The 72,089-nt window shown below is 34.1% G+C and overlaps 6 protein-coding genes across 8 annotated transcripts in view; 3 read left to right on the forward strand and 3 right to left on the reverse strand.

The window, feature by feature from the left end:
• Window positions 1-12,673: 12,673 nt before the first annotated feature.
• Window positions 12,674-19,894, forward strand: LOC133317630 (KH domain-containing protein At2g38610-like). The gene is made up of 7 exons (XM_061519490.1): window positions 12,674-12,879; window positions 13,077-13,165; window positions 15,699-15,850; window positions 18,006-18,122; window positions 18,259-18,375; window positions 18,513-18,656; window positions 19,217-19,894. Exons 1-7 carry the CDS (start codon window positions 12,803-12,805, stop codon window positions 19,361-19,363), a joined length of 843 nt encoding a protein of 280 aa, XP_061375474.1. The 5' UTR covers window positions 12,674-12,802; the 3' UTR covers window positions 19,364-19,894.
• Window positions 19,895-31,386: 11,492 nt separating this feature from the next.
• LOC133317652 (protein RETICULATA-RELATED 3, chloroplastic-like) lies at window positions 31,387-33,231 on the forward strand. Its single transcript, XM_061519513.1, has 2 exons — window positions 31,387-31,529; window positions 31,735-33,231. Exon 2 carries the CDS (start codon window positions 31,740-31,742, stop codon window positions 32,763-32,765), a length of 1,026 nt encoding a protein of 341 aa, XP_061375497.1. The 5' UTR covers window positions 31,387-31,529; window positions 31,735-31,739; the 3' UTR covers window positions 32,766-33,231.
• A 5,389-nt stretch (window positions 33,232-38,620) lies between these two features.
• LOC133317651 (putative zinc transporter At3g08650) lies at window positions 38,621-44,462 on the reverse strand. Its single transcript, XM_061519512.1, has 6 exons — window positions 44,301-44,462; window positions 43,351-44,053; window positions 42,598-42,882; window positions 41,617-41,745; window positions 39,969-40,066; window positions 38,621-39,750 (listed from the first exon to the last, which is right to left on the reverse strand). The coding sequence occupies exons 2-6, from the start codon at window positions 43,837-43,839 to the stop codon at window positions 38,937-38,939; spliced, it is 1,815 nt and encodes a 604-aa protein (XP_061375496.1). The 5' UTR covers window positions 43,840-44,053; window positions 44,301-44,462; the 3' UTR covers window positions 38,621-38,936.
• Window positions 44,463-53,566: 9,104 nt separating this feature from the next.
• LOC133317656 (DNA-directed RNA polymerases II, IV and V subunit 11) lies at window positions 53,567-56,441 on the forward strand. 2 transcript variants are annotated; one of them, XM_061519519.1, is made up of 5 exons: window positions 53,567-53,675; window positions 53,788-53,877; window positions 53,956-54,034; window positions 55,269-55,364; window positions 56,097-56,441. In XM_061519519.1, the coding sequence occupies exons 1-5, from the start codon at window positions 53,623-53,625 to the stop codon at window positions 56,103-56,105; spliced, it is 327 nt and encodes a 108-aa protein (XP_061375503.1). In that variant the 5' UTR covers window positions 53,567-53,622; the 3' UTR covers window positions 56,106-56,441. The 2 variants fall into 2 exon arrangements, with proteins under 2 accessions (XP_061375503.1, XP_061375502.1); XM_061519518.1 differs by having other exon boundaries at window positions 56,093-56,433.
• Window positions 56,442-65,213: 8,772 nt separating this feature from the next.
• Window positions 65,214-67,547, reverse strand: LOC133317661 (pentatricopeptide repeat-containing protein At1g56690, mitochondrial-like). The gene has a single exon (XM_061519527.1). It carries the CDS (start codon window positions 67,545-67,547, stop codon window positions 65,424-65,426), a length of 2,124 nt encoding a protein of 707 aa, XP_061375511.1. The 3' UTR covers window positions 65,214-65,423.
• Window positions 67,548-70,520: 2,973 nt separating this feature from the next.
• LOC133317624 (probable LRR receptor-like serine/threonine-protein kinase At1g06840) overlaps window positions 70,521-72,089 on the reverse strand; it is a 10,513-nt gene continuing 8,944 nt past the window's right edge. For both annotated transcript variants that reach the window (XM_061519482.1, XM_061519481.1), the window contains exons 20-21: window positions 72,052-72,089; window positions 70,521-71,091 (exon numbers count right to left, since the gene is read on the reverse strand). The exon at window positions 72,052-72,089 is cut by the window's right edge and continues 97 nt beyond it. In XM_061519482.1, the coding sequence (XP_061375466.1) occupies window positions 70,729-71,091; window positions 72,052-72,089 (401 nt within the window). In that variant the 3' untranslated portion in view covers window positions 70,521-70,728. The remainder of the gene's footprint in view (window positions 71,092-72,051) is intronic.

Here is a 72,089-nt window from a genome sequence, read left to right on the forward strand (position 1 = left end):
AGGGAAAGGCTTTTGAGCCGAGTTGAGGGAACCGAGTTCCCAACAGTGGTATCAGAGCCCGGGTTCGACGGGTTTTGAGGGAGACAAGATGGAGACCAATGGCATAACCCATGACGAAGATATGTTCAAGCTAACCGCAGATAATTTCAATTATTGGAAACCGATGATGGAAGATCATCTCTAGTGCAAAGATTTACATGAGCCTATTATCCTTGATGAGAGACCGGCAGGCAAAACCGATAAGGAATGGGAGATCCTAAGTCGTAAGGAGGTAGCTATAATCAGGAAATACATAGACAAAAGTCTCTTTGAGCACGTGTCCGAGTTCATGAACGCGTACATGATTCAGAAGAAGACTCTCAAGAATAAAGCACACCTAGTTCGCCGACTTGTGAAACTCGAATACAAGGACTACATGAGCATGATTGAACACCTTAATATCTACAAAGGTATTGTTAATCAGATGTTAAAAGTCGAGATGAAAATTGATGACGAGATGCAGGCTTTGCTGCTGTTGAGCTCGCTGCCAGAAAGCTGGGATACTCTGGTGATGACTTTGAGTAATTCGGCTCTATAAGGAAAATTGAAGATGAATGTCGTAACAGATAGTCTCCTGAACGAAGAAGCCAAGAGAAGAGAACGAGGTGTTTCTAGCACGTCTGAGGCCAATATTGCTGAGAACAGAGGAAAATCTGCCTTCTGAGGTAGAAGTAAGAGCCGAGGTCGAGATCGTGACAGACGAAAAAGTTCAAAGGCCGATCAAAGCCGAAATATGAGTTGAAGTGCTTCTATTGTGGGAAGCCAGGGCATAAGAAGCCAGACTGCAGGAGTCTGCAGAATGATGAGAAGAATGACTCTGTGAAGCCGGATCAGATTATTCCCAAGAAGAAGGAAGACAAGAGTACCACTGTGGTGGCTGCCAACACAGATACCGAGATATTTCTCCTTGGAGAAGACAATTATTTGAATGTTGCATATGATGACTGCACCTGGATTATTGACTCCGGTGCCTCCTTCCATGTTACTCCACACAAAGATTTTTTCTCCTCTTATCAAGGTGGTGATTTTGGAGTATTGAAGATGAGAAATCAGGTGACCAGCAAGATTGTTGGTGTTGGTGATGTGACCCTGACAACGGATGTTGGATGCCGATTTGTGTTGAAAGATGTAAGGCATGTTCTTCACATGTGACTGGACCTACTCTCGATAGGCAAGCTTGATGATGCCGGGTTAATGAATTACTTCGGTAGTGGTAGATGGAAGTTGGCCAAGAGAAACTTGGTTGTTGCCCTAGGTAAGAAAAAAGGCACTATGTACGTGATGCAAGGAAAGATAAATGGTGGAGAAGCCAATTCTGTCCGAAATAGACCTAGCTTGGCGCTATGGCACATGCGCCTCGGCCATATGAGCGTGAAAGGGCTCCAAATTCTAAACAAGAAAGGATTACTGACAGGGTTGAAAGGCCAAGCGCTGGAGAGTTGCACGTAGGGGTGTAAATGGGCCAGGCTGGCCTGGCCTATAGCCCGACCTATGTTGAGCCTGGCCTTTCTGGAAAGTATAGTAGGCTAAGTCTTATAAGAAAACCCTTTTAACAAATAGGCCAACTTTGTCAAGCCTGGCCTAAAGCCTTGTAAGCTGGCCTATTTAATTTTTTAAAATAAAATAATATATTTATTCTAGGTGGGAAAGTACCAACCCTAATTTCTTTTGTGCACCGCCGCTTCTGACTTCTCACTCTCGTCTCTAAGTTTCGTCTTTGGTATATCCAGTAATTGTATTTCTTTCTTATTCTCCCTATTTCTTGACTCTAATTCCCCTCTGATATACATTATAGAGCTGAGGTATAATGTTGACTCTTGTTTGTCATTTTTTATTTCTTATGAAAACTATTAGTGCATATATGAATGGAACTTTCTTTGCTCTATACAATTATTTTCTTTGCTTAGTATTTGGAGTTGGAGGCCTACAAGGCCTGTAGGCCATATCAGGCTTTTTAATTTTTCAAAATAGGCCTGGCCTATAAAACAAAGCCTTTAATAGGCCAATAGGCCAGATAGGCTGAATTTTTTTTTTTACGTAGGCTTAGGCCAAGAAGGCCAAAGCCCGTCCTAGCCTGGCCCATTTACACCCCTAGTTGCACGCATTGCCTAGCTGGAAAGCAGCATCGGGTTTCTTTTGTGAAACCGGACCAACCCAGAAGACGCAGGTATATTATTGACCTCGTCCATACTGATGCCTGCACCATGTCGGAGAGATCCCTTGGAGGAGCTCAATACTTTGTTTCATTCATTGATGACCACTCCCGCAAATTGTGGGTTTATTTGTTGAAGTCTAAAAACAAGGTACTCCAATCCTTTAAAGAATTTTATGCTATGGTGGAAAGGGAGACTGGAAAGAAATTGAAGGTGGTTCGATCTGATAATGGTGGTGAGTATTGCGGCCCTTTTGATGTATATTGCAGAGCGGCCGGGATTCGACTTGAGAAGACGCCCCCAAGACACCCCAGGTGAACGAACTTGCTGAAAGAATGAACTGGACTATTAAAGAGAATGTCCGAAGTATGTTATCCAATGTCGGATTGCCGAAATCATTCTGGGGAGAAGCCGTCAGAACTACTGTTGACTTAATCAACCTCTCACCGTCACGACCACTTGAAGGAGAAATTTCAGAAGAAGTCTGGACAGGTCGGAAAATGGCCTATGATCAATTGAAGGTATTTGGATGCCGAGCTTTCGTGCATATCCCTAAAAATGAAAGGATAAAACTCGATGCGAAGACTAAAGAATGCTTTTATCTTGGTTCGCCGAGATGTGAGTTCGGGTTCCAACTTTGAGATCCAATCAATAAGAAGATAGTGGGAAGTCGAGATGTGATCTTTCATGAAAGATGAGACCATTCATGACATCTCGAAGTCGAAAGTTCGGGTTACTATCAGACGTGAAGAATCCATCCTTCTTGTCTGAGTTGAAGCAGGGGGACAAAATCAAGAGAATGAAGAAAATGATGACCAGCAACAAGCTGATGATGACCAGGATACTGAGGTCCGAGTTGATGATGAGATTCGGGATGAGAATGATGAACCGAGTTCTCAAGCTGAAGAACAATCGAGATATCCAACTCGAGAAAGAAGACCCTCTACAAGGTACCCATCTAATGAATACACCGTTGTTGCTGAAGACGGGGAGCCTCAAAGTTATGATGAGGTTGTGACGAGCTCAGAGAAAGAAGAACAGGAAAGGGCAATGCAAGATGAGATGAAGTCTCTGCACGAAAATCAGACTTATAAGCTAACCGAGTTGCCTGAAGGAAGGCGAGCTCTAAAAAATAAATGGGTCTATAAGATTAAGAATGAAAAGAACGGGAAGAAGCTGAGATACAAAGCCCGAATTGTACTAAAAGGCTGCAATAAGAAGAAAGGAGTAGACTTTGAGGAGATCTTTTCTCCTATGGTGAAAATGACCTCGATCCGAATCGTGTTAGCCATGGCGGCTTCGATGGACCTTGAGGTAGAACAAATGGACGTGAAGACAACATTTCTTCCCGGTGACTTAGAAGAAGAGATATATATAGAGAGCAACCTGAAGGGTTCTGAGCAGCTCTAGGATAAGAAGAGTTAGTATGTCGGTTGAAGAAGAGTCTATACGACTTGAAGCAAGCACCTTGCTAGTGGTACAAGAAGTTTGAATCATTCATGACTGATCACAAGTTTGAGAAGACAGAGACTGCGTATTTGTGAAGAGGTATGAGGCCAGAGATTTTTTGATTTTGTTGTTATATGTTGACGACATGCTTATTGTAGGAAAAAACAAATCGAGGATAACCGCCCTGAAGAAGCCGTTGAGCTTGTCCTTCGCAATGAAGGACCTCGGCCCTGCAAAACAGATTCTCGGAATCAAGATTATCCGAGATAGACAAAAAAAGCTACTGTGACTGAGTCAAGAATAATACAATGAGAAGATTCTGAAGAGATTCAACATGGACAAAGCCAAAACAGTGAGCACCCCCTAGCCGGACACATAAAGTTGAACAAAAAGCAGTGTTCGAGATCTGATGAAGACAAAGACGAGATGCTGAAGATCCCGTACCAATCCTCTGTCAAAAGCTTGATGTATGCAATGGTTTGCACTAAACCCGACTTGGAATATGCTGTTGGAATTGTAAGTCGGTATCTATCAAACCCCGACAAAGAGCACTGAAAAGCAGTGAAGTGGATTTTCAAGTACCTTCGAGGTACGATCAACTTATGCCTCCTATTTAGAGAAGGTAGAGCCGAGTTGCAAGGCTAGTCGGATGTTGATTTAGGGAGAGATGCCGACTCAAGGAAGTCGACTTCAGGATACTTGATTACTTTTGCAGGAGGAGATATCTCTTGGCAATCAAGACCACAGAAGTGTGTGGCACTTTCGACGACTGAGGCCGAGTACATAACCGTGACTAAGGCAGGCAAAGAAATGCTGTTGATGAATAAGTTTCTCTCTGAACTCGGCCATGATCAAGACAAGTACGAGCTGGGATGTGACAATCAAAGCGCAATTCATCTTGCGAAGAATTCGACCTATCACTCTCGTACTAAGCACATTGATGTGAGGTATCATTGGATCCAGGATGTGGTGGAAGATGGAGAGCTCGAACTCGTCAAAGTGCTCACTGATCAAAATTGGTCCGACATGATGACGAAGCTGGTTCTAGCAAGGAAATTTGAAGACTGCTGTGAAGGAGCCGGGTTGATGCTGAAGCCGACGCATTGAAGTCAGAGGGGAGATTTGTTAGGCTTCCTCCTTCAATGCTAAGCTCAAGCCCATTGAGGGGTTTCCTAAAACCCTACACCCTAGTTTCCATCTTCTCTATATATTCATTAGTTGTGGGTGGAGACTAGGTTAGAAGATTATTGAGAGACTCTTGAGTGACACTTGAGAGATTTGTGAGTAAAACTTTGAGTTTTGCATTTGAGAGCACCTCTAGAGAGAGTTTGAGTGAAACATCTCTGGGAAGTTTGATTATCACCATTGTTGGAGAGGTTGAGTGAACCACCACTTTGGTGAAGGTTGATTCTTTGAACCTATTATTATCATAGTGGACGTTTGAACTAGACTAGGTCCCATGGGTTTTTACTTCTTCATTGGAGAAGGTTTTTCCACGTCAAAATCAGCTTGTGTTTTTTTTCTCTCTCCTTTGTGTTTTTTTTTTTTTTCCGTTGCGCTGGCTAACCTGGTAAAGTTCAGGTCGAGTTTAGATTGCCGAGATCCGAGATTCAAGATCTTGTTGATTGACTTCTGCAAAAAGGCTTTTGAGCCGAGTTGAGGGAATCGATTTTCCAACACTTCTAACAAGTGCACCAACTTATATAGTAGCCATAAAATTGAAGCATTTGTCATGGAGATTTTTATGCTATTACACGGCAGAATTTGGTCTAGTTAATTAACTTGTTTGAATAAAGGAACTTTGAACAGCATACACGCATTTATTTTCGGTAGATCAAGATACCATTTTTTCATTATCTTCATCATTGGATAAATAGTTGCCCCAATTGTTAGAAGAGAAACAAATACACTCTTTGACACTTGGATGAAATCTCATGCAGTCATGCTGACCCCGTTAATAGAAAATAAAGTTAGCCCAAGTTATTTAATGGATTTGAAATTTCACCCAATAGTAAAAAAAATTAAAATGAGAATACAGAAGACTGTGTTAATAACATTTCTCTTTTAAAAATACTTGTATTGATTAAAGAGATTAAATTTGTTTCCATGAGATAAAGTTATCTTTTGTAATTCTAAAACGACTTTAATTTTGAACTTAAAATAAAAAATAAAAAATAAAAAATATTTTAGTAAAATATATGTTATAATATTTTAAATTTTAAAATGATATTATTTTAAAATTGCAAAAGATAATTTTATCTTTCTGCAACAACAGGACAAATAATTTTTCCCTTCAACAAATTACTTTACAAATTCAGAGAACTGAGGCATCACTACAGTGTTAAGTGTTCAGGTTATAAAACACAATTATACCATTCCCAATTAATGTACGTTCCTTATATTATGGGGCATTCATGATAGTTAGTATTAACTATTAAGAAACGCATATTTACATAAATAAATGCTCGATACCAACATTGACTGGAATTTCCTTGTTCTTCTTAATTGCATTCACTTTTCAAATATTGTTAGATCTATCTGAAAAAAAGATGGAAACCTCGAATTCCATACTTTTTAAAATGGTAATTAGGTTGATCCTTCGAAGAAAAAAAGTATTAATTATGGGTGTAGATCCTCTCATATTAAAAAAGATATAACATGATCATGTGGACAATCATAATCATATAAAAGTGAAAATCATATAAAAGTGAATTAATAATGATAAAAAAAAAGACAATTTTTTTTTAAAGATAGATAGTTATTAAATCATAACCTTTGATTATAATTATAATTATCCCATATGATCATGTCATTTTTTTTAAACATGAGAAGATCTATTTCTATTAACCATAGGATGGAGTTATTACAATACCTATGTTTTTCTTGGTACTAAAACATTGAAATAGGAAGTTACAAAATCGTCACCATAAATTTATTAATTGATAATTAAGATCCTCTTATATAGTCATATTAAATAAGAGATTAATTTTCTATTGATTCACTTACATTAATACACCTAATGGTCTAGATTTTGTAATAAGGTGCTATAAAGTTGATCTGACGGGACATTTTCAATTTCCACACCACGTGCTATGTTTTAATTGGATTGGTATATTATTATTGAGTTAGCATATTTTAATTACCAAAAATTCTTACTACTAACTTACTACCCATCACATTACCATTGGATCAAAAAGAGAGAATGTTAAAAAGTTTTTAAAGAGAGAAAAAATATTAATCTAATAATGATTAGATATGTAGTAAATTAGTAGTGAAATTTTTTGGTAATTAAAGTATTCCTCCTCGTTATTATTAGAATAGATAAGAATTTAAAAGTTTGACACACGGATATCAAGGAATGCAGGCTGCTTTACATAAATATTCATCAACCATTAGCAAGATTTGTAGTCAAGCACAAAATATCCATCCTTTGATTCTTAGCTTGAGTTCAGAGTCATTAGCTTTTATGTTAATTTCCTTCCATTCAAGCCCTTGTTCTCTTATTGGGCCTAACTCTTTCATACTTTCATTATTTCACATACCAACTCAAGTAATGCCAATTTACACTCATTCTTTTTCATGTGATAAAAAAAAATATTATGTGAAAGCAAGGTTGTGTTTGATTGTTTTATGATTTCATTTTCAGATGCTAATATGTCTTTTTTTAGAATAAATACTCTTTTGATCCCTAACAAAAAATACGGTCCTCACTTTAGTCCCTTACAAAAAAAAATTAGTCTCGAGGTCCCTAACAAATACAAAGTGAGCTCATTTAGTTGAAATCGTGGTCCCTCACAAATTCAAAAAAGACCCACATTAGTCCCTCAAAGGGACTAAAATGAGTCTACTTTGAATTTCATAGGGACCAACCGACTAATTTTTTTTGTAAGGTAATGTGGGGACCATGTTTTTTGTTAGGGACCAAAAAATGTATTTACTTTTTTTTTTTACTTTATTTGATAGTTTTAAGATTTTGTAAGGTAAAAAATAATGTTTTAATAATCAAAACACGAAATCTTAAGTGGTATTTGATTTGATTTTTTTATCTTTTATTTTTAGTTGATATGTTTTTATTTATAATCACAAAAGTGTCACTTTTATTTACTTCATTTCTAGTTTTCAAGTTTTTGTTGAGGAAATACTAAAATAATTTATTTTTAATTTTTATCATTTATTTTAAATTGTTAAAAGAAAAATAGGAAAAAATGTATTTTTTTAATTATGACTAAAAATATAATATTTAAAATAAAAAAAATAAACTAAGCACAATCAAAGATTTCATTTTGAGTTACTATAATATTTTTTCATAATTTATTTCACAACATTTTAAAAAATAAAATAAAATAAAGAATTAATGTTTCTCCTAAAGATAAAATCTATGTTGCACCGATGCTGACAGGGGACACGGGATACGCCATGACTCTTCGACACATTAATTTTAAAAAATGTTAGATCTGACACGTTTGGACACATTTTGATATTAAATAATATTTTTAATTTATATAGTAGTGTATATTGTATTTAATATTCAATAATTTAACAAAAAAATAAAACTAAACTTATAATATCCATCAATTTTGTAAAGAAATATAAGATATTTCAAAAATTTATTTATACTCAATAAAATGGTAATCATAATTCAACGAATCTAATAATTAGAACTAAAAAAGCAATGCAATACAAATTTTGAACTCTTTTTTGAGTCTTTGCAATGCGTATTAGAATGTGAAATGTCGGAGAGTGCCGAACACGACACATCAGAGTTTTTGAAGTGTCGATATATCATAGGATAAAATTATCATTTGCAATCCAAAATAATATCGTTTCAGAATTTTAGTAAAATTCATAATATAATAAGAAGAAAGCAAAATTTCCAAAATACTCTATTTTTTTCCTAAACACAAAAATGATGTTATTTTAAAATTACGAAGATAATATTATCTCGTGTGGAGAAAATTTTTCACATAATATAAACACTACTATATAAACTATAAACAAACCGGATACTCTCTGACATCTCGCGTGACAAGTCTCTCCACCCATGTCTTCGTAAATGATATAATTAACATTAGAAAAATATATATATTTTAAAGTAAAGTTGTCTGTAAAAATATATAAAAATAGATCTATCGTGACATTTTATTAACTTAATATTCATCTTAAAAAAAAAGTCAAATTTAACTTCCTGGTTAATTTCTTGTAATGGTGGTCCTCCTGGTGACCAGAACCACTTTCCATTTGGAAGACATGACCTGTCCAGAATCTTGTCATGCTCGAGTGGAGGCAAACTTTGTTTAGACCCTTTTTCTTGTATCACCCTATTATTTTGGAAACAGTCTCTATCGTTAGTTGGGATCATTGTTTCTCACTCTGAGTCTCTTTCTCTTTTTTAGTTCAGCTCAATCCATCTTTCTTCATCACTTGGATAATTTGAATTATATTCACTTTTACTTGCCCAAATCTATGTTTAACTTATCAAATAAATTATTTTGAATGTGTATATTGGGTCACACTTAGCTTAATTATTGGGTATGACTCATACTTTACATACTGGTGAGAGTTTTTATTGACAGGGTTAGCAGAAAGTCAACTGGAATTTGACTTATTGTAAAAAAATTTTCCTAGTAGTTTGGGCTTGGAACTATATATAATTACTGTTAGGGTTTTCTAAATTCTATTTATATTCTCTTGTAAACCGAGTGACTTATAACGAGTGGCGGTGAAGTGAATATAATAAAAATAAGCTGGACGTAGCCTATATTAAGTGAACCAAGATAAATCGATGTGTCAAATCTCTTTTCTCTTTCTCTTTATTGTTTTCGATTTGTGTATCGATTTCCAACACTAATTTCATATATGTTATTTTTATCCTTCAGGGCCTGTTTGGTAGCAGGATTTTTTTTTGTTTTCTTGAGATTCCTTAGTTGGGTAAATAAGAATGCATCGTTTGGTACAAGATTTTTAATTTTTTTTTGAGATTTTCTTTTTTGTGTAATTTTTTTTTAAAAAACCATCCAGGAATACTATCAATAAGGTGGTATTTTAAAATTTATGTGGCAATGGAAAATTTAATACAACTAAACATAGCATCAACAAAATTAACCAAATATTTCCGGGAATATATTAGTCTACCAAACAACTTTTTGGTAACATTCACAGAAAACTCATTTTCTCATCATTTTCTTAGAAATCGTGATTCCCGGATAAAAAAAAATTTCTCCTGTACCAAACGCGTCCTCAAAATGTATAAGGTGCCAAATAGATTATTCTAGAAGGTGCCCTCTACACCACCATCTCAAAAATGGATTATTTTTTCTTGATTCTGCTCTAATTTTAGGATCTTTACCATACATGAGAAAGAGAAGGAATCAAGGGCAACGACAAAGAGCAAAAGGAAAATGCTACATTTTACTATTTTATTGCTCAAAACATCTTAGGATTCTTCTCATAAGGCCAACTTGAGTCAGAGACAGTGAAGCATTCGGTTAAACAAATGGCCCACTCTGCATTGTATTCTTGTGGCTGTGGACTCTTCTATCGTTTATAAGACTACCCCTTTTCCCTACCTTCCCCCCCTACCATCTTTTTCTTCTAGTTAATCATAGGCAATTAGTCATTGAATTATTATAAGAAAAATGAAACATTTATAAGTGGGCTTGGTGGAAAGAAATAAGAATTGGAAGCTTATTTAAATGTCGCTTTACGACGAATTAGTCATGTTTTTGTCAAATTTATAGGTCCATATATGACTAACTTTATGCTTTTTTCTTTTTTCTTTTTGATGCTAGGTGTGTAGATTAGTTTATCCTCTCAAGAAGAAATTCAAGATTTTCAAAAGAATGAAAAAAGGTAGGTATAAAAGATTAGAATTGGTATCAATTGGGAGGATATACCCCAACAAAAGTAATAGGGAGCATTCATACTACCTAATAATAATGTACTTTTAATTATGATATGAAGCTCTTCGTATAAGGGAGTCAAAAGTTCGTTGACAGCCTTAGCTAAACCTGAAAAATAAAAATTAAGAAAAATAAAAATTAAATTCTCAAAAACCTATATATACAATTAAAACTAACCAATATATATACAATATATTAAGATAAATATTAAATGCAAGAAGAAGACAGAATTCAAACATTAACAGTTGATATTATAAAAAAATAAAAATGGAATGGTTTAGAGTAAATGGAGACTATGTATTCCACCTTCCCCCTAGAGTTAAGGAGGATGGAGTAAAGCAGGTAGGTAGGTGTGTAAATCCAAAATCAAATTTAATGAAGCATTGATGGAGAAAAATATTTTGTGAGGGGTTGAAGGAGATAAAATCTATATTAATTTAAGAAGGGTAATATTAAAGTGGGCCAATACCTAATTAAATTTGAAAAGTTCCAAGTTTTTTTTTTATATATATAAGATATAATAAAAAGGAAAACTTGAAGGCTAAACTTGAGGGACAAGGAAATGAGTTTATACTAAATTACTTTCTCAGTTTGAACATGGTAAGATAAAGTTTTATGCGAATTTGAGAGCCCACCATTTATGAAATGGGGTAATATTAAGAAGAATCAGCAACCTTCTTATGGATGACATTATCACAGCAAAAACTGAAAAAAAGTAAATCAATTCATAACATAAGAAAAATATGTAAGAATTAATATTGTTAATTGTATGAAATTTAGAAAACTATTAATTAAAAGTACATATTTGTGTTTGCCATGAGTAAATAAATAGGGAAGTACTAAATGCACTTAACACCGGTGATTGCGCTAAGTAAGGTCTTCCCCACTACTTTTTAGGTAAGATAGTTGTTCAGCAGTAAGCTGAGAATGAAGAAGTCGAAAAATATATACAAATAATGAACGAGGATATAGCCGTAAATATAATTATTTTATATAATAAGTATCTCATTACAAGTTATTAAGTAAAGACATACACTCTCAATAGGCACACATTATGTAAATAATTGATATGCACATCCAAACAATTAATTTAATCACATATAATAATAGGATTACCATATATATCTTTTAGAAATTAATAGATCATGTATCAAACCTATATTTATAAAATCAAAATTAACTATTAATAGTCAAAAAGAAAATTTCTAACAGACTGTTGAATCAAGATTGAAATAAGAGAACAGAACCCCACCGCAATGCAATCAATACCATTATTCAACTCAAGAACAAAATTTTTATAACATTATTCAAAAAAGACTACTGTTATGTCATTATAATAATGGGGACAAATTAAAAAAATGAGAACATTGGTTTGGATTCACATTGAACCTCAGCATTTTAGATGGAGTTTCAAAACGTTGTAGTTGTGTGTATGCAGTGTCACGGTCCAGCTAAGACTATGTTGGCAAACATCATTATCGTTCCCAATTCCATTCTTATTAGGATCTTTCCCTTCTCTGCATTTCTTAAGCCTAAGTTAGCAATGTGTAGTTAGTTGCATTTGCACATACTATAGATTGATTAGATTACAACCTTTGATTCTCGGCATGCTTAACACGTGTCTCCATATGTTGTTGTTTTACCTTGTATTATGTTACCGTTGTTTGTGGTTGTGGCACTCAAATCAAATCTATTATCTTAAGTTCTTAACCACTTCACTTCACTCCCTAGATCAGCATTGGTCACTGTGAAAAAAAAAATTTCACTGCCACCAACAGAATCTATCTTTACCTTTTTAACTTTAGATGCAGTACGATGCTGTTTTCTTATGAAGATCCACTTCCATTTCAGTTCAATGTCTTCAACTTTTCTTATTGTTATTTTTTTTTGTTGTTTGTTTTTTTCTATGAAGGCAGCATGTGGACAAGAAAAATAATATATTGAAAAAAACAAAAACAAAAACAAAAACAAAATAAAATTATTAAGGCTAGTAGAGAGAGAGAAAAAAGAGGAGGAAAATAAATAATTAATTATTTGTTGGATTCCTTTTTATGTCAAATTCAGAGAAAATTGTCCAACCTTTTTTTCGTTTTTTCTTCTTATTACAGACCCCCTTTATTGATGGTACTGTGTTTCTCCTTTTTCTTCTGTAAGAACTACACCAACCAAACCTTCTTTTTCAGCTATTTTTTTTTTCCTTTTTTTTTTGTTGGAGGTTGATTTTTTCTTCCAATCCTTGAGGAACCTAAAAAAAAGTGAACCATGTCAGGCTTGTATAATCCGAACTTCTCACCTAGAGCTGCTTCTCCTCAGATTAGGAGCACCTCAGACTTGGATAGGTGGGTTGGTGCATCATTTTTATGTTGTTTTGAGATTAAAATTGAACAAGGGCAGAGAAATAAAAAAAAGAAAAAAAATTCAAGTTTGGACTCTTCCTGAAACACCCTTTGGATGTAGCTTTGTGTGTTTGATTTGCTTTGAATAAATTTCTGTGCTTTTGATTGAGAAGAGAAAAGGGTGGTGGTTGTTTTTGCAGTCAGTACCTATCAGAGTTGCTGGCAGAACATCAGAAGCTTGGACCCTTCATGCAAGTACTTCCCATATGCAGCCGCCTCTTGAATCAAGGTCACTTCTTGTTTATGGATCTATATATCTTTTTCCTTTTTCATCTTGATGTCTGTGTCAGCATGCTTGATGTGAGTTTCCAGATCGTCACTCACAAAAAGCTTGTATTGTGTCAAAGACTTTCTTCTGTATTGGACAATGGACAACTAACTATACTGTTGATCATGCATTGATTGCTATCCTTACCATCCATCATTGTGGCGGCACCATTCCCTTCTCACTTCACTTAATACTGATGCTTTGAATAAATAAAAAACATCATCCCCTATTGGATGTATTACGGAAAGAATTGACATTGTGCGTGTATCGTGCATAGATTTTTTTATTTTTTTTTGGTACAGATATTGTGCATAGATTATTAAGGAAAGGAAAGGATTACAGATGAAATGTACCTTCATAATTTTAGCTTGTTGCAATATGTTGAGATATATAGTCCCACGTTGGTTGAAGAGTACAAAAAAAAGGTAAACCAAAGATTGGGCCTGTTGCATAATCCACGCTTCAAGCCAAGAGAGCTCTTGCGTGAGGGGGCGTGTTGAGATATATAGTCCCACATTAGTTGAAGAGCAACTAATGTGGGAGTTTATAAGACCTTGGGCACTCCCACCCTTTGAGCGAGCTAGCTTTTGGGGTGGTGTATCCAAGGTTCTTTACACAATATTCCTGAATGGTATCTCTTTTTTTTTTTTGGTAGACAAAAGGGCTAAAACCCAGAACAAAAAAACTAAAGACAACAAAACCAAAAAACAGAAACGAAATAAAAACTCAAGTTCCAAAGATGCGCCTAGGCCTGCTAATGGAAGCCAGGTCCGCTTGAAGAACTAGGAACATCCCAGGCGGAGGGTCTTCAAACCACAAGAAAGAAGATTGATGTCCTTGGTCCACTCCATGATTAGCCAACCAATCTGCACAAGTATTACCTTCTCTAAACATATGAATGAATTTAATATTCCAATCCCGCATTATCCATGCCCGTATACGAATTACTAAATGAGACTCACGAGATGCATCACCTTTTTTAGTGAGCAAAGTGATGACATTATAAGCATCACTTTCAATAATGAGCTGCCTCCACCCTTTATTCCAGGCAGCTTCCAGACCCTTCAAAACACCCCACAATTCAGCCGTATAGGCCGTGTTGACACCTATATAGTATGAGAATCCACCACACCAATCCCCAACAAAGTTACGAAAGATACCACCACATGCAGCCTGGCCAGGACTACCCCGAGCTGCCCCATCCGTATTCAACTTCATCCAACCATCATCAGGTTTCCTCCATTGGATAAACTCAATTTGCTGTCTACTTACCAGTCGTGAGCTAGTATTCCTTTCAACCTTCCATGCATCTTGTATCTCCACAACTCTTTCAATAATTGTTTGCACCATCATGTTATCATTAGGGGTATCACAATTGTGTACAGTACTGTTTCGCCAAAACCAAAAAAAGCCAAATGGTACATATAAACAATGATTTCCAATCCACATTGAAAGGCCTGGTGCAATTGCTTGTTAAATTAACCTCTATCCAGTTATCTTGATTAGAAATAAAAAAATCATACCACTTATACCTTGGGAGCAGTCTCTTCCAGACAGACTTTATACGATCACAATCTCTTAGTGCATGCAAGATTGTTTCACTACTTCTCTTACAAATATCACATGTTGAGTTGCCAGCACCCCATCGAGCAATCCAACCTCTCGTGAGCAATCTACCATGTAGGAGCTTCCACGCAAACAACTTCATTTTTTGTGGCCCTTTCCACTGCCACACTGTACTCCATTCCGCCTCTGTGTTACTTACTATTATGTTCCTTTTGTCAAGCATATCATAGAACCCTTTCACTGTTGGCGTATTACAACCATTCAAAGACCAAACAATCTTGTCCGGTCCATCTAATGGATTAGGTGGAAGGCAACTTTTGATCACAAGAATTGTATCTTTTAACAGGATTAGTTTGAACAGATGTCGAGCATTCTCTTTTGAGGGATAATAGAAAATCCTATCCTCACAAAGCATGAACTTAAAGTTGTTGTCAGGATAGGAAATTAAAATGTCTGATTTGAAGTATTTGGTGTGTCTTTTCCTGTTTGGAGCTGGTAATGTATCCCTTCTGAGTGTCTACTCATAGTTTGGGTGTTAAAGTATAATAACTCAGTTTTTAATCAACATGTACAAATCTGGTGCCATTAACATTGAGACCTTTGGCTGCATTAGACCTTCTTCCACATAGACACTTAGGAGGGAATTCCCTGATAGAAATCAGTGGTGGAGTAGACAGTCTCTTGTAAGATTGCAAAAAGCTAGACCTTCTAAATGCTGCAGTGATTGAAAAAAGACAATATAGGACTTTGTCTGATGTAGTTCATTATCAAATGATGTCAATATGTGAATGATATATTGTCTGACATAATTCATCACGTCATATCTCTTGATTACTTCTTTTCTTTTAATTAAATTCCTTCCCTATTCATTCGTTATATTTTTAAAAGTATGCATATTTTTCTCATTTCATTGTTTCTCTATGTGCAGAAATATTAAGAGTTTCTGGAATGTTGTCCAACCAAGGTTTTGGTGACTTTGATAGACTGCGGCATAGAAGCCCTAGTCCTATGGCTTCTTCAAACCTTATGTCAAATGTCGGTGGGACAGGGTTGGGTGGATGGAATAGTCTTCAGCAGGAGGTGACTGCTTTTAAATTATTAATTGTTGCATCTGAACTTTATATCCCCAAATTATCATTATATTATTTGTATGTCTTATTTTTGTACGAGTAGTAGATGTGCATTCTGTTTTTGCTACAATACGTTAGCTGTGATAAATGCTTACATAATGTTTGTCTAATTTCTAGCATTGGACACTTCTAAAATTCCATCATCTATCCTAATGGTCTGGATTGTTATGCCAGAAGTGTTCAACTTTTGACTTATTGCACTTATTTTTTGTATTCCACATCAACAACACCCAAGACTTATTCACACTAAGTGGGCTTGGCTTCACGGATTCCATGATGTTGTTATGATCTATCTTGAATCATATATTTATCAAGCCTCGTGTACCTTAAATTCTTGTATTCATTCTTAGTAGTAATAATACTAATATTAATAATAATAATAATAGTAATACAATGCCATAAGGTGAGGTTTTAGGCCACAACACTTACAAGACCTACTTATTTGTTCTTGTAAGCAGTTTCTTAGAAAAACAGACCTTACATTAGATGGGTTGCTTGGCTACATAGGGTTAGTAGAAGATCTTGAAAGTCAAGGAATGTTGAATGATAAGAGAAAGGGAATTACTGAAGTTTAAACCCATACATTAATAAGGAATTTTGAATATCACAATAAAACCAAGCAATTCCTTGCACGTGTGAGTATTATTTTGATAACAGAATATATTTTGTTAGGAAAAGGTACAAGAGTATAGGATATGATATCCTCCTAAAAGAGACCAAAAAAGAAAAACATAGAAAACTTTTAATTTAAGTAAATATATCTCTTGGTATATCCACCAAAGACACACGCTTCTTTGAAAAAACCACTCTATCTCAAAAGATCCCAATGCAAGCAACTGACCATAAAAACTTAAGTGATCCTCTCCAACCATAGACACCAAATAGCAGCAAACATAGCATATTGCCAAATAGCCTTGTCCTCCTTTAATCTCCCAAACCTCTCAAATGAGAATGTAGCTAATGCTCCAAACTCCTAGACAAACCCAACATTCACCAAAAATACTTAAATTCTTACACCACAAATATTCTAAAGTTGAATCCACATAAATATAAGTCTGCTTGTCTCAGAATGAGAGTAACCCATAACACGCACTTTAGGAGATATTGAACTTTGTAGGGCTTGCAGTGCTACAATAAATTATTTGTATTAATCCGATTACGTACAGCAGTCCAAATGAAAGACTTCACCTTCAAAAGGGACATAGATTCCCAAAGGTATAGCAAGAAGAAAGCTGTCCCGGTTTAGAGATTGGATGAGGAATTAATTAGGTGTAAGATTTAAAGGTGATGACTAGAGGGGTCTAAACATCAAATCCTCCTATCTGGAATTGACAAGTTTGACAAATAGGCCATGCAAACCAATAAGTGCTCCATATTCCTTACTTCCTCTATCATTGAAGTTTTTGCAGAAAAAAAAATGAAAGAGAGAGAAAATTCCTATAAAAGAAATGAGACATCCAACCTTCAATGTGATCCAAGTCAAAGATCTGTCTTATTGGCATTATCTCGAAGAGTGTTAATATTTTACTGTAGTCATATCACTCACACCTATACCTGCTCTGTCCCATGATGATGATGATGTTTTGTCATATAATGATGGTCTTCTTACATGTCTTTACATTTCTATCCATATTACATATCATTAGTTTTTATGTGTTCTCTATTGTATAAGTTAAATAGTATTTTGTTATAATGATATTCCGGGGATATCTCTAATTTTGTAATTAATTGTTCGTGATAAGTGATAACACACTAGACAAGGCATATACTTAAGCTTAAAACTGGGATAGAAGTTTATACATGAGATGTGAAGATTGGAAGAAATATATACAAGTGAAAGGATGCTTAATACAAAAACTTAGACTTTGTTTGAAAATGATTCAAGCAAACTAAGGTATTGAATCTTTTCTTCTATTGGTAATTTTGTACTGCTAACAATTTCATGAAGTCAACAAGTGCCTGATTTGTTGGTTCCCTGAATTGAGAAGTGTAGTTGCTTGTTGTTTTTCATTTTTATAACAAAAGGCTTTATCCTTTGTTTCTGTTGTTGACTATGTTCATTTTCAACTTTTATAAATTAACATTACATTCTTTGGAAAAAGCAGAGATTATGTGGACCCCCTGGAATGACAATGGACTGGCAAGGTGCACCTGCAAGTCCTAGTTCATACACTGTTAAGAGAATCTTGCGCTTGGAAATTCCAGTAGATACATACCCCAATGTAGGCTTTTATGCAAATTCCAGTTGTAAAAAATCAAATTTGATTACTTAATCATACACCTGTATTTCATCTTTTCTGGAACTGAAAGTTCTATTACCTATATGTAATAAAAATATATTGCTTCTTATTGCATTAGTTCAATTTTGTTGGAAGACTTTTGGGACCTAGAGGCAATTCCTTGAAAAGGGTAGAAGCTACAACTGGTTGTCGTGTGTATATTCGAGGAAAAGGATCAATAAAGGATCCAGACAAGGTAATGAAGATAAACATAATTTTCCAGGTCTTATATTCCAAAATGTCTAAAAAATATGGTGCTTTTCATGATTGATCTGTATATTTTTTTATCATGCTTTTATCAACTGAGATTATTATTAATCTTTCAATCTTAAGGAAGAGAAATTACGAGGAAGACCAGGCTATGAGCATCTCAATGAACCACTCCATATTTTGATTGAGGCTGATTTACCTGCTAATGTTGTTGAATTAAGGCTCAGACAGGCTCAGGAAATTATAGAAGAACTGCTCAAGCCTGTGGTATGTTCATTCTCCTTATATCTTTCTCTGTTATGTAGGGATTCTGAACTAGCTACAGTTCTTCTTCACTTTGTCTAAGATCAGTGTTAACTGTATCCAGAAAAGTGCACTCATATTTAAAAGATTAAAAATTCTCAAGTGAATATGAAGATGCAACTTATCTTTGGTGCTCTATACTTGTAATTTGGACTGTTAGTTTCCGCGCACATGCCATCATTTACTTATTTGAAATCATTAACAGCAGTTATCATGGTAGGTTCTAGGTAGCAATCCACAACAGTTTATCACTAGCATTTTATTTTCTAAACTATGCCTTGCACTTTCAAGAGTCAAATCCATGTTGGTTGACTTATTAGGATACATTTTTCCTTTCCTTGTTTCCTAAAATATTCTGTTGAAATCAGTCTAAATTCTAAAGGGTGCCTTATTCTATCTTTGTGTAAGATATCATAGTGCAAATTAATCATTTCCCTAGTTCTGAGTTTGTACATCAATATCTTCCTTTGCACACTCAATTTTTTTCTTTTACTTTATCTTGGATGTCAATGTTTGATATGCAGGATGAGTCACAGGACTATATTAAGAGGCAGCAGTTGCGCGAATTAGCTATGCTGAATTCAAATTTCCGGGAAGAGAGTCCAGGACCAAGCGGTAGCGTGTCTCCTTTCAATTCTAGTGGAATGAAAAGAGCAAAAACTGGTCGTTGAAAAGGTGTCCTTGATGGTGTAGGTGGGGTATTGTGGTCCTCTAGCTATATTCATTGCTGAGGATATCTTCAAGTACATCATGTGTCATTCAAAGCAGCAGATATAAAAAAGAATAGGCTAACAATTCTTGCTGGTTAGCATTCTGGTGGTTTTGGTTTTTTCCTTCCCTTTTATCTCTATCCTTTTCTTCTTGAATAGACAAGAGACAAAGATGGAAGGAAGAATTCTTAAAAAGAGAAAATTTTATATAGTTGGGTATTGAGAGTAGGATTGTTCAAATCAACCCCTTTTTTTTTCTTGTAAACTTAATATACATTCATTGGATTTATTCTTGCATAGTTACTTTTGAGTAGTGTGGAATATATATACACATGTGATGGTGATGGTGATGGTGAAGCTTTAGGTCAAAGATGATGAAGTGTTGTGGGCATGTGACGTGTGTCAATCCTCATGGTATTTTAATATTTATAAGTTAGCATAGGTTGGATTCTTTTTAGTTTTTTGTCACAAGCATTTGCAGTTGGAATGATGCATGTCAGATGAACATCTTACTATGTACCATTAGAGGAAAAAAAAACCTGGTATTTGTTTTTATAGAATGGTACATAGAAATCTTCTGCTAATTATTTTAGATTTTTGTTGTTTTGTTCAATGGAGATGCATGGGATTTTTTTTTCCCTTAAGTTTTTTTTTTTTTGTTAAAAGGTCCATCACATTTAACAGAAGTCAAAGGCTCACATAGCAGCAGAGCCTAAGAATGAATATTGGATTAAGTGGATTCTGAATTGGCCTAACTTAGAATATTGGCTTTTGCACATCCTTTGAAGCTGAACTTCTTAGTATTTTGAAGGGTCTTGAAGCTTTGCTTGGAGCATTAATATCTGGCCAAGTTGAGATGTTTAACATAACTTCTGGTGCCAATCATATTGTTGATTTAGCAAATTTGAAGTTATGGAAAGATGGATATAGTAGGTAATGCTATAGATACTATAACGGATATTAGATTGATATCAATAATTAGTATTTTAATTGATTCAATCCAAAATCTTAAGGTGTGGGTGATGGTTTTTTAATAGTTTATATTGTTCCCCAACACACCCTTTCACGCAAAAGCTATTTGGGCTTGAAGCGTGGATATGACGTAAACCTAATTTTTTATTTACCTTGTGCTTATTTAATTTCACTAGAAAGTGTGGGGTGATGGGGATCAAACTCGTAATCTCGTGGTCATTGAAGCTCTAATACTATGTAAAGAATCAATTTAACCCAAAATTTTAAGGTGTTGGGTGGGTCTTTTAATAATTTATATTATATTTCTAACAGATTGATATTTATTAATTAATATCAATCATGATTAATCAATATCAATTTAATATTTTTATTAATGAATATTAACAATGATTCCGAATCTATAACATGGACAACCGTTACGTATACCTTCATGTTACCTGTTTCTTGTGTTTATCTTCTTGGGCTTTTGCATCTCTTTATTTTATTTTTTTGTAAGTGTTGTGGTGGACATGTGACATGTGTCAATCCTCGTGGTATTTTAATGTTTATATTCTTAGGCTTTTCATCAAACAACAAGCGACACAAGTTTATCTCAAAAACAAAATGTCGTTCTCAATAAAATTTGTTAACATTACATTACATTAGTTACTTAAAATGCCTCGCTAAATATACAAATTTCATATATTATATATCACACACCATATGTGCTATATGTACCATAACATAAATTGAGATTATTTCAAATGAATAGACTCATGTTTGAGTACTTTATTGATAAGTAAGTTCTTCAATCTTCGAATATCTCTAGTACCATCTTTGAGAGGGATTTAAAGTCCTAATCATGGACCTGCCCCAAATCGGATTAATTGTTTAGCAATGAACCGATTGGAATATTTTCAAAAAAAAAAAAAAATCTTCAATCTTAAACTTTGTACATGACTAACCACGTGATGAGTGATGCCGTTTGATGACATTACTAATCTCATGGTATGGCAATAAAAGCATTAATATGGAGTTGTGATCATATTTAGGACTTTATTTTATTTTTCTTGGCATAACATTATGTTTTAGCTTAGAAGAGGAAGGAGCTAAAGGAGAGGGAAAACAAAAAAAACTCTATTTAAAAGAGTAGGAAGGATGAACTGCCAAAAATAAAAAATAAAAAATAGGGGGTTTGAATTCTAGAGAGGATCTTTATGTTAAAGATAAATAATTATCTGTACTTCAAAAAAAAAAGATAAATAATTATCATATCGCTAGTCTCGGGATTAATTTCATACATGTCCAAAACCATTTTCCCGCTGGGGCAAAAGGTTAGGATTGCTTCAATTCTTGCTTTGTGAACTAATAAAGCATAGGAAAATATCAGTTACAAGGATCCAAAGCCAAGTTAGCTTTGATTAAGCTTTAACTTTTAATTTATTTATTTTTTTGTAAAAGAGCATTAAAATTGTAGGGAATTAATCAATTAGGATATAAAAAAATATTAACAAAAAAAAAATAGAGACTTTCCTCAATATATGTTTAAAGAGAAAAAGAAGAGTGGATTAAATTTTTTTTATTTTAAATTGTGAGAGTTATAGAATATTTATATATGAATAATAAATAATTTGAACTTGAGACGTTTGAAGTCCTTTTATTTTGAAAAATAATTAAATGAAAAATATTAACTTAGAATTGCTTACTTACTTTCAATGTTTGTTGATATGATATATGGAAACTAATGCTGAAAAAAATGAGTCAAAGGTTTGTCCTGATTCAATAATTAAGACTTACATTCATATTATGTAGGGTTGATGAGGTCACCGAAGGAAATATGCACAATGATGTTTTTCACTCTAAAATATGGAATTCCATAATAAAGGATAAAATGAATTCCATAACTAATCGGTCTTTTAGTGTCAAGCAAAAAAAGCAAAAGTTCAATAGACTACGATCAAAGCATCGTGAGTTCTCTTTACTCTTGCAACACACTGTATTTGATTGGGATGCAGAAACCAACATTGTTACTGCCAGTGAAGAAGTCTGACAATCTTACATTTGGTTATATTTAATATTTTGTTTGTAAGGTTATGATTTTATTTAATTGTCATCATTTTTAAGTATCGTTTGACTATAATATGATTTACTTATTTTTTGTCAATATTTTACTATTTTAGGCACATATAGAGGTTGCTCAATTTCAAAAGAAAGGATGTGAGCATCACAAGTTACTGAGAATCTTATTTAATAGAAGTACTGCAACATGAGTACTTCATCATTCATCTACCCAAGACCCACCAAATACAGATGAAAAACTTGAGCTTGAAAATCAATACCTTAATAATGATGTTCTTGTAGATGTTAATCAAGATAGTTCAGATGATGACCTGCAAACAATTGAGCATACCACATATCAAGGAAAACACAAAATTCAAGCAAGAGAATGTAAGTCTCACAAAGAGTCTAAAACATTTCAAATTATAGATGCACTTCAAGCATGGGCTAAATCATCTAAAGCAAAAACATAAGTTTCTTTAGCAAAAATAGAGAAATATAGGGTCACTTCTTCATACTATTCTATTGCAAAGTGTGTGGCTTCCCTTGAAGAGATTGAAGATGTTGCAAATGACATCTACATGAAGGATTTGAAAAAATTTATAGAGCCTACTTGGAGGGAAGTGTTTCTTGCTATGTCTACTGATAGGAAAAAGGCATGGCTAGATACAATTGACTGAGAAACTTTAAATGTACGATTGGATGCTTTTGGTCATATTAGATTGTGTTGTACTTTACTACAACTATGGTTTTGATTTTGGAGCAGCTATGGTATGACTTTAGTTTGTGTTTTGCTTAAACTTTACTATGATTAGACTAGCTTTGCCTTAGCTGTATTTTTTGTTTTGCTGAAGCTTTGGTTTGATCATTTTTGCTAATGTGTATATAGTTATATGCTACTTTTACTTTGATTAGGAGGAACAAGGAAAAAGCTATGAATGTATACATTCGCTAACATAATTAGGAAAATATGTTCAATCTATCATTTTCTTTTGTTTTCAACCGATATTATAATAACCCTAAAAATTAAATTTCATTAATTCGAGAATTAATGTATAATTAACGGGTTAAATTAGATTAAAAGTCTAATTATTAATTAAATCACTTTTCGGGATAAAAGTATAATTAATGAGAGTGTTGGTTAAATATGTAATTCATGCAAAATGTGCGAGAACCAAAATAAATCAAGTGTGTGACACACCATAATGGGACACAACTCATTTAAATGGGGGCCAAGTGGTAAGAGGTGTAGTGTTGTAATATGGAAGAGGTGTGAAGGGCAAAATGGCAAATTCACCTTAAGATATTTTCTTACGCCATAGACTCTCTCTCCCCTCTCTTTCCCTTTCATTTTCATTACTCTCTCTCCTCTCCATTTCTCTTTTTCATTTTCTTCCATCGGTTCCCCTCCATTGAAGACCTTGAAGAGCTTACCCATTTGGTTTTCTTGTGACCACTCTTTCCTTGACCCATCCTCATCTACCCATCAAGGAAAAATCAAGTTAGGAAACCATCATTTCCTCTCCCCTCCTTACCAATTTCATGGTATATGTTGGGTTGAAGAAAAAAGAGGTGTTTCACCCATCATTGGAGCTTGGAAGTTGTGATTATTCAAGCCTATGGTGTATTAGAGGTGAGCCTTGGTAGTTTTCCTTGAGTTCCATTGGTTTTCATGAAAGGGATTAGGGTTTTATGACATGTAATTAAGGATTCCAAAATTTTACATAAATTTGGCGGTAATTGATGGTTTAATTGTGTGGTTATAATGTAGGAATATTGTGGGTGTTGTTATTGAAAGAGGTTTTGACCAACCTTTGGACTTGGGTTGAGTATTCTTGTGATTTCAAAGATTGTGGTAAGCTCTAAACCTATGTCTTTGTTGATGCCCAATATTGTGGCTTGATTATCATGTGTATATGTGATATTAATTGGAATCATACATGTGAAATAGGTGATGATAGTTGATAACTTGGACAAGAGAAAATTAAAGGATTTAGCTTTGACAAGGTAAACTATTGGACCTTGGGGTTTTTTTTTCCTTTGATGTTCCACCATACTCTGTGAGGAGTAATGGTTTGTATGACATGATGTGTATTGGTGTTGAGATTTGGTGTTATGGCTTAAGTATGAATATATATATATATGCTTGTATAATTGCATGCTTGCATAGATTCTCTGGTCAGTAGAATAAATATGAACTTTCCTTGGAGCCAGAATTACGTGGATAAACTGTAAGAGGGTAAAACCTAAGAGATGTGAATCCCTTGTGTGTGTTATCTTGAAAGTTTCATATGAGAGATGTGAAACCTATAATGACCCTAACTGGTAAATCTTAGTTAGAGATTTAATTTAAGGATTTAAATGCCATAATTAGATTCAGTGAGCGATTTCGAGTATTTTGACTGTAATCATGACTATGTTATGAACAGTGCGTTCTGCCGGAGAATTTACAGTTTTGTGAATTAACCGGTAGAGCTTAAAATGAGCAAAATAATTTTAGGAACATAATTTGAAAATTCTGATGACAAATATGAGTTCAGAACGAAAAATTGTATAGTCTGGCACTTTCCGTGAAAATCTCGTGAATAGTGTTTCTACCGGGTATTTTGTACTGCTGTTTAAGCAACCGGTAGAGTCCGGAAATAAATAATTGATGAAATAAGAATAAGAAAGTCCAATATATGCCAAGCAAGTCAATATAGGCCCAAGAAAATGATAAGTTTATAAGTGTTAAGTTTTAAAAGTAAATAAAGTACAATTAGTGATTCACAGTGCATTTCGTCAAAAACGGTGCAGAAACCATACTGTGAATTATGAATATTGTTTTGTAATAGATAAAAATTAATGTAAATGATTTTAGAAAAATAAAAATATGTTCGTAGTTTTAAGTTAGTTCCGGGTCAATTTAAGTTAAAATACGCGATAGAAAAACATCTGTTAAAAAAGGCCACATGTGCTAGCCTTATAAGTGACTTAGTCTCATTATCCCAAATCAGTTTCTCTCTCCTCTCACCCTCTCAAAACCGAGCTGCACCATTGGAGAAGGGGGGTAGGGTTTTGAATTTCTTCTCCTTGATTCTCCATCATTTCTACTCCAAATTCAAAGACCCACCACATGAAATTGCTTGTAAAACACCCAATGAACCCATTCCAACCATCAATTTGAGGTTTTGTTGAGTGTGTGAAGAGTTATTCCTCCTCTCATTTTCGAGTTACTATTCATTGGAGGAGAAAAAGTGAGTTTTTGATGGAGCTTGGCTTGGAGATTGCTCTCTAGGCTTTGTACAAGTGTTTAGAGGTAAGAAACCTCTATTTCCATGATATAATTTTGATGATTTAAGTTATGAAATATATGAGCATGTTGTGAGTGGGGAATAATTGATGTTAGAATGTGAAATTTATGATAGATTATTGTTGTTTAGGAAGTTATAGTGTTGAGTAAGCATCCACATGTGATATAAAAATTTAAAAGCCCTATTGCATTTTCCTCCTAGGTTTCGGCCATCATGGAGTGAGTAGGAGTTATTGTGGAAAAATTATATTATGTATTGTGAAGGTATAGTGTGTTGGAAATGAGTGAAAATGGATGAGTTAGTAAGAATGCCTAAGTAAAAAGGACTTGGTGTCTAAACTCAAAATAGGAATTTAGTGGAAGCATTCCTAGGTGTTTGCAAGTTGTAATGAAGTAACGAAAATGTATTGTAAAAGAGAAGGATCTTTGGAAATTCCCCTTATAGGATTCGACCTATAGGGTATTTAGGGATATATTTTGTACATTTTATTTTAAATAAAATGTGTTGTAATAAATTGTATAAAAGTGATGAGTTTTGAAGAAAAGTAGCATGATTTATGTTGAAAATTCCTAAGGGAATGGTTGATTAAATTAAAGAACACCAACGGTTATAAAGAGGTCTAGACTTGTGTATTGGCATAGGATTGGCAAAAATGCAAAGAAAGGAAAATAAGCGATAAAATGTATGCTTATGAAATAATTATGGTATTGCATCATTTTATTGATGCATTGTAAATTATTCTCTAGGTGTGCCTAGGGATTGAGAAGGATCGGAAATCTCTTGAAGTGATAAAAGTAACTTGTTCCACAAGTAAGCGTATCGGTAAAGCTTCAAGAGGTATGCTCTATGTTTAAGGAGTCTTTTCCTGCTGGAGTGCTCCACCATGGTTAGTGAACTATGGTTGGACTGTATGACTGTGATTTAGATGCTTTGTATAGATGCATTCATATAGAGTTATTTGATAACGTGATATGTTTTGCTCTGATATGACTTCTGTAATTTGATTTCTGTAACAATCTCTGGCCATTGATTGTATAGTACCCGGACGTCCGCTTTGGGGTCCTCCCTCGGGACTGATGGTGTACTCCTCTGATATGTCTGGTTCCGCTTTGGGGTCCTCCCTCGGGAACACGTGCGTTGATTTCCGCTTGGGGTCCTCCCTTGGGAATGACGGCGCACATCTCTGATATGATATGGATATATGCTCTGTTCTGTTATGATATCTGTTATATGTTGTATTCGTATACTTTGTATCTGGCTTTCATGCAGGAGTGAGCCAGGGGTATGGAGAATTCTCTATAAACCTGGAGCTTATTGAGATTTGTAATCTCACCCCTCTTTGGGGACACATTTTCAGGTGCCCAGATTTCTGGTGAGTCCTCACTAGGCAGGGACACGACACGTGGCTGAGGCAGTTGACAGACCGAATTTTGAGTGGCTGTAGGCTACTACCTTTTTGGAGTGTTTGATGTATTTTAGTATTTTCGCATTTGATGGATCATGATATTGATCCTTTATTTTGTATATGGCCTGTATATGTTTTGTACATGTCTGTCAGTTTGATGCATGTACATTTGAGTATTCAGGAACGTTATATGATGATGTAGTATTCAGATAGGTTTATGTTTTGATGGCATGCTGTTAGATTTAGTGGCACGGAGCCATGTTATGCATGCGCCCATGTATGGGTATTTGATTATATTTGGATATCTGGTATTTCTGAATTGATATGTTGTATAAACTGTTTATCAGGAAATGCTTCTGAGTGGGATTGGAAAATCCCCAGTTGTCCGATTTATAGAGGAAACTCTGCCCGATTTTCGTTTACGCCGAGTAAGAATTAAGTTAGAAAAAGAAAAAGTTAGCTCATATTTTCGTAAGTTAAGTCTTCCGCTGTTTTTGTTTATATCATGTGTATGTTAATTGAACCGGCTCGATACGGGGATGTTACAAAACCCTTGTGTATATTCTCTCAGGAGTGCTATGTATAGATATATATAGTAATCGATGAGAGATGTGAATCCCTTGTGTGTCTCTCGAAGTGTGCTATAATGTTGTTTTAATACTTGCATATCAGGAAATGAGCTCAAGGGTTGGAGAAGTCTTCAAGGACCTTGAGTTTACTGAGATTGTATCTCACCTCGTGTGGAGATTATATTTCAAGTGCATTAAGTGGTGGGAATGAGACATCTCTTGACAAGAGGCTAGCTTGTGAATAGATGACATGATACTATGTATTTTGATTCCTTTGGACATAGGAGCATGTTTGGACCTATTTTGATGTATTTTGTATTTTGAGGAAGCATGATTTGATCATATATGCATCTATGTCAAGAGGAGGGCCATTATGCCATATTTGTAATCTTAAGCATACAAGAAATGTATATTTTGATTTGTCATTGTGGATTAGATGTATAATTTGGTACCTTGCAATTGATTAGAATTCGTGTATAACGAATGTTGCATGGATGGTTAACTTGATGTTTAATACATGACTTTAATGACAAAATGCATGGTGTGTATGCTGGAAGTTATGGAAGGAATGAATATTTGATCTATTACGTACTCTTATAGTGTGAACTACATAGCACCATTATTTAAGTCTATTGAATTATTAATGTAGTTAAGGAAATCGACTACGGAATTAATTGATTACGAAATCAGTTAGTTTAGAAAATTATATTTTTAAAAAGGTTTATTCACATTTCCCTCTTTAATTTCTCTTCTTTTCTTTTGCGTTTAATACCATAATTAATGATAATACACGAGATGCATACGGGATATTACAGATATCAAATTTTAATTCCCTCTCATGAATTAAAATTTTTACTATCTTCATACCTCCATCTTAGTATTATGATTTAATTTTCAACAAGATGCTTAATAGAATATAAAAAAATTATACAGTTTACCATATTCCATTCACCATCTCAAACTAAAACAATGTAATGCACATTAATAATATAATTAAGGGATAATTAAGGTTGTTAACAATTGAAAACACAATAATTTGCTTACAAAAAAAAACACAATAACCAAAAAACTTATAACATGATTTATTTTGGTCTTCAAAAAGGCTGTCTAAATTTTTATTTTTTTTGGTAAATGACTTTATAAATTTTTTACATATGATTAAAGAAGGTTAGCAAGAAGAAGAATTACTAACCAAACGAGTTTTTATTTTTTTATTTTGTAAATATATTTTTAGAACAAAATTATCAAGCAATTTTTTTAAACTTTTAAAACTCTTTTTAAAATATGTTTACTAAACAGATTTTTTTCTTCTTTTACTGTGAAAATCAGTTTTTTAAAAACTATTTTACAAAACAGTATCATGAAAAAAAAAATTTCCTTTTAAATTCCTCCATCCAACAATTCTCAATATTGCTTCCCAAACCATACAATTATTTAACATAAATAAGAAGCATGCTTCAAAACGTGGTGTATCATAATGCATAAAAATACAAATATATGCTCCTAAAGTAGTGAGGTCTTTTCAGTGGAAGGTAAACAAAGATACTTTTTGTCCTCCTTTTTCTATTAATTTTCCCAATTATTATAACTTCGAAGGACTGTGGTTACATTATTATTGTTATTTGGTAAACGACATGGGTTACTTTAATAATAGGCGTTAATTCAAAATTAAAAATGGATTAGATGGAGCCCAATTCACCATGCCAGTTCCATTTGCCGTCTAAATTCTTTAAGCCATACGTGACAAGGCCACCCCAACTAAAGAAATTATTCTATGTTACAAGAGTGAGTCTTAATTAACGATATAGATCATCATTCATATATATATATATTTTTTATTTTTTTAAAAATATATATACTATTAAAATAATAAACATATGAATTAGCAATGAATTTATATATTAATTGAATTTAAAATGTCACAATATAAATGATGCGACCGGAATCTCGAAAAGATTTTTAAGAACCTGCTATAACTTATTTTCTGACATTCATTTCTAAACAAACTAATAAATATATTGTACATTGTACGAATGTTTTAATTAAAGTAAAATTTTAAAAGTATAAATTAAAAAATATTTAAAACTAGAAGGAATGCACACATAATTAATAAAGTCTAAAAATATTGATTAAAACATACAAAATTATAAAAAAAAATGTATAATTAGTTCAAATTAATTTTATCTAATTTATGTTACCAAAAAAAAAATTATCTAATTTTTTTTTTTGCTAAACTTTTTATCTAAAATTTAAAAAAGTAAAAGTTAAAATTATGTTTGTCATTCTTTAAGACAGACTACACTAAAAGATTAATTCATTCTCAATATACTATATTCTTTTTGGTGCAAAATATAATGTACTGTAGTTTAACATATAGAAGTAAAATAGTTAAGAATTATCTATAAAAAAAAAAAAAAAAAATAGTTGAGATTTGGTGAAGAATGAGCAAATTCTAATGTAAAAAAAAAAAAGGACGGATAAATTTACAATGGTATATAAAGTGTTAATAAGCTCTAATTTAATAGTCATGCTAGTCCTTCTATGCAAGTGAAATTAATTATTAAAAGGGAAAACATCTTTTCATGTCGTAAGAGAGTTATTTTTTTCTACCAGTGATCCTTCGATTTTTGTGCAATATTTTTTTTTAACAGAAAAATATTTTTGAAGTTACTGCAAATAAGTTATCTGCATCTACTCCCAAAACGACGTCGTTTTTGGATTGAAATATTAAAAATTTATAATTATAAAGATTATAATAATCCTGAAATAAATTAAAATTATAAAAATACTATGATTTCTGTCCCAAAACGATGTCGTATTAGACTTACTGCAGATAACTTATCTGTAGTAACTGCAGAAAAAATGAACCCTTTTTTTTTATAGATATGAGCCCCACATAAGATGTGTCTACAACATGAGAGCATGAGAAAATTTGCTTCTACTGCATACAAAAATCGAAACCCTAATTGAAATTGTGGGTAAAATTTTTTAACATTACAAAGTTATAAGTTCATCCTTCCTCCCTCTCTCTATAATATATATATATATATATATATATATATATATATATATATATATTTGTCCTTTTAAAGGACTGTGTCATTTTAAGATAACTTAGTATTTTTTATTTAAAAATTAAATTTAAAAAAAACACGCAATTTTTCTTTCATAATTTCATTATTTATGTCTTTCTCTCACTAAAAATGACATAATTTTATGTCCTTTAAAAGGACAATAACTAAACCCATAATTAAAAGCCATTTTACGTTTAAGAGTTGAAATTTCATTTTATTATATGTTAATAAGTTACCATATAAACAAGATTGGGTTTATCCTTTTTATATCTTTACCTTTATACCTTACTTAATAATGGTTCACAATTTTTTTTTTAAAACACTATTTTGATATTTTGTTTCCCTCAGCAAAATAATTAAAAACGAGATTTTACATAAAAATACAAAAATGATAAAAAATTGTAAAACATAAAATTATAAGATAAAGAAAATATAAAAACATAAAATCACTTGAAATATTGATAAAAACATTTTGATGATTCCCATCTTCTACCAAAAAAAAAAAACAAAACATTTTGATGATTAAAAACATAAAAACATAAAAATATAATAACAAATCGAAATTTTAACTACCTTGCTACCTTATATATATAAAGTTGAATTCCCTCGTTCAGAGTTCAGACCTTCATATGATATAACCCATTTCATTATTGTCAGAATTAAAAGGGTTTTTTTATTTTTATTTTTTTTCTTTTCTTTTAAGGTTTTAGCTTCTACCTTTCTAGTCTTTCACTCTTCCATCTTGCTGCTCTCGCTCATCTCACCATCCAGATCCAGGTAAACACCACATCCATCATCTTCATCCTGATCCTGTTTGAAAATTTTGATCTTTGTTTTAAAAATTTAATATTTTTTTTAATATTTTTTTTTCTTATGATTGTGGATGAGTATTCATTTGTTGCTGTGATCATCATGAATGAATGATTTGAGATTTATTCATTTTATTGCAAAGTTTTTGTCTTTTATGTTTGTTCTGTTACAGATCAAATGGCAGCCATGGCTCAACTGTGTTTTTCTCCTCTCTCTGGTCACTACCATGCACTTTCTTTCCCATCATCATCATCATCATCTCAGCTTCAGAATCGTCCTCTATATCTCATCAACACACCCCATTTGCCTAAAAGATTGCAACTTTCCTTCGCCGGAGGCGACGGCGGCGATGGGGTGGGACGGGGTGGTAGTGGTGGTGGTGGGGGTGATGATGGGAATCAAAAGGATTCATCTTTTGGTGTTTTGGGTCTCTTTTTGAATGGTTGGAGATCAAGGGTTGCTGCTGATCCACAGTTTCCTTTCAAGGTTCTGATGGAGGAGTTGGTGGGTGTGACTGCTTGTGTTCTTGGTGACATGGCTTCAAGGCCTAATTTTGGGTTGAATGAGCTTGACTTTGTTTTTTCAACTCTTGTTGTTGGTGCTATTCTCAATTTCACACTCATGTATCTATTGGCACCTACCATGACATCAGCATCATCCAATGTACCTGCTCTCTTTGCCTCTTGTCCCAAGAGTCACATGTTTGAACCTGGTGCTTATGGCATTCTGGAACGGTTTGGAACTTTGGTGTATAAAGGAACTATTTTTGCTGTTGTTGGATTTGGTGCTGGGCTAGTTGGGACTGCACTTTCAAATGGGTTGATCAATATGAGGAAGAAGATGGATCCAAACTTTGAGACCCCTAACAATCCTCCACCTACCATTTTGAATGCTCTCACATGGGCTGGTCACATGGGATTTAGCAGCAACCTCAGGTACCAAACTCTCAATGGTATTGAGTTCATGTTGGAGAAAGGGCTTAATCCCTTTGCATTCAAGTCCTCAGTGTTGGTTCTTAGATGCTTGAACAATGTTCTTGGAGGCATGTCCTTTGTGATGTTGGCAAGGTTGACAGGTGCACAAAGTGTTGGGGAACAGAAGCCATCACATGTGGAGGTTGGTTTAGCTGCAGAGAAGGAGAAGGTGGTCATGGAAAGGGAAGATGAGGATATGCAGAATAATCAGTCAACAACATCAAAGTGATGGCATCACTTAGTTTGGTTTCTTTAAAGAGATTTGTCTTTTACTTTGGGAAAGGTTGTTGGGGGAGAGAGAGGTGAGGCTTTTGGTTTTCTGAATTCTATTGTTGTTCTACTGTCCTAAGTCATAACTCTGGCAGCATCAAATAAGTAAGAAGGGTAGATTGAGATATGGAAGATTCTGACAAAATTTTCTGGCCTTTGGTTCTTGTATGTTGCTGAAAACTGATGGCAAAGAAACATAGGTTTTTGTAAGCCGGCTTGGGGTACCCTGAAACAACAATAACATGCCAAATTAGTCTGGCCATGGATTGTCCCCCTCAAAAATAAAATAAAATAAATAAATGTTATGGCTATGTAGCTGCTTTTATTTTTGCATAGTTAGTAAGCTTTTTGTTGTCGTTTTCTAGAGAAATTATTGTAAAGTATCTGACAAATCCAGTTTGGAGTATTGGCTAAATAAATTCAGGTGTATGATAACGATATTATTTGGACTATTTTTATTATTTGTCTTAGTATGTATATTTTTCTTTTAGTTGAATTAGTATGTATTTTTTTTAAGGATATCTAAGAGTTGCCTATAAGTAATTTCTGTATGTTGATTTGAATGGGAAATGATTTGAGTCCTTTAGCTTTAGGCGTGTCAATATATGGTTTGTTTCTAGCGTTTATACACAAATTAAATTGTTGGGAGAAATTCTATCTTTCGGTTCATAGTCATATCTAGTCATTTTCTGATAGATTAGTCTCTTATCTATGGTGTGGGACACACTTGAAAAATAAATCACTAAGATTAAGAGTTTTTTTTTAGTATTAAAATTGAGGTATTCTCGTTTAACTTCTTGTAACCACATTGTTTTCAGACTACGGTTATTAGAGATTACTTCTCATTGGTGCAGCCATTGGATAATTTGTTACCAGATAGAATACGAGACTAATCTCCCGATCGAAATTTAGAGTGCAAGGGTAAAAAATGTCTATCAAGGATCAATTACATGAGTCTATTTTTTGGGCACATTTCACTACAAGTGTGCACGCCTCTCGGGTTAAGATTAAGAGTTTAGTTTAAAGGAAAAAGTAAAAGGTTACAATCATTAAAAAAAATAGATGTGGTATTTTGGGCAGATCTATTGTGAGCTATGACCATTCTAAGTTGGGCTAAGTTAAGCTGTAATTGTTGTGGGTTTAGTTTAACTTGGCCTTGGGTGAGACGATTTGAGTAGCATTAGAGGTGGCAAAGTGGGCGGCCCACCCCCGCCTCACTCCGCCATGAACCCGCCAAAAAATGAGCTAGTCCGCCTCGCCCCGCTTTTAAAAGTGGGCAGGAAAACTCAGCCCGTTCCGCCTCGTTTGGCGGGTTGGCCCGCCAGCCCGAGTATATTTTACACTGACCCGCCTCGGCCCGCCTATGCCCATCATCAACCCGCCAAAAAATGAGCTCGTCCTGCCCCGCCCCGTTTTTGAGTTGGGTTGAAAAACTCAGTCTGCCCCGCCCCATTTAGCTGATGGAGTGGGTTGGCCCGCCGAGACGAGCCAGTTTTGCCTGCTCTAAGTAGGATAGATTGTTGTCTCAAACCATTTTTTTTTCTTATTTTTTTAATGAAGTTTACAAACTTAAACCTTATATTCTTATGCTTCATTTCTTTTTTCTTTTTGAAAAATTAAAAATATGCATAGTTTAAATTCTAACAAATATTAATTAGTTTTTTAATAATATGAATGACTGCACCGTTCCTGTCCATTGCTGCCGGCCTGCTCGTGGTTTTAGTTTAAATTAAATAAACAGGATAATTATCAATAAATTTATAAATTGTAAATATTAATTCAAAATGTAAATAAAAATATTACTAGCTTAAGAAACTTTAAATTTTTTTTAAAAAAATGTATTAATATGATTTCATTACCAAAAAAAATTGTATTAATATGATTTACTATTAAATGTAATTGTTAAAAATTTGTTTAATTTTTTTAAATACTTAACCGAGCAAAAAAAATTGCTATTTTAATAAATATTCACAAAAATATAGCTATTTAAAATTAATTACGGATCTATTACACTCAATCACACCTAAAATTGGGAATGACCACTTACATCCTGCATGAGGCGCGATCCAGGAGAGAGATACGCCTCACATAAAGCGTGAGTCATGAGAAAAGATACATATCCTGAAGCATAAGTGAAGAGAGAGATATGCTCAATATGAGGCGTGACCAAATTAGATAACACTTAAGTGGAGTGTTAAATTATACTCTCAAAGTAGTAGAGTATAATTTACTTGAAATTATCAATCTACTATAGATTAGCTTGCATCTAGCTGCACTAAATCAAGTTAAAATATATTTAGACTTAAATTCTCTTGATTTGATCCATATATTTTGTCAAAGTTATTTGAGCTTATATATAAAAGGATATATTATTCTACTTATTTCTTTTTTTGTTTATCTTTGCTTATTATTCTTTAACATTATTAGATTAGAAATTCAACTATCTTTATAATTTTTCTCCCCTACCGAAATTATGATCTAATGATATTAAAGAATGGTAGGCAAAGATAAAAAAAAAAAATTAAATAGAATAATATATCCCTTATATAAAATAAACCCACAATTTGTCATTCATAGTAGATACATATTTTACTATGATTTTAACTATCAATTTTTTCACTCACTATATATACCATACCCTAAGAAGCCAATAGTAACTTACGTAAGTGACTTGAAACATTAAATAATATCCACAAGAGTTCTATAAAGAAAAAGAAAAACGAAAGTATATTATTGTATAAAAAGAATGGATTTAATATCTCTCATATTGTCAGAAATAAAATTATCTCCTATATATATATAGGAGAAGGATTCGTTTATAATTTTTTTTTTATAAATTACACTATATACTTCCGAAAGAACATAATGTAACCTAATATTTTTTCAGAAAAACATAGTGTAATTATCCAAAAATTAAACCCAAAAGAATTCTTATCCGCAGTATGTCTTGGAAGGCAATAATTTGCTAGCAGCCGTGCACAACAATGCCTCATGATTTATGCGTGGAATCATTGACATTTTGTTTTATCTATTCACATTCTTTCATTTTTTTTTTCTTAATTATCTTTAAGTAGTCTTAACGCTAATTATTAATTTTGTAAATTCCATAAGCCATAGTCACACCTCAAATTTAAACACGTAATATTGATTAATAATAATAATCAACAAGAAGATAAAAAGTTCAATATTTCAAATCAATGATCAGTACCATGATTATCAACGATGACTCACATATAACCATCAATATATATATATATATATATATATATGGAGAGAGATCTTTTGACTCCAGAGTAAGACTTACAAGTCTTACTCCCCATCTCAACCATTGATTTCCGTCCATCTAACGGTTATTATTTATTTGAAATTAATAATTAATTAATTGGTATAGATAACCGTTAGATGGACGAAAATCAACGGTTGAGATGAGAAGTAAGAGTTATAAGTTTTACTCTAGAGTCAAAAGATCCCTCCCTGCGTGGTGCTCCTGGTGCCTGACGAGGTGCCAGGCGCGGCGCACCGGATGCTTGACTTGGTGCGCGAGGGTGGTGCCTGACGAGGCGCATGGCGTGGTGCACCGGGTGCCCGACGAGATGCCCCGGATGCTTGACTTGGTGACCCACGAGGCGCACCTGGTGCCTGACGTGGTGCCCCGACCGCCAGGCGTGGTGCACCTTATGCTTGACTCGGTGAATTTAGTGACAGGCTACTATGAAATATCCTCATAAGTTCCTTAGTTAGAGTGTAAATGAGTGTACAATCAACCATAGCAGAGAAGTGAATTAGTGAGATATGCATAAATTAATTTGAATACTATCTAACTGTAATAAAAAAATTATAAATTAAATTTACTACCAATTTATCCAAATAAACATATTGATTTTCGTAGTATACATTTCACTCAATAGTGTAACATAATATTTTTATAAAAAAATTATTTTGAAGAAATTAAAATAATTTAATTATATAATTATTAAAAGAATATTTCCGAATGAAATTTCTTTTTTTTTCGTAGATAACCTTGAGGTATCTCTACATAATCTTTTCAGTCATCTTGTTCTTTAAGTACGACTTCTGATGCTAGTTTCTCATCGAAACAAATAGTACATTAGACCACTGTCATCAAAGGAAGTGTAAGACTAATTTTCGAGAAGATGATTTTCCTCCGTCCCCAAAAAATTACAAGAATTTGCTTTGGCGAAGGTTTGAATCCTTTACCAAAGCAATCTTTGAGGCACAATTAATTTTCTTTTTGATTCTATCAAAAATAATATTAGCATATAATTTTTTATAAAAAAAAATACTCATCCCTTATTTAAAGAAAAAATCAAACCACAATTAATAATAAAATACAAATAAACAATAATATAAAAAATGTGACTTTAAAATCACTTAAAGATAATTAAAAAAACAAAAATCATAAAAAAAAATTATAAATACACAAAAGAAAGTGTCGTTGATGTAATAATTGTACGTGAAACTGGACCACCCAACCCAAGAATCCAATTCAATTCACCTCTTTCCTCAGTCCTTCGATTATTTTCTTTACGCACTCAACATCGTTGTCGTGCAGCCAACTTTGAATATATTTCTTTCTTCTTTCTTTTCCTTTTTGGGTGTTACAGTCACATCAACCTATCAGCAAACTAGTCTTCAAGACAACAATTTTGTAATATCATTTCACCGAAAAATGAAAATTAATTTTCTCCTTTTACATAAAAAAAATTCTCATGTTACACATACAATATATGAGTTCACAAAAAGATGATAATACAAAAAAGTCAAGTTGAGAACCACTCATATATTATGAGTGTAGAATGAAAAAAATTTCTCATATAAAATGAAAAAACTATTTCTCCCGAAAAATAAGACAAAATAGTAAGGAATTCTATTCCTTTATTACTTTGCTATTATTAACTTCCAAACAAATAATAAAAATGAGTGAAAAATAATTATGCATATATAATTTACTTTTATATACCGTCCTTAATTTTTTGGTTGTGAAAGTCATTTCATACAAAATAACCAATGATCAAAAATAAATAGAAATTTTTTATTTATTTTAACACAGGATATATATATAAGGAAAGTATACTCTTATGTTGTAAGAGAGTGTTTTTATCTCCTACACATACATCGATTTCCGTGTTACTTTTTTTTCTTTTTTTCTTTTTCAATAAGTGGGTGGATCCTACACATGATTGTCTCTATAACATGAGAGAGCTCTCTCCTATTACATAAGATTAATAAAGCCCATATATATATATATATATATATATATATATATATATATTTCTACAACCACTTTAGATAATAAGATCTTTTAACTTCACTGTGAGATTAATAAGTCTTTATTTCAATAATTGATTTTTATTTATGTAATGATTAAAATAGAGAGTAAGATTTCTTAATTTTATATATTTTATGGCTTTAATGTTTCTAAGGTGAATGTAGATAAGTTATCTACATTCGCACCCAAAACGACGTCGTTTTGGGTTGAAAAATTAAAAATTTATAATAAAAAAAACTATTATAACTCTGAAATAAATTATAATTACAAAAATACCTTGATTTCCGCCTCAAAACGACGTCGTTTTGAGTTCACTGTAGATAAGTTATCTACATTAACTGTAGAAAAAGCGAACCCTTTCATATATCTTTGAAAACACCTAAAATTAGAGAAGCAAAAGATTCTTATATCAGGCATACCAAAAAAAAAAAAGATTCATATATCACAACTCACAAGATGCTGCCTGAAGAAAATGTGCGAGCAACACCGTCAAATATTGGCATTATTTATAAATAACCCGAATGAGAAAATAAAATAAAATCATGTGTTCCACTTCTCAAGAGATTTACATTGTTCGGCAAATTTAGATCATGTATAAAACTGTATATACAAGTAAACACTAAAATATGACAAATAGAAAGGACATGTTCTAAATGAAAACTTGATTCACTTTTAAATCTCTGCTTCACTTTTTCAGGAACTTCAACGTGACATCACTCTTTCTTGGATCTCTTCAAATTTGTGCAACCATGTCTTGGGAGATTGAACTAAAGAAATGTATACTAGTGTGGCAAGAAGAACATTAACACTAGAGCATGCAGGAAATGCAACATAATCATCTTATCTAACAGCTTCTGGCGCAGAATTGCAGTAAGGTGTATGCAAACAAACCAACCTAGTGAATGTTAGACATAAAGTAGCAAAACCAATACCCATGATAATGCCACAGGCGCTCTTCCGCTTATCCAAACTAAGTGCTCTCTTTACTACACTTCCAAAGCTAGGGATTAATCCACCACAAGCAAGAACCATTATGTGATCAAGACCACTATAATCAATACCAGTGAGAATAGCACCTATTGCTGATATAGGACCCATAAATCCAATTATGGCAGCTGTTGCAAGAGAACCATGCCAGCTATCAGTGGCTCCAAATATGCAGCTAGCCACAGCTGCACCTCGAGGAAGCCCATGTAGAGAGACTGGAAGAACAATGTGACGACCAAGTCCGTATGCTTTTGGCGCAGCCACTCCCAATGCAAGTCCTTCAGCCAAAGCATGAAAAGCAACTGCACCGCATGATATGAATGATTGAAGGGTGTGAACGCTGAGTGGGAAGCCAGTGAGTGTAGGTAAGTCATTGGCTGAGGTTTTTTTCGAAGCTGCCACCCTCAATACACCAGAGGTAGAAACATGGATGAAAGCAGCCCCCATTGCAAGGAGTATCAAAACGGGGAATAATCCCAACTTTGAAGACAAAATAAGTTGCACTGGTCGCCAGGCACCAAGAACAAAGGCAATACCACAAGCTGTGCCCATGAGGAGAGCATGCTGAAGACGAAAAGCAAGAGCAAATGCAACGAGAAAAATCCCACCAAGTAACGGTCCAAGGCCAAAAAGTAATGAAACAAAGAAGCCAGAAGCATCTTCCGAGCTGTAACAAAGAAATCAAAATTCAGGGGAAAAGAAACTGTAACAGAAGAAATAAGAGTAAAATTCTGCATATCTCTATATTTCAACTCTTAGCAACAGAGCATGGATAATTCTATTCACAAAAGCAACAAGCCCAAACAGCATAATATAGCTGATAACCCCCCCCCCCCCCCCCCCCCCCCTTCCCTCTGCTTAAAAAAAAATCTTTTACAAACTCACCTGTAGTCATGGCTGAAATTCTGAAAGAGGGTGCTGAGAGCTTCCATAAATGCTACAGAAAGTGTTGCAGCTGATGCAACCTCCGAAGCTGAGGCTTCCTATAACCCAAAAGGAAGAAAAATTAATATTATACTTACCTGAAGACACAATTCCACAAAAGTTGAAGAGAATAAAAGCATAGACAGGTATGTGTGGCTTAGAAAGCTGAAGTCCTCCAAATCCCATGAAGAAAAGGGACTCACATAAACCAAATCCCCCAATAGCTTAAGCTATTAAGTCTTAGGTTAACACATGATGTGCGCGAACAGAAAAAACATTGGATTTTTCCAAGGCTGTCTCCGACACAGCCACGTATTTTGGGGGGGTGGGGGGAATGATATGCATGCATGTTGATCATGCTTGATTCATGTATATGCAATGCCACACAGCCCCACGCCAGCTCATATTTAATGATAGAAATAAATTAACTTTCCATAATTAAAATTATTTATTTTACCTACTTAGTCCCTTTAAATGCGATTTTTTGACCAGTGATTTAAAAAAGGTGAATCGAATGGCTAAGGCCTGGTAGAATAGAATAGAAAAGAGCGAGGGGCCACTTACTGCGAGAGAAGCATTGCCTCGCAGAGCCAGGGACAAGGAGAGGGGGGGGGGGGGGAGAGAGAAAAGCACAGACAAAACCACGATTTATGTTGGAGGAAGCTCTGAGCTTGGTTTCTTGGAGGAATTGGCTTTGAAAGAAGGACGAGTAGTGGATTTATGTTGTCTAGGTTTGATTTGGAAGTGATTGGGGCTCCGTCACAACACTGGATTGTTACTACTTCCTTCTTGTTTACCCTCACTATGTTTATTCTGTTTGTTGAAGGAGATGTTAGATCAGCGAGGTGTTAGAGAATCCTTTGGATTTTCCCATGCTATTAGAGCCATCCAAGGATTCTCGAAGCATAATATTATGTAGTAATTGGAAAGTTCTTGACTTCTTGTCATGATCCAACTCTCCCTAAAACTGAAGCTCTTAGATGAAGACATATGAATGATTTTATATTATGTCTCTAATAGGGACAATAAAGAAAAAAGTAAGGCAAACTCCAATCTATTAGAATATTAGGATTATTCACATGTTAGGAGTCTGTTATGTTAGTAGTCTTGTAGGGCTGAGCTGGTACAGTAGTACTTGACCTAGATTATTAATATAAATAGGAGTATCAAATTAGTGTTTTGTAACACATAATCTCATATCAATTATTTAGGGTTTCCCTTCTTCCTTTTTCATCCTATAATTTCAACATGACATCAAATTGGTAGTAGTTTTTTTTTTTTTTTTTGGTAACAGGTAGTAGTTTATTCCTTGTACCCCATTACTAATAATTAAAATTAACTTAAATTAAATTTCAGCACAAGATAAAGTGGCTTGAAAATTGTTAACGCTTGAAGCCCAAAGAGCTATTGCTTTAGAGTGGTTGTTAGTGATATAAAATCATTCATGAGCCTTCGCCTAAGAGCTTAATCATTCAAGGGTTGGTCCACGCTAAAAAGCAAAAAAAATAATATAAAGTAGTTATGAAAAGCCAATTTTCAAGTCTTCAAAATGCTGTGTGAAATAAAAAAATCATAATATATTTTGTGTAAAACTATAATGATAAACAACCTTGAATGCATCAGGAAGCACTTCCGCAACAACCATCCAAATCATGCATCCAGCGGCAAATCCCGTACAGAAAGGAAGGAACTTGCTGAATGCGTCAGCACAAATAAATGAAGGAACAGCTACAATTGGCTGCATTAACATTAAGAATAAGATGGTAAGAGGCTAAGGTCAAACACAGCAATGACCAGCTTAAACATATTAACTGCAGTGAACTATAGAATCGTTATCCTTTCTTACGCTAACTTATCTTTTGCTGAATTTAACAAAGAAAACATACTAAGACCCAGCAAATAGAAGTGTGTCAAGGCCAGTTTTAGTTTACCCAGCAAGTAGAAGTGTGTCTAGGCCAGTTTTAGTTAGTTTGTTTTTTAGTACAAAGGCCAGTTTTAGTTTACCCAGCATACACTCTTAGGATAAACAGTAACACTAAGCCTCATTAGATGGCCTTAGGCATAAAGTGACTGGCAAAGCGAATTCGCACCATGGCACAAGCAATATTACACAAGGGGTGTGATTCCATTACATACAAGAATATTGAGAATTTAAAGGACTCCACCAAATCTTTGATGGTCTATGTGATAGCACAAAGAGTAGTTCCATTAGGTTGGATTACACTACCAATCATTGAAAAGCACAACTATAAATGGTTTAGTTTAGTGTTTTTTCATTGGTACAGAAGGCCTGAGCTGCTCGAAAGTAAATAAAATATAGAACCAACTGACCTAATCATGCAACATATTACGCCTCACTTGAATCACACTAAAATTATACCTAAATGAGTGGAACAACCAAGACCTACCCAATCATAATCTTATTCCTACAAATAATGTGAGCATGAGACTTACAACTACTGGCTGAGGGGATAGCAAAGAATTAGTATATAATTCAGAAAGAAAACTCTTCAAAGTGATGAGCTGACTGAAGTCAAAGTAATTTTTCCTTAACAATGTAAGATAATTCAAATTTAAATAAAAGGTCTACCTGAGGTAAAGATGTAATTATGCTCCATAACATAGCATTCTGTGGAGAGACACCCCTTGATGCCAGCACCATGCTCACAGCTAATCCCTCTGGTATGTTGTGCACCGCAATAGCCAAAGTTACCAAGAGGCCTTGAGAGAAGCCCTTTGAGCCAGCAAAGGAGACCCCAACCCCAGATCCCTCCCCAAAAGAATGGAGAGTCATTATTCCAATAACAAGAACAACTTTGGCTGCATCAGCACCTTTTAGATCTAACATGCTTACTTCCCCATATTGCTCAAGAAACTGAAACCCAAGAGAATATGCAAGACACATATCAGAATGTTATAAATCTAAGTTGGATTCATATGGTAAAATTTGAGAATTATACAACAAAGATGCATCCCAGAAGAATAGAAAAAGAAAGAAGCATTACACGTGATACTTTTCATATCTAATCAATTCATCAATTTTGCTAACATTTCAAAAATAGATTGGTTGGAAAATTTGCTGAAAAATTGATATTGGCAAATTGTACAAGAGTTGTGAATAAGAAAACCTTTGTCAATTTTTTTATTAAATCCCTGTGGATGTGGATTTTATTCGTATCAATAAAATGTACCCCTAAGCATAACAACATTGAGGAATGAGACATGTATCAGTGCATATGCAAAGAAGCACTGCTGAAGAAGAACAGCAACACCAAGCAAGTAACTTCAGTTATGCAATTAGGAGAAAGGCAGTGATACAGATAACAGGTAGAATAATCATCACCTTCTTACAAAGCCAAATAAAGATTCCACCAGCTAGAATGCCAGTGACAACCCAATTTCCAGCACCATATTCCTGCCCTTCCTGTATTAGATCAAAGCTTGCAGCCAACATGACACCTGCAGCCATTCCATTGCATAATCCAGCCCACCGTGGATCAAGCTCCACAAAGAAGAAGGGCACAGCACCTAAACCAGTGGCAGCTGCCATCGCCAATGTAAATAACGCAACCGTGGAAACCGAAACTTTACTGCTTCCACCCTTCTTATCACCCACCACATTACTGGCATCCTCAAACTTAAAGGAACTCTCCACACCACTACCATCAATCACATTGGTTCCTACATCCTTATGTGGAGCAGCTCTGACCTTATGTGAAACTTGATGTTCCAATTCGGCGGCATTCGAATTGGCAAAACAAAGGAAACTTAACGCTAAAAACAACAAGGGTGCAGACAACCTTAGCTTCAGATTTGGAGCCATGAGCAACATATCCCTCTATCTGAATTAGCACTTTCTTTATGCCACCAGCCCCAAATCAAAAATTTCCAGAAGCTACAACTCCATAAGCTCCTATTCTACCAACTTAATTCAGGAAGTACCTGTTGATATCAAATTGCAGAAAGATGTAATTTGAAAAGGAAGCTCAAATGCATGTAGTCAGCACTTGGAATAGGTTTCTACCTCATGGCCAAGGCCAACCTACCTGCATCAGATAAAGAAAAAAAGAATAAGAAATCATCAGAGAACAAGACATAAACTTTCTTCATAGTAATAAACACCCATTCCAATTCCAATGACAGGTATATACAATACAATACAATCTAACCTATTGTTGAAAGATGAGCAAACAATACATCAAAAACCCAATTAAAACCCAAAATGCAGATTTATATATAAGCATTGTTATCTTTTAAATAAAAAAAATTGAAATTTGAATTGAATAGACGTACATGTTAGGGTGATGGTTGCAAAAGGGAAATTGTAGATAGAGGCAAAGAAGAATGAAAGAAAAGGGGAAGACTTTGAAAACCCTAAAAAGAGAAGAATTTGAGAGGAAAATGTTGTTTTTTTTTTTTTTTGGGTATTCACTATTCAGCGTTTCAATAGCAACAGCAAATGCAAAACCAGGGACTTTGCGCACGCAGAAAACGCTGAGGGGATAAAGTTTGTTAATCTGGATTATATTTTGTTTAATCTCCTTCACAATAAATGGATAATTTAGAGCTATAATGTAGTTCTAGCCTTAGGTTTTTTAAAAATTAATAGTTTAATATTTTTAATAAAAATATTGTGTTCAATAATATGAAAGGATAAATGAATAAAATAAGAAATTGAAATTTTAAACTACCTCCATCTTAATTGGCAAAAAGATAATATCATGGGAGAGAAACCTAATTAGATTCAGATTGGTGGTTGGTTAATATATGATGTGTGAGCTGGCATGTTACATATTTCACTTACATTTAAGTCAATTATTTAGTCTCGGAATATAAAAATATCTCATGAATTAAATTTTTTTACATATTAGTATGGATTTGTTTCAATTTAATTAATAATTTTGAATTCGAGTTTTGAACAGAAATTTTTTTTGTTGTCTTTATGATTATACCCGACTGGATCAGATTAATAATAATAAAAAAAAGTTACCTACTCTTAGAAAGTATTATATCACTCTATTAAAAATATAATGGCTCTATAACCAACTAACCATAGCTCAAGGAGGAAGAGTATCATTATGACGGCAAATTAGGAGTATCCATGATGGAAATGGATCTTTTAAAGTGAGAAAAAATATGATAGGGTCATGTGAGAAGATCACGATTATACAAAGTTAAATTTATAGTTATGATTTTGTAATTACTTATTTTATTATTTTTTTCTCTCCTCTTTTATTACCATTGATTTACCTTTATATAGTTATGATTTATCACTTTATCATGTCATGTGATTTTTTACATAAGAGAATCCGAATCCACTAACTAAGACTTCGGATCCTATGAAGATAAAAGATAAAATATTATTAAATCACATTTTAATAGTTGTAAAATAATCCATGAGTGTGAATTATTTGTTACCTCCTTAACGTCAGGAACAATAATGTAAATTAGTCAAAAGTATGCAGAATTTAACACAGGGACGAGATGAGCCTAATCATCTAATATCTAAATTCTAGAAGCTGAAATTTCCCCTTACAATAAAACCTTCTTCTCAGCATATTTACGAAAATGTTGCTTAATGTTTCTTCATCGCTGATTTTTTTTTTTATAAATTTCCTAGACTGTACGTAACTTTCATTAGATAGACGACAACATTGCCTCTACAAGCTTATTTTATTTGTTAAGACAGATCTATTTTGATATATTAACAATTTAAAATAAGTAAGACAACTTAAAAATTAGTATGTGCGCGACCTCTTAACATTAATTATTGTGACCTTCATTTGTCTTATTCGTTTGCTTTTCATCTCACTTTTCTAACTCGCGTACGCCGTTTCATTAGTGCGACTACACAAATTATATATAGCGGAGGGATCTTTTGACTCTAGAGTAAGACTTACAACTCTTACTCCTCATCTCAATCGCTGATTTTCGTCCATCTAACGATTATTATTTATTTGAAATAAATAATTGTTATATATAACCGTTAGTTGGACGGAAATCAACGGTTGAGATGAGGAGTAAGAGTTGTAAGTCTTACTCTAGAGTCACAAGATCCCTCCATATATATATATATATATATATATATATATATATATATATATATATATATATATATCTCATATATATATATGGGGAGGGATCATTTGACTCTAGAGTAAGACTTACGAGTCTTACTCCTCATCTCAACCATTGATTTTCATTCATCTAACGGGTATTATTTATTAAAAATTAATAATTAATTAATTGGTATAGATAACCGTTAGATGGACGGAAATCAACGGTTGAGATGAGGAGTAAGACTTGTAAGTCTTACTCTGGAGTCAAAATATCCTTCCCCTATATATATATATATATATATATATATATATATATGGGGAAGGATATTGTGACAACCAAGTTGTGTTACTACCAAGTGACTCCCAATCAATCTCACCGTTAGATCGATTATGTTGATCCAACGGTTATATTTATTTTCATCTTTGTATGGTCATGATTTCCCAAATTTACTACTTTATATTTGGAAGATTATACTTACAATCTCTTACAACTCATATTTTAATCGTTGATTTCTGTCAATCAACGGTTAAGATTTTTGCAAATAAAATTTATTAATTAATTATTAATTCGCAATAAATGATAACCGTTAATTGGCGAAAATCAACGGTTAAGATATAGTTGTAAGAGGATGTAAACGAAAATACAACCTCCCTATATATATATATATATATATATATATATATATATATATATATATATATGGCTCATATTGATCATTGCAACTTTTAACCAATGTAAGAGTTAGAAGTCTTACCCTCAATCTTGATCATTGATCCACTTGTATTCAATGGCTCATATTACTAAAAAATTAGAGCCTTTAGATAAAAAGGAGATCAATGGTCAAGATTAATAGTGTAACTTACACTGGTGTAAAATAATCCTAACTCTATATATATATATAGAGAGAGAGAAACAATGATGATAGTGACAATTTTTTTTACAAACTTATAAACTATATTATGTATCATCGGAAGACTTCACTTAAATGTGTCTTACTAGTACGACTTCACTTGAGAGTTTCTTACTAGTAAGACATAATGTAGTTTGTAAACAAATTTTTTATAAATATTACATTCATTATACTTATATATATATATATGTAGAGGTAGGGTCTTTTGACACCGGATCCTACTCCATATATATATATATATATTTATATATATATATATATATGTATATGGCAAAATTATTTTTGCCAAAAAAATAATGAAATCAGGGGAGAGTAAATTGGTCACTTGCTTACTTTTTCTCATTAATCCTCTACCGTTAGATTGAAGTAAGATTGATGGTTCAGATCGAGTGTAAGATTAAAACTCTTACACTGGTGTAAGATGATCCTGTCATATATATATATATATATATATATATATATATATATATATATATATATATATATGAATATCAATTTTCTTATACTATAGACACATCTTATGTGGAGGCCCATATCTATTAAAAAAAATATCGCACGAAAATCGAAGAGTCACTGATAAGAGAAAACAATTATCCTATAACATGAGAAAATATTTTTCACACACACACACACATATATATATAGGTAATATCTTTTGACACTAGTGTCAAATTTGAAATTTGACATCTCATCTAGGAGCTATTAAATCAAAAAAATTAACGACTCTGATTTGTAAGCATGTGACACCATGTATTTTTTTGATCTAAGGGCTCTCAGATGAGGTGTAAAATTTCAAATTTGACACTGGTGTCAAAGGATCCTATTCCTACCTCATATATATATATAGGAATATGTTTATCATATTATATAAGATAGAATTATCTCATTCAACACACAAAATGTGAGTGTGACCTACCTTTTATATCATCCAATAAATTTGTGCTATTATACATTGGGAATATAAAAGTATCTTAGCGTCTCTTTGGATTTTTTTTAAGGTAGAAGCTACTTATAAGCTATATTTTAAAAAAAGCTAAAAACTGTTTGGTATATAAATATTTTAGCTTAAAAGCACATATTTTAAGAAAACTCTCCCTCTCTATCTTTATATCCTTATAGTTTTTCATTTTGAAAAGAAAAAAACACACAATTCAAGAAAAGTTGATAAGAGCTTAAAAAAAACTCATCTTATAAGCTTTTGGTTTTTAGTTTTTTTCTTCATAGTAAAAAATAGAAATTTTCATTATAAGATCTTTTTTAAAACTTGTTTGACCTAACTTCTGATTATAAGTAACTTCTAGCTTAATAAAATAAAGATCCAAACTGCACTTAATGTTATTAAATTCGGATAGGTCATCAAATTAGTTAAGGTATTTAGGTCAATAGGTCATTGATTCAATCAGTGAGTCACTTGTTGATCTAGTTAAATTAAATTTATGTTTTTACCAAAAAAATAAAAAAAAATTAAATTTATGTAAAAATATAAAATAAATATATAAATAAAAAAATATGATAACCAAAATAATTTGACGAGTGATTAGCCGCTCCCCTTTGGTGCAAATCAAAATCCTAAAATTGTAATTATGATATAATATTTTGCCACAATTTTCACATATTCTTGACTGAATTATATGTGTGGCTGATTAATTGACTCAACCAAACTTGTCCCGATTCAACCAATCTGGCCAGCCAGGCAACGACGGACCTGTTTTGGTGTAAATGTGTGTAAGTGCACACATAAATTTTTTGAAGGAAAAAAAGAGAGAGAGTATATTTTAAGTTCTCAATAAAAATTAAAATTACAGGGTCCAATTTAATCTCTTAAAAAAAAGTTGACTCTCAGTCCCTCCGAATTCCAAAATAGATCTAATTAGTCAAAATCGTGGTTCCTCTGAAATTCAAAGAAGACCTATATTAGTCCCTTAAAAAGACTAACATGGGTCTATTTTGAAATTCAGACGGATCACAATCCACGAGTCAATTTTTTTCTAAAGAATTAAATTTGGTCCCGTGATTTTTGTTGAGGACCTAAAAGATACTTTATTGTTGTAGTAAGTTCGAGTTTTTTTTTCTTCTTTTATTTATATTCTTTTATTTTTTAATACATTTAAAATTTTCTTTAAAAAAAAATTTCGGGAGCATTGCCACTGAATCTCATCCCTAAATATGCAAACATAAATAAAATTACTTAGGTTTGCGCAGATTACACCGATTTTAATAATTTTGGAGTATCTCCATTCCAATTGAGTCATACATTAGTTTAATTATTGCATCGCCAAACGTTCTTTTTATCATGATAAGAACTAAAATACAAACAGTTTTCACCATTACACATCCACCTTATTCCATCATCTACCATACTTACTATCAAGCTCAGTCACCCAAAAAAAGAAGAAGAAGTTAAACTGGAACTCAAACCGCTATTTGAAACGGCTAAGGATACAAGCCTTTTGAGTTTCTGAAAGTGAAAAAAATAATAGACTATTGTGCTTGCTCGGTGTTGTGTGATTGCAACACCCAAACCCATGTTCGAGACTTCTAACCAAATGCTCGATACTTCTAACCAAATGCTCGAGACTTATAACTTTTAACCACGACTTGTCATTTGCAAACTTGTTTGAAAACGCGTTCGGTTTCTATTTCAAACGGGGAAAAAAATGTAAGCAAACGTGATTCTAGTAAAGAACAACTCTAAGTAGCTTTGAGTGAAATTAAAACATGAATCATTTGACTTCATATTCACTTTTAATTAAAATAAAGTTATAAAGCTGAACCAAAGATCGGAATAATGGATGGAATGAACCCATGACAAGACCACTTTATGAGTTATAAAGCTATTCTGCTATCTATATAGGTGGTGTTTGGTTCATGAGTTTGTCATTGTTTTCCATCAAAGTGATTCTTAGATAGTCGGTTGTTCAAGTTTGGTTCACTGATTTCATGTTTGTTACCCATCAATGGCAGTTCCCTGGGCAAACCAGTTTGCATGTTAAAAAGCAACAAAATTACTGTTGAAGAAAGCAATTGGAAATGTGGTATTTACTGAAAAACCGGAGAAGTTATTAAAGTGATACAATACAATGACACAATTATCCATCACACAATGTACTATGTACACACAATGGTAACTCACTTTTAAAAACAGTAAAAAAAAAGAGTATTTTAGTATTTTCAAACAATTTTTCCATCAATATTCTATCTTCAACCAAACATATACTCAAAAAATTTAACCCGATTTCCCCGGTAAACTTTTGGCAAACCAAACAACTTTTTTTACATTTTCCTACCAAAATCACTTCCACTATATTCTTACTAATTCTATTTTTCTAGTAAAATAAAATTTCTCGCAAACCAAACACCCCATAATGGAAAATATCATGCCAGACTAAAGCATTTTATCCTGAATTATTTAGCCCTAGAGCATACATGCTTGTTTGGATTAGCTTATTTGAAGAACCTAACCATTTTTTCCTTTTGTTTATTTGCAACATCGAGGAAGCTTTTCATTTTTTTTTTGAGTAAATACCCTTTTTAGTCCCTAGCAATATCCACGAAGCCCTTTTCAGTCCCTAGCAATAAAAAATGGACAAATTGGTTCCTGAAATAACAAAAAGAGGCCACGTTCATCCTTCCGTTAACTCCCACCAACGGCCCAACTAACGGTGCACAGTTGACACGTTAGTTTGTTGACGCGGCTTGGATGTGGGACACCGTGGAAGACGACGACGTTTTGATCCCTCTCAAAACCACGAGGACGTTTTTATTCCCTGACAAAAAGCCCGGGGCCCTTATTAGTCCCTAACCAGAGAAAAATAGGCACATGACTTCATTGCTTTTCTATGCAGTCTAATTTTGCAAAACAGAAGTGCATTACATCAGAAACAGGAGTGCAATCCATTTGTTCATCACAAAGTAATTAAACTAAATTTCATCACAAAGTAAAATACTCCTTCTTGGCATTTTATTTCAATGAAGTTTGTGTTTCTAACTGAAGTTTCGACCTTATTAACGATTATTCATTTCTTTTTCAATGTTAATTAAGTTTCCCACTTTGTTAAAAGGGATTCTTGGCGCTTGCAAACAGCTTTTACGATCCCTAGAATACTGTGAACTGCTTTAATTCTCTTAGTCTGTATAAGACATAGCGTTATGCGATCTACGAACAATATCTTCAGTAGTGTAGCATTACAATTATACTATTTATTTTTCTATAAAAGATAATTGCATGATTGTTGATATTTAAATACAGAGAACAATCAGAGAAGAAGCCAGGTAAATGATTGTTGATAATTGCAATGCATGACAGTTGACTGGACTGAAGCAGTTGGTAGTTCTCAGCCACATGAAGGCAACTTGAGAGGAAGCAGCCCACCTCCATCAAATCCACAACAGGCAAATGAGCTGTTGAGTAATGAAACAATGAATGCAGCAACCAGTGGCACACAAAGCAGATTATTGGTCTTCATGAGCACACCTGGTTTTAGGCCACTCTGCCTCAAGAAAATGACCTGCTGCTGTATATGACCTGGGAGTAGTGCATGAGCCAACTGAGGAGGGTTTATTATTATGTGACTGACTTTTTTTTTAAAATTCTGGCTATTATGTATTTTGAGGCCTTATTATGTCAATGTTTTTTTTGTAAATTCTGGCCATATTGTATTAGAGGCCTTTCTTTTAATTCTTGGCAGTTGGCTTTATTTTGTAATGCACTACTGTACATCCATGTCTTCAAATATAATGATACTCAAATCATGTTCCAGCTATTATGTTTCACAGGGTTGATGAATGTTTAAGTTTATCATTTTTGATGTTTTTTTAACTAATATACGTAGTTGTAGTTCTTGTACATCCATGTCTTCTGGTTTAACAAATTGGACTGCATACAAATCCAATTTAATGTCATGTTCCTGTTTTGCAAAATTGGATTGCACTCCTGTTTCTGATGTAATGCACTTCTATTTTACAAAATTAGACTGCATAGAAAAGCAATGAAGTCATGTGCCTATTATTCTCTGGTTAGGGACCAATAAGGGCTCCGTGCTTTTTGTCAGGGACTAAAAACGTCATCGTGCATTTTGACAGGGACCAAAATGGCCCTTGTGGTTTTGACATGGACCAAAACGTCGTCGTCTCATCTTCCACGGTGTCCCACATCCAAGCTGCGTCAGCAAACTAACGTGCCAACTGTGCACCGTTAGTTGGGCCATTAGGTGGGAGTTAACAGAAGGATGAACGTAGCCTCTTTTTTGTTATTTCAGGGATCAATTTGTCCCTTTTTTATTGCTAGGGACTGAAAAGGACTTCGTGGATTTTGTCAGGGACTAAAAATGATATTTACTCTTTTTTTTTTAAGAAAAACAATTATTTTCTCAAACATAAGTAAGATTGTCTTTCCAATTCGATATAAACATATGTCAAGGTCACAAATTTTTGTCTTAACACCAGCTCACTTGTATTATTTCTTTTTTTATTTATATTAGAGGCTAGACTTTTTAAAATAGGTCTATGACTTAATTTATAAAAAGACCTTTGAATAAAGCCAACTCTATATTATTTTTAAAATAGATCAGATCAAGTCAATCTAGATTGTAAACCCTTAAAAGAAAATTGTCTGATCCATTTATATTTCTATAATCCTAAATTTTTCCTTTAAAAGTATTAAAAGAAGAAAAAATAAATAAAAGAAATGTGTACACCCATCTAATTATATTTACTTCATCTCCTTTTTTTTTTTTTGTAATCTTCATCTCCTTTTTTAACACGTTGGATGATTTTTTTTTTTTTATATATAAAAAGTTACTAAAAAATTATTTCGAGCCATTTTATGTGTTTGAATAACAGCTTTTAAAGAAAACAGAATTTTAAAAAAAGTACTAGCCAAAAATTAAATTTTATCTTAACCGTACTCCCGACTAGTTTACTCCACACAAATTACTCCGATTCATTAGAAGAGGCAAAATGGATTACTTCAGGCTATCTTCTTATCAACTCGTCAAAAAATGAGTCAATCTATTTTACTTCATTTTTGAGACGGATTGTAAAATTCAATCTGTCTTAATTTAGCGGACAGGGCAGATCGGTCAGCCGAGCCAAGCCTGTTTTGCCGATTCTACCCATTACCATCACATATCTAAATTATTTTTTTATTTAATTTTTTTTATATATTACATTTAAATTTAAAATAACTTTAACAATTAAATTTTAGAGGAAAGATATTGTAACAACCAAGTTGTGTTACTATCATGTTACTACCAATCAATTTCACCGTTAGATCAATTATGTTGATCCAACGGTTATATTTATTTTCATTTTTGTATGGTTATGATTTCCCATATTTAAATTGAAAGCATTAAATATGGAAAATCATAACCATACAAAAATGAAAATAAATATAAAGTATTAAATTTAAAAAATCATGATCATACAAAGATGAAAATAAATATAACCGTTGAATCGACATGATCGATCTAACGGTGAGATTGATTAAAAGTAACTTGGTAGTAACACTTGTTACAATATCCTTTCCCTAAATTTTATTTATAAAAAATTAATTTTTTAAAAGATCATCCAAACATATATTTGCATAGGAGTGAGAGAGAGTGTGTGTCTGTGTCTTTGTGTGTGTGTGTGAGAGAGAGAGACGCCATGAATGCACCTGATCGTTACGAGCGTTTCGTCGTTCCTGAAGGCACCAAGAAGTATCCTTTCATTCCTTCTATTATTTTCTTCCTTCCAAATTCCAATATCATCATCATCACTCATCACTTTCATATATTTTTATATCTATTAATTTTTTAATTTCGTGAAAAGGGTCTCTTATGAGAGGGACACCAAGATCATCAATGCTGCTTCTTTCACCGTCGAAAGAGAGGACCACACCATAGGCAACATCCTTCGCATGTAACCCACTCACTCCATTTTACCTCCATAAACCCTAATTTCTTTTTTTTATCTTAATTTTGATTTGGTGGTGTTCAGGCAACTGCACAGAGACCCTAACGTGTTATTCGCTGGATACAAGCTTCCTCATCCTCTTCAGTACAAAATTCTTGTCAGGGTTAGCAAATTTCCCTACTAATGATGCCTTTCTTTTTTTCTAATTAATTAATTTGGGATAAGTGTATTGCTTTTATTTTTATAAAATATGAAACTAGGTTGACATGAATTTTACTTCCAGTTATCAAGAATAAGAAGACACAAATCACCCTAAACCTGGATTTTGTTCAACTCAGTTGTATTGGAGTTGGTTTAAGGCTTTAAGCCCCAATTGGATTTCCTCAATCTTGGTCCTTTTTAATATTGTCATATATATAAATATATTGACTTCAAACTTTCATAAATGGGCATTCTATGGTGTTTTTCTATGTAATATCAATTAAGTGTTAAGAGGGTGAGTCTGGAGCAATGATAAGAGTTAAGAGGGCGAGCCTCGAGCAGTGATAAAGCTGCTTCTTTGTGATTGAAAGGTCACTGACCAGAATCTGAAAAACAATTGAAAGGTCACTTACCAGAATCTGAAAAACAGTCTCTTTGCAATTATGTAAGGGTAAAGCTGCATACAAGAATTGTCCTCACTCCATCTTCACTCATATGTCATGACCGATCAATAAAAATACTCTCTCGAAGTTACGAGGCTATTTTGTCGAGTTCCTTAGAGAGAGTTGTCTCGAATGTATCAACAGAATCTTTTGATTCTTTCTGCTAATGATTAAGCCCGTCAATTAGTTAACCATGGACATGTTTTAGTCAATGGTCGAACCTATTGGGGATCCCATTTCCGTACCAACTAAAGATATGCTTATTGGGCTTTTCGTATTAACTAGTCTTTTCTTTTCCCTTTTTTCAACTCATTTATATCTATTATCTAATCTTTTTTTGGGTTGGGGTTTTATATCAGTTAAGCGTTATGGGCGTTGCGGTGCCTTGCCGCAAGAAACTGCACCGCGCCGCAGCAGAACGCAACAACGGTCATTGCGATCGCATTTGTGGCCAAATCGCAGCCATATTGTTGTCATAAGGCAAAATGTCAATTTTGTCCTAAATTTAAATGTGTAACAGAAAATTTTTAAGAGTTTTTTAGTCTATCCGCGTCTCTCTATGTCACTTTTGCTATCTCTGCCTTTAAAAAATGTTTCTTTTTGTCATTATTTCTGTCATATATCTATTCCGCTATTTTCGCAACTGCAACCCATTATAACGCTATAGCATTTTTCGGGGTTGGCCGCGACATGCTGCAATCCGCATTTGATAACTATGCAGTTAAGAGTTTTGTTTTATTGTTATTTTTGCAGATACACACCACTAGTCAGTCTTCGCCAATGCAGGCATATAATCAGTCTATTAATGATCTGGACAGAGAACTTGATCATTTGAAGAATGCCTTCGAGGTATAGCGTGTCTCTCTTTTTGTTGTTGTTGTTCTTTGTGCAATATATCTAAATTCTATGATATCATTGATACTTGTTTACTCTTCTATCTTAGGAATTCTTTTAGATATTAAATACAGTATCAGCCATTAGTAACAGGTCATGCTTAACTCACGGGCCCCATTTCAATATCTTTACTTCTCTAACCTAGAAATTAGTTGCTGATTTCTGAAAGTAGACTATATCATTTGACCCTTTTGTGTTTCTAATGCTTAGTAGTTGTACCCATGAAGAAATTGGAGATTGACTGAGGTTCAGCATTTGTAACTTATTTTATGTATTAGAAGCTTGCTTTGTTTTTTGATGTTTCTTTCCCTTCTACGGCACTCAGTATTTTTGGTAAGGCATTTAGAAAAATGTATGTATCCAAATAAAGACAACTTCTATATGGACACTTGGGAGTTGGCTTTTCCTTCTAAAAGAGATTTTGCCTAATTCGGGAATGCAACCTCTTGAATGAGATGAAATACTGGCTCCTTCAATTGGTAGACATCATTATATCATTCCAGAATGTGTAGAAAATTGGAAAGAATTTTCTGGAACCCTTGTACTTCTTAAAGATGATTGTAGTAATAGTATATGCTATTTATGCGCTGGAAGAGATAATTCCATTATGAATTCTAATAAGTATTCTTATTTGCTTTTTTCTGAGAGTGCCATTAGTAACCTATTCAAAATTTTCATTGCAGGCAGGCATGTTGAAGTTTTCAAGGGACTATTGATTTACGGTCAAGATGGAAGTTGTGTGGGTTAGAAGCCTTGGCAGATACTGAGATAGCAAGTGGCTCCTGCTAAATGGAATTTAAATAGCATGTTTATAGTGTTTTAGCAAATTGGTTAAAGATGGTTGTGCTGGACTGAGGAATTTTTACAGTTGTGAACAATTTCATAGTTAACAAAAATGCATTAACTGGAGGATTTGCATTATATCAAGCTAATTATGTTGGCAACTGTTGAGATATATAAAACCATTAATGTAGCCTCACCCAACAGATTAAGTTTTTGGGTTAAATTGGTTCTTTACATGGTATCAGAGCCTCAGTGTACCGGGTTCGATTCTCACCGCCTCCCATTTTCTTTCTAGTGGAATTTCTTTATTCGCACAGGTAAGTGAGCCTGTGCATCACCCATCCTTCAAGTCCAGTGGACTCTCGTGTGAGAGGGCGTGTTGAGATATATAAAACTATTAATATAGTCTCACTTAACATTTTAAGCTTTTGGGTTGAATTGGTTCTTTACAGCAACTACTAATAAATTCCTGTCACTTGGATCTTATATATACGGATTTCGTGTAGAATTAAATTAATTAAATATTTATTACGCCAAATATACTCTGATGAGGTTATATCATTTGGATTATTTTGGTAAAATTGCTTAAAGATTAGGCTATTGAAAAGCGTTTCTCCTCTAATAAGAGATGAAGTTCTTTTTTGCAATTTCAAAATGATGTTGTTTTGAAATTGTAGAAAATATTTTATCTTTTATTGGAAAAATATCAATCCCTTCATTATATATAGGCTTTTTGACCCTTTTGCCCCTCATTAATTAATTAATAACCAATTTGCCCCTGATCTATAACTATCCACCAACCTGCCCCTGTTTAATCGACTACGTTGAAGGTTTAGTCGACTAAATAATCAAAATTCAGAAATTGCTTTGACACGAAATGTAGTCGATTAAAAATCTCTCTCGATTGATTAAATTTCGGGACTTTTAATCGACTACAATAATTATGTAGTCGACTAAATGTTGGCAGAAATGTTTTTTAAAAAACCCTCATTTGGCAGATGGGGGTTTGTTCAAACCCTAGTCGATTAACACCCCTCTCCCAAACCCCAAATCGATCTCCTCCAGAAGAACAATTGAAACCTGCGTGAGGCGTGTGTATTGCACCTAAAAAACGCTGTAATTCGTGAATAGGTAAGCATTATGTTTTACGTTTTGTATTTTTTTTTCTGTACACATGTTAGTCATACAATTGGGTGTTTTGTCTCTGATTTATGGTAGAATGTTGGTCAGTATACTGCAATGGGAAAGCTTTTTGTTATCTACATCAACTTATTATGTTATTGTCATGCATGATTTTGAGAAAATTAACAACTTGTCTATAATGGTCACGGCAACACCAATGGAAAATTAAAAAGTATACTTGTCTGTGGTTGTAGTTGAATACAGAAACATCAAAGAAATGGTACTTATAAATTAGTTGTGCATGCTTTTTGTATCTTATGTAAATCTCACATTAAATGTTCATTGTAGGTATTTCATAAAAATGGCGGGCAGCAGAAGACCAAGCAATGACGAACATGAGAGACGCATGAAGCTTCGACAAGACCGGTCTTCTTCGTCAAGGCCACAAGACGAAGAGCCTGATACTGTCGACCTCCCATTTGGATACCTATTTGAGGATGACCCCTCGGTTCATGCTGCATTTGTACGTGACTATTTGAACCGGCCTTTATGTCCTCCAAAATCATTGGATACAACATTTTTTACGACAGAGGGATTTCAGATTGTGGAGGTGTTGGAGGCGGCACATCTGAGGGTGTTGGCTGAGACGCTGTGTCCGTATTCAGAGATTATGGTGCGGGCCTTCTACCATAACCTCAGCTACGTACAGGGTGAGTTGAGGTCGAGGGTCTGCGGTGTGGACATCATCATGACAGCTCCGGTATGGTTGGAGTTACTAGGCTATGATTTTGACTCTTCGCAGACTGTGGAGTATGACGCTGATAGCGGTGTATCACTTCCTGGATAAGCCCGAGGTGATGCTGTGGAGGAGGCCAGGAGGCCTGATATCGCACGTGGGCGGAACATACACTACATGGTGGGGTTGCTTAGTGTAGAGGCCCGTATATTACACTATGTCATCACTCACATACTGTTTCCGCGAGCTTTCAATCATTCCAGGGTGCTGGAACATGACATTCCTATCATGTGGGCTATTCGACATGGTGTTATGGTGAACTGGAGGCACTATATCTGTTGGATGATGTATAAGGCCAAACATAAGGGTCATCTTCCATTCGCCTGTCTGTTACAGAGGATATTGGTTCACTTCGGTGTTCCTATGGACACTGAGCAGTTGAAGAAGACCACAAGCTATAATTGCATGTTTGGAAAGCGTCTACTGGAGCAGTGCAAGATCGCAAAAAACATGGCGTGTGTGTGGCAGTTCTCTGGTACGGTGGAGGTTGAGGTTCCTTATGTTGCCCTAGATCCACACATGGTGGAGCCAGAGGCGAAGGATGAGGAGGAGGAGGATAATGAGGCTGAGGTTGAGGAGATAGCTGAACCTAAAGGTGAATTTTCTTTGCGTGATGTCATGAAGGGCATAAATGCCACACTGAAGAAGATAGGAAAGATAGCGCTGAAACATAAAAAATGGAGAAAGAGTCACATAGAAAAAAAGGAATGAAAGGTTTAGACACATACAAGGAAGGTTCAAGGGTGTGGAAGATAGGCTTGCTCGTCTGGAGCTTGCACGAGGTGAGGAGGTAGCAGAGGCAGCAGAGGATGAGGGCCATGTGTCAGATGAGGAGGACTCACAGACGGAGTCAGACGGGGATGAGGCTTAGATTTAGGGTTTAGTTTTTAGTTCTTGTGGTTATGGTTTTTTTTTATGAATTTCCTTTAAGTTTTTGATGTAATCAAGTGACTGTGATGTTTATGGAGTTATGTTTTGTAATGAATGCAACTTTTGAAATGAATGTAGAATTTTTTTCATGTTATGAATGGATCTTTAATACTAAAATGATCGTCACGGCCCAAATTAAGATTGAACAGGTTACAATCATCCATAACAACTCACAGCACTGAAGAATAGGTGTTTAAAATGGCTAAATCATGAGTTGGTAACCCTAAACAAACCTTTTGATAGCATACACCGTCGTTTTAGGATTTTAATGTCCACTTTTCTTTTTTGCTTAAGAAATTATGTTCCCTAAGTCACACTACCTTAGTTCATCAGTGTAGAGTGTCAAGATTGTGAAAAAAAAAAACGTGAAAAACAGATTTGGAGGTCAAAAGCAATGATGTAGTCGATTAACCTGTACTGGTTTAATCGACTACAATTTTTAATCGACTAGACCATTGCAGGTTAATCGACTAAATCATTGCTTTTGACCTCCAAATTTGTTTTTCACGTGGTTGAGACTCAACACTAATTAGCTAATGTATTTTGACTTGGGGAACATACTTTGTGACACAAAAATTAAACGTGCACGTTAAATTCCTAAATGATTTACGTATTGTTTCAAAATGTTGGTGTAAGCATACCATTTCATGACTTAAGCATTTTAAACACCTATAACTTATTATTCTCAGTTGTTTTGGACGAAGTAGATACGTGGTTGTTATTATTTGGTCCCTTCGTACCATTTCAGTACAAAAGTTCCATTGTCGACGTTTGTGAATTATGGGTTTAGGGTTTAGAACTTGGATCCAAACATAGCATGATCATTACATTCAAATGCAAATTAAAACAACAAAATGGTTCACAGTGGAGTTCAGTAACATCATTACATCAAATACATGAAAGTTAAACCATAAACAAATTAAGCCCCTCCCCTGCTTCCTCCGCATTTCAAGTCTGTCTAATCCTCATAGGACATGTATGTTTGTTGTGACCAATTTGTTTGCACATGCTACATCTACTCTGACTGCTTGTGGGTTGAGACTCAACCCAATCCATCTCATTCTGTATCCTTGAAGACTTTGGTCTTCCTTATGCACATACCAAAGATGTATTTGGGATGATGGTTGGGCCATCAATTTCTGGAATCAACAACTCATTGCCCATTGGATACCAATGTGCAGCATATACCTTGTCAATTTGTGCAATTGAGAACACAGGATCAACATAATCATAGTGATTCAACTTTTCAACCTTGCTCACCGCTAAGACGTGACTGCAAGGAAATCTTCTAGCTGTGAACCGTCCACATTGACATTTGTGATTGAGCAAGTCCACCCTCATTATATCACTGGCATCATGAGTTGATTGATTGTAGGCATCTTCAACTTCAAATAGCTGCAGGTCCCTATCAAATACCCGCAAACAGAGACTCACTGTTAACTGATCATTTTTTTGCATGATCTCCTCAACCTTTTTTGCAATTCTCCAACCTTTTGCCAATGCTTTTTGGATCTTTTCACGTCTCTTGACGAAATATCAACAAGTCTACTTTGGGTCATCTTCACCAATGCTGCTATAGGCAAATTCCGTCCACCACTCAGGACCTTATTGACACACTCGGATAGGTTAGTGGTCATGTGACCAAACCTCCGGCCTTCCTCATCGTAAGACCTGCACCATTTCTCTTTGGGAATCTGGTCTATCCATGATTCCACTTGTGGGTTACTGTCGACAAATTCCTTAAATCTGATGTCAAAATGAATCTTCGAACTTTGGTACCCTGAAAATAGGAATATTGCATAAGTTAGATACCAATTTGCATAACATACAACAAGTACATAGCCAAGAAATTGTGTACCTAGTTTCATCAGTGTTTTCTTCAATTCCACATCCCTAAACTTAGTGTTAAAATTGCTTCCGATGTGACGTAGACAAAACACGTGATACGCAAATGGTGGCTGCCAACCGGCATGATCTCTTACAGCCCTTATGATGCTGGGATGACGATCGGATATTAGACAAATATCATGCCTATGTGTGACATAAAAACGCATGAGGCTAAGAAACCACGACCAATCATCCAATCTCTCACCCGGAGGAACAATAGCAAAAGCAATAGGCAGAATGTATCCATCTCCATCTTGTGACGTAGAAATCAAAAGCGTTCCTTTGTATTTACCGTATAAATGCGTGCCAACAATTTGGATTATGGGTTTACAATATTTGAAGGCCTCAATGCACTGGTGAAAGGTCCAAAATACCCTGTGAAAGACAGCCTTATCAGTGTAAACTCGACGTTCATCAACAAATTGGTCCGTATCAATCTTGAACACAGAACCCGGATTAACCTGCGTCATGTATGTCAACCAACCAGGCAAGAATGCATATGATTTATCCCAGTCACCAAATAACTTCACAATGGCCTTCATTTTAGCCTTCCAAGCCTTCCTGTAACTTATGTTGTATCCATACAAACGTTGTACCCTTTCTTGAATAAGAACTGGCTTTAAAGATGGATCTTCTTTTACATACCTATAAAAAAAAATCTAAGTCGACACTGTAAAAATACAAACTGATAAACATAAACATACCTTAGAAAATTAGATACATTGAATAATATATACTCATAATGGCTACACATATCACATCAGAATCCAACTGTCTATAATCACGGGTAAGACCTTGGTTTAGGCAGGTGTGTTCTTTGCCCCACTTACTGACCACCCAAGTATTTCCATTCTTCGGCAACAATGCCCTCACATACCAAGGACAACCATCATTATGGTGTCAACACTTCATCACAAATCTATGCTCATCACTTTTTGCCACAACGGCAGTACGGTGAGCCTTCACACAATATAATTTCACTGCATGTTGCATTTCAGATTTGCTACGAAACTCCTGATACAAATATAATGGATCCCCTAATTGCCAGCCACCGTGCAAGTCATCGTCACCATACAACATCTTTGTTTCATCATTAGGGTGGACCCAATTAATGAAGGAATAATGTGGGCTTTCGTTCCAAAATGGTTCGATCTCAGAACCTATGTCAAAATTTATAAAGCCACCGTCAATACCAATGATAACACAAAGAAGAAATGTTAAATTAAATATTTAATTCATAATCTTACCACTGCTAACAGGGTCAACACGAAGTGGACGCGTAACCTGGGAACTCAGGTTTCCTGAGCTTGTGTCAGCATCGAAATCACCCTCTACGTCAGTATCTTACGTGTCACCTAGCGGAATAACATTCTCAGGTTCACCGTCCTCATCACTGTCCATATCCTCCTCATGCTCATCCTCATCCTCGTCTATTTCCCTTAGTGTTATCTGACTTAAGACAGGTGCAGGTGCAGATAAACCGACGACTTTGTCTTCTTTACTCTGACTTCTTTCATGCATAGGTGCAGATGAAGATTGACCACAATCTATTTCAATATATATCTCAATAAAATTTTGAAATTTTCGGTCAACAATTGCATCAATGACACATTCCACATCTTCATCATCACATATATCGTTACCAATGTAGTATATAGCATCCTTACCGACTGTAGACTCTACCTTGGCAATCATCCGCTGAACGCATTGGCTACCTTGCAGACCCAATTTTTGGTGAATTCTCCCTTTTAGCTCATTGTATGTAGTGCCCCGTTTGATTTTCAACATCTTCGTTTTTCCTTCAAATTGAATACTATTGGAGCCTTCATAATGCTTTCCATCATAGTAAATTAGTGTTACATACATGTTTGGACTTGTGCTCATCTTTCACACGAATTTGGGAGTAGGGTTCTGAAATTGGGGGTTTGGGTTCGGATTTTGGGGGTTTGGAGTTGTGCAATGACAAAGATTTCACAATATTAAAGCTTTAGGGATGGTGGGATGAAATAGATTGTGATTGCAAGGATTACACATGACAAACAACATACATTGGTTTACACAACGTTAATATTTGAAATGAGACCGAGAACTTGCAAAATATAGGATTTCTGACGATATTTAATCAACTAAATATTGCAATGTAGTCGATTAAAAGTCCCGAAATTTAATCGATCAAGAGGGATTTTTAATCGACTACATTTCGTGTCAAAGCAATTTCTGAATTTTGATTATTTAGTCGACTAAACCTTCAACGTAGTCGATTAAACAGGGGCAAGTTAGTGGATAGTTATGGATCAGGGGCAAATTGGTTATTAATTAATTAATGAGGGGCAAAAGGGTCAAAAAGCCTATATATATATATATATATATATATATATATATATATAAAGTAATTAAGGAGGGCAATGCCCAAAGCCAAAACACAAAGATTAAACCAAACGAAGCTAGGAAGGCCTATGAGGTCAGCAGAGAAGAAATGATTTGTCTCCTGCGGTATTTGGTCATAGATATGCAATTCTGCTTTGTTGAAGGCATAGTTGGCAGGGTGACAAATAATCGTTTTCGCGTTGTAGTTTATTATTTAAGTAATCAACCATTGAAGTGTAAGGAGACATGTGATTATGGGGCTAATCTGATGATATAATTTTTCCTTTTGTCTTCTCTACTGAAATTTGTGGAAGCTTCCGACCGATGACGATGTCATGGATCAAATAATTTGGGACATGTCCAACGATGGAGCTTTCTCGGTGAAATCAGCATATAATCTCATCCACTCTCATCCAAACACCCCAGCTGATCGCGAATGGCCCCTTGTGTGGTGTTGGGACGGTCCTCAGAGAATAAAACTTTTTTTATTGATACTTCCAGTTATCAAGTATGGGATTGTGGGTTTTACTAAAAACCTCTGTACTGGTAATTCTCTGCTTGCGGAACTGTGGGGAGCGTTTGTGGGACTGGAGATTGCTTGGGCAAGAGGCTTCAGAAAAGTCTGGTTGGAGGGTGATTCCTCTTCCATGATCACTTTGGTCAAGGAGGGTTGTGAGAGCCACAAGCCTTGTTTTCCTTTAACCAAGAGAATTCATGACATGATTGGTAGGCAATGGTGTGTAGAGCTCTCCCATACCTATAGAGAAGGCAATGCGGTAGCGGATTGGCTTGCGAATGAGGCTTTTGAACGTGATTGCAACACATACTTGTATGAGGATATTCCCCCTGGCTGTAACCATCTTGTATTCAGGGACTTGATGGGTGTCTCAACACCAAGAATGGTCTCAGTTAGGCTTTTGTTTTATTTCCGTTTCTATTCAAAAAAAAAAAGAAATTTGTGGATGAAGTGTACCAATGCATTCATGGCGTGCCTTTGGAGACATTACTGCTCTCTTTATTTATTGTAACATATATAGGTTATAATTATTTTGTCCAATAGCAAAAATCACATTCAAAATATTGACAATTTAAGTACAAATCTGGAAATAAAAAATAAAAAATTGAATCAAATTATATTATTTTTTATTATAAAATTAAATTTTAATTTAATTTAAAGTAAATTAAAAATTTATACACACATACGCACTCACGCACATACACAAACACAAACACATATATAATAATAATAATAATAAGAATTTAACAAAGAAATTTTTATAATATCTATATTTATTTAAATTATTTATTATACTTAAAAAATCAAACTTCATTTTCACTTGTTCATTGAATATATATTATACAATTGACACTTAATTTATACTGATATTTAAAATTTAAATTTAAATTTTGGTGCGTTTTATGAAATTATTTGGATTTACATTTATTATATTTTAAATAATTAATTTAAATTTACATATATTTTAAGAAAATTATATTTATATTAATTTTTTTAATTATTTGTAGTAATATTATTTTATTAGAAAATACAAATCAAACCTGGTAACTTAAAGGACATGTCTTTTAAAATAGGTATGTGACTTAATTTCTAAGAGGCCTTTGAATGAATGCAAGCCTATCTTATTTTTAAAACCAGTCTGGTCAAGTTAGACTAAAAGCAAACCAGGCTATAATAAACCCATGACAAACCTGGCTCATTTACATCCATACCAGTTTAAAACCTTTGCATAACCACCTTGAACTGGTTCAATACGTGCTGTAAAGTGCTAGTTCTTTGGAAGTGAAGGCTTTCATTCCATCTATTTTAATACAAATGTTCGAGGCTGCAAAATTTTGAGAGTTAGATCTCTTCCTTAATGATAATCCCAAATGATATTGTCTGTAGAATGTTAAAAGTAGTAGTTCAATGATACCCAATCGTGTATGATACAATTGTGATTTGTAAGTGAAAACCTCAAATGTACTAAGGAACTTCTGTTTGATTCTTAAATACAGCCCATTGATGTGCATCATATCCCAGCCAATCATGCTCAGGGACAAAGAATTAAAGAAACCCTCCAATTCCAACAGCTTCTTCAAATATAAGGTCATATATGATTTGTTTCCAGGAATCACCAATAGTCCTTGCAGGAACAGTAACCATCCTTAAAATGATGAAATCTATTGGCATCCCTCAAAATGATTTCTCTTCCAGTGACTTTTGCAATCAATTTGATTGCAGAATGGCAATCGCCACAAACTCGCAAATTTTTCATAACTCTGATTGGCATCCCTTCAGGCACTTTTAGGAGCGCATATGCTATAGCTACTTTTTCACTATGATAACCCAAGCTATGTGTCTTCTCTTCCTCATCCACGTCATGAAGCACAAAGCTACCATCAGGACAGTACCCAGCTTCCCTTAACAATCCACCTAACTTCTCCAACATTTTCATGATAATAGGCTGCTCGGGGTGGCCCATACTGTCCCCTCCGGTGAACATATGTACCTTCTTTTCAACCTCAATCCAACTACAGCCAGGCAATTTGATAACACTTCTAGCTTTTATTTTTTTCCTAAGGACTTCAACATCCCCCCATCTTCCTCTGGATGCATACATATTTGAGAGCAAGACATAAGGCCCAGCATTTTTGGGCTCTAGCTGTCCAAGTTTCTCAACTGCAACTTCAGCCAAATCCAGCTTCATATGGGTTCTACATGCACCTAACAGTGCACCCCAAACAATAGCATCTGGTTCCATTGGCATCTTTTCTACCAGTTTCATTGCATCATATACCTGGCCTGCTCGGCCTAGCAAATCAACCATGCAAGCATAGTGTTCGATTGCTGGGTCCACTTGATACTTGCATTTCATTGATTCAAAAATTTCAAGCCCTTCTTTCACCTTGCCACTGTAGCTGCAAGCTGAAAGAACTCCAATGAAGGTGACATCATCGGGCAGAACTCCAGAGGAGCACATTTCATAAAAAACATTTAAAGTTTCCTCTCCCAAACCATGTTGGGAATAACCCGTGATCATAGAGTTCCACATAACAACATCCTTCAAAGGAAACCTGTTAAAAATCTGTTTTGCTGTGACAAGATCACCGCACTTAACATACATCGTAATCAAGACTGAGGCAACATATAAATCTTGATCAAATTCAGATCTCACCAATTGGGCATGAATCTGCCTGCCATGATCAAGACTGGCTAGACTGGCACATACAGAAAGAACACTGATCAATGAAGGGAAATTCAGTGCAACCCCTTCTCTTTGCATCTTAGCAAACAAATCCAATGCTTCCAACTCAAATCCTTTCCTTTCATACACCTTAATCATGGCACTCCAAGTCCCATCATCCCTCTCCTTCATTTGCTCAAACACCTGTCTAGCTTTATCCACAGCCCCATCAAGTCCAAGCCCCATGATCATTTCATTGCAAGCAACAATCGGTTTCATCGGCATTGCATCGAAAAGCTCAGAAGCCTCTTTCATCCTCCCACTGTGAGTATAACCCATGATCATTGCCGTCCAAGACACCTCATTTTTCTCTGGCATCACTTCAAAAAGCTTCCTTGCAACATCCACCCTCCGGTTTCGCGCATACCCAGAAAGCATAGTTGTCCAAGTAACCACATTCCTCATTGGCATCTCATCAAAGAGAGCCCGAGCTTCAGCCAAAAGACCCTCCTGACAATACCCTCCAATCATGTTGGTAACAGCCACCATATCCTTCACAGGCATCATATCAAACAGTTTGCGTGCATCCTCAACCCGAGATTCTTGCAGCAACCCACCAAGCATGACAGTCCAAGACACCACGTTCTTGTCGGGCATCTGCCAGAACAGCCATTCTGCTTCTGCAACCATACCCTCTTGCACGTAACCGCGAACCATCGAAGTCCACGAAACAACGTTGCGGTCGGACATGTTGTCGAATACTTTCCTTGCTTCAGTCAACAATCCATTCTTTATGTACCCAGAAATCAAGCCGTTCCAAGAGACGGTGTTCCTTTGGGGCATTTTCTCGAACAGAAGGATGGCCTCGCGGAGCTGGTGGGTTTCGAAGTACGCGGCAACCATGGCGTTCCACGAAGCAATGCTTCTGTGAGTGTGAGGCATTTCATTGAACACCTTCCGAGCATGCTCGATTTGACCACTACGCGCGAAACGTGAAATCAGTGAAGTGCTGGTGCACTGTAGTCTCACTTGCATCATGCACCATCTCAGAGTTGCACCACCATAACCCATGCATGTGTATGATTACAACAAGAGTAATATATCTCAAAGTGCTTAGTTTTCATATATTAGCAATATAAATCTTTTTTTATTACTCTCATTCGTTCATGTAATTTATTATGATTAAAAGAAATAACACAGTTTTAATTACATGGTAATAATGTCTATTATGAGATAATTTTATTTTCTACATATGTATAAAAGAGTACGTGATTTATATATATTTCTTTCTCTCTTCTTTTCGTATGACCTCATATTATATATGTGTAAAAAATAATTTTATCTCCTATAATATGAGATACATAAAATTGAACTATTTAATCGAGTAATAGAGTAAAAAGAATGTTATTCTAACATATTTAAGGAAGAGAAAAAGAGAGAGGGGCTCTTTTAAAGTTTTTTTTTAAAAAAATAAATAAGTGAAAAAAATTCATTTTTATTTTATTTTAACATATATCACATGTAAGTAATTTTTTTTTGTTACTTAAAATGAGGAGACAAAACCAACAAAATTAAACTTAAGGGGACAAAATTTATATTATGACTAGGATGTTTTGATGTAATAAGTTTTAGGACTAATTTTGATCATAAATTTGAAAACTAAAATATTGACAATAATGATTTATTTCCAGGCAAAAAAATTAATTTATTATTTTTTTAATAAAAAAATTACGAAAATATAATCGTTTTGAAATTATTTACGCAAATATAGCACTCAAACACGCCCCATGTGAGCGTGTTCCAATGGAAAGAGACACGCCTAAGTGGGGCGTGAGTCATACGAGAGACACACTCACATGGGGCGTGATCAGGAGAGAGACACGCTCAAAAGGGGCGTGAGTGATTTGGAGAGAGGCACTCTCCATTTGGACGTGACGCAATAGAGAGACATTTCTCATTTGGGCGTGTTTCACCAGGTGTTGTCACGTGTCACAAGAGTCCCGTAAAACTTTGGAAGTCTATAACTTCTGACTCGAGTGTTCGAATTAGGTAATTTTTTTTTATTCCACATAACTTTTTGATATTTACGTAATAACACCTCATTTGGCATATTTTGTCTGTCACAAAAAAAATTGAATTTACAACAATGATACCATAAGAACTTTTAAACCCAAATTAATAAAGAAAAAAATCACTTTTTAATTAAATGAAAAAATAAGAGAAGGTTATAGTTACTGTCACTTTTTAATTTGGGTTTTCAACTGAATTAGCACTGATTCGTAAATAATATGCATCTATATGGTCACCTGTTCACTTCAATTACCATTATTATTATTATTATTATTATTATTAATAAAGTAACATGCTTTTATGTGTTTATTATTAGGGATATATTTTTCTTATGTTGTAGGAAAAGAATTACCTTATGTTGTAAAAACAAAAGCATAAATGGGACCCACATGTAAAAGGAGAGAGAAAAAAAAGTGGTGGGACCCAACCTCTTTTTGTGTGTGTAGGAGAGATGTTTATCTCATGTAAAATGAGATAAACATAACCCTTATTATTATTCCTTTGGACTTTCATAATTATCTGATGTCTCTTGCCCAATTTGTGAATTTGCAATTACATATGGAAACTATGAGCAGATATATTCTTACTACCAAAATTTTTCACTACCAACTTACTACCTATCTAATCACCATTGGATCAATATTTTCTCTCTCTTCATCAACTTTTTAGCATTCTTTCTCTTTGATTCAATGATGATTAGATTGGTAGTAAGTTGGTAGTAAAAAAATTTAGTAGTTAGAATATCCTCCCTCGGAAACTATAACCTTCTCCTATTTTTAACCTAATTAAAAAGTGATTTTCTCTTTATTAAATTGGGTTTAAACGTTCTTATAGTATCATTATTGTAAATTCAAAAAAATAGTGTGACAGACAAAATATGTCAAATGAGGTGTCATTACGTAGATCTCGAAAAGTTATGTGGAATAAAAAAAATTACCTAATTCGGACACCCGAGTCAAAAGTTATGTTCTTTCAAAGTTTTATGGTCAAACTGTTGACTTTTGTGCCATGTGGCAGCACCTAGTGAAACACGTCCCAATGAAGAGTGTCTCTCTCCTGGGTCACGCCCGAGAAGTGTCTCTCTCTAACCGGTCACGCCCATGTGGGACGTGTTTGACTGCTATATTTGCGTAAATAATTTCAAAACGACCACATTTTCGTAATTTTTTATTATAAAAACAAGAAATTAATTTTTTTTGCCTTATTTCCATGTATTTCTTTTATATTATTTTTTAGACTTCTTTATCGATTTATCAATTATTCAACTAATCCGATTTGGATCGAAAAGTATTATAAGGGTGTCAAAACTTCCTCTACAAATTTTTTAACAAAGCAGTATACAAACGAGATCCAAAATTAAGTTGAGTTGTTCTGTGTAGTAAGTGATTTCTGTGTTTTTAAAATGAAATTTTTTTAATATGTAAAAATAAAGTAAATCTCACATCTTATTGTTAAAACTTAAAACTACAAACATAAGATATATTCTTTCTTTTTTGCAAACATTTTATTTAAAATTTAACCTAACATAAACCTGCATGTGTTTAATATTTTATGTTAAATTTCGAAAATTACTGTATATTAAAAAAGGAAAAACTTTTTATCATATTGCATGAGAATTCGATTCTCATGTTGTGTAAAAATTTTCTTTTCTTTTTTTTTAATAAATATGAGACTTCAATTCTCATGCAACATGAAAATTTAATTGAGTTACAACATGACATGAAAATTTAATTCAAATGCAACATGAGAAAATCAAACCCTATTAAAAAATTATAAGAGTCGTTCTAGTTGTGAAAAAGAAAAAGAAAACTGGAGATAAATTAAAAGGGTTATATTAGTCTTTATCATTATAATTTTTTAATCTTATAACTCCAAAACGACATCGTTTTAAGCTCACATGAGATAACTTTATCTCCAGTGACTGGAGAAATACTTTTCCCTTTTATTATTATAATTATATACTATATGTAGTATTAGTTAAAGTTTCCTATAATGAAAGGAGAAGTAGATTTTTCCTATAAAATTTACAAAGTCCCAAATGGGAAGTGCAGGTAGCTAAGACCCTAATAAACTTCCTACCTTTAGTGGTATCAAAATCTTAGTATCAAAAAATAATAATTAATTGGTATAATTACATTTTTTTTGTGAACAAGTAAAGGAGACTAAGTAATCTAGTATGGTATCAGCGAGGAACAATGGTGGGAACAACACCACTGACAAGATCACTTCCAGACACATACGAGGAGGACATGAGATGTTGGTCCTCTCTTGTCACGTTGGATCCTGATGATGATGATGAAGGTGCCATTTTACCAGAATTACATAAGGAAACATCAGAGAAACAAGTTTCATGAGTTTCTGGTAACATTGCAATAATATGTTCCAGTTCCCTCACCACATCTAGCATTGATGGTCTTTCTTGTGGATTGTCTAGGCAACAACTGAGTGCCAGTGTTACAAACTTGTCCAAGCAATCAGATGGATAGAAACCCATTTCGCTGTCTATAATGGAATACATAATCCCAGTTTGACAAGCCACATTAACCTGCATGACACAAATAATAGTGTACCATTATTAATAATAGTGATTTTTGTTTACTTAGTATTTCTTTCTACATGGTGAGTAAATCTTAGATATTCTTTTACCAAAAGTAAAAATAAATGAGATTTACGTAATATCAATCATAAAGAAGTGTATAGAATAAATGCAGTTAGATTAATTATTTTATTCTAACTTAGTAAGTGATGTATTAAATTAGGACGAGCCTCGAATTGTGGAAAAACTATTCCTTTGTAATTGAAAAGTCATGATTCGAATTCGAGAAACACCCTTTTCACAAAGTTATTCATATATGCAAAAATAAAACTACATACAAGAATTGTCCTTACCTATCTCTCGATAGTCGCGATTTAACGGAGAATAGTTTAGTAAGTGATGTATTGAGTTTTCAATATGTAACATTGAAAACTTCCTATATGGTATGTAAATAAATCAGGCATGAGAATTCAAATATACCCTTTTTCTGCAAGCAAAACTTTGGTGCATCAGATATACCTCCTGACTGAGTATATTTTTTTCCATATTTGGAAAATATTTCACCACTTTTGAATTTTTTTTTTCGCCACATTAAAAAAGTTTCTCTCTTTGGAAAAAAGATGTACCCAATGCACCAAAGTTTTGTTCCTTTTTCTGCAATAGTGCTGGCACTAAAATAAATTTTTTCATGACTATTTTTATCCAATGTTTTTAGTGATTTAATGATTAGATATAAGACAGAGAAATAGAGGAGTAATTAAAAAAGGAAATATAAGAATCATGTTGCAGGAATGACACTGTTCATTCCTGCAACAAGGATCCGGCAACGTATCTTGAAGATACGGTGCCGTATCCTGATTTTGGTTTGACTTTTTATTTTTAAGCGTGGGACCCACACTTGATTTGTGTATGCAGGAAAATGGTCTTGTCATGTGACATGACAAAAAGCGAACCCAATTAAAAAAGTACCTCGCGGACAATGTTTTTCCCATGTGATATTGGTCTCA

This window comes from Gastrolobium bilobum, unplaced genomic scaffold (assembly GCF_033153095.1).
Source record: "Gastrolobium bilobum isolate Gb01-03AN ecotype WA unplaced genomic scaffold, APGP_CSIRO_Gbil_v1 utg356, whole genome shotgun sequence".
In the NCBI taxonomy this organism is placed as follows: domain Eukaryota; kingdom Viridiplantae; phylum Streptophyta; class Magnoliopsida; order Fabales; family Fabaceae; genus Gastrolobium; species Gastrolobium bilobum.

What these genes read in the sequence shown, in the direction of transcription:
- LOC133317651 (XM_061519512.1), bottom strand. Translation starts at nt 43,839, where the DNA reads ATGTTGCTCATGGCTCCAAATCTGAAGCTAAGGTTGTCTGCACCCTTG. An exon ending in TGCTTCCTGATGCATTCAAG is followed by an intron (nt 40,067 to 41,616) that starts GTTGTTTATCAT and finishes TTTGGGTTATAG; the next exon opens with GAAGCCTCAGCTTCGGAGGT. An exon ending in AATTTCAGCCATGACTACAG is followed by an intron (nt 39,751 to 39,968) that starts GTGAGTTTGTAA and finishes TCTTTGTTACAG; the next exon opens with CTCGGAAGATGCTTCTGGCT.
- LOC133317652 (XM_061519513.1), top strand. Translation starts at nt 31,740, where the DNA reads ATGGCAGCCATGGCTCAACTGTGTTTTTCTCCTCTCTCTGGTCACTAC.
- LOC133317661 (XM_061519527.1), bottom strand. Translation starts at nt 67,547, where the DNA reads ATGGGTTATGGTGGTGCAACTCTGAGATGGTGCATGATGCAAGTGAGA.
- LOC133317630 (XM_061519490.1), top strand. Translation starts at nt 12,803, where the DNA reads ATGTCAGGCTTGTATAATCCGAACTTCTCACCTAGAGCTGCTTCTCCT. An exon ending in AGCACCTCAGACTTGGATAG is followed by an intron (nt 12,880 to 13,076) that starts GTGGGTTGGTGC and finishes TTGTTTTTGCAG; the next exon opens with TCAGTACCTATCAGAGTTGC. An exon ending in GGAATAGTCTTCAGCAGGAG is followed by an intron (nt 15,851 to 18,005) that starts GTGACTGCTTTT and finishes TGGAAAAAGCAG; the next exon opens with AGATTATGTGGACCCCCTGG.
- LOC133317656 (XM_061519518.1), top strand. Translation starts at nt 53,623, where the DNA reads ATGAATGCACCTGATCGTTACGAGCGTTTCGTCGTTCCTGAAGGCACC. An exon ending in AGTACAAAATTCTTGTCAGG is followed by an intron (nt 54,035 to 55,268) that starts GTTAGCAAATTT and finishes TTATTTTTGCAG; the next exon opens with ATACACACCACTAGTCAGTC. An exon ending in ATTTGAAGAATGCCTTCGAG is followed by an intron (nt 55,365 to 56,092) that starts GTATAGCGTGTC and finishes TTTTCATTGCAG; the next exon opens with GCAGGCATGTTGAAGTTTTC.